Source organism: Scomber japonicus, chromosome 19, assembly GCF_027409825.1.
Source record: "Scomber japonicus isolate fScoJap1 chromosome 19, fScoJap1.pri, whole genome shotgun sequence".
Classification (NCBI taxonomy): Eukaryota; Metazoa; Chordata; class Actinopteri; order Scombriformes; family Scombridae; genus Scomber; species Scomber japonicus.
Window position 1 is genome coordinate 26,937,290 of NC_070596.1, and position 72,089 is coordinate 27,009,378.

The 72,089-nt window shown below is 38.7% G+C and overlaps 3 protein-coding genes and 1 pseudogene across 3 annotated transcripts; 2 read left to right on the top strand and 2 right to left on the bottom strand.

Annotated features, from left to right (window-relative positions):
* Nucleotides 1-10,633: 10,633 nt before the first annotated feature.
* arsb (arylsulfatase B) lies at nt 10,634-34,197 on the bottom strand. Its single transcript, XM_053339525.1, has 8 exons — nt 33,937-34,197; nt 32,655-32,841; nt 31,109-31,299; nt 30,100-30,307; nt 22,824-23,067; nt 20,217-20,287; nt 11,124-11,255; nt 10,634-10,947 (listed from the first exon to the last, which is right to left on the bottom strand). Exons 1-8 carry the CDS (start codon nt 34,195-34,197, stop codon nt 10,682-10,684), a joined length of 1,560 nt encoding a protein of 519 aa, XP_053195500.1. The 3' UTR covers nt 10,634-10,681.
* Nucleotides 34,198-39,332: 5,135 nt separating this feature from the next.
* LOC128380692 (tripartite motif-containing protein 16-like) lies at nt 39,333-41,117 on the top strand. The gene is made up of 2 exons (XM_053340560.1): nt 39,333-40,743; nt 40,825-41,117. The coding sequence occupies exons 1-2, from the start codon at nt 39,333-39,335 to the stop codon at nt 41,004-41,006; spliced, it is 1,593 nt and encodes a 530-aa protein (XP_053196535.1). The 3' UTR covers nt 41,007-41,117.
* Nucleotides 41,118-45,248: 4,131 nt separating this feature from the next.
* Nucleotides 45,249-47,031, top strand: LOC128380693 (tripartite motif-containing protein 16-like). Its single transcript, XM_053340561.1, has one exon. It carries the CDS (start codon nt 45,367-45,369, stop codon nt 47,029-47,031), a length of 1,665 nt encoding a protein of 554 aa, XP_053196536.1. The 5' UTR covers nt 45,249-45,366.
* Nucleotides 47,032-48,755: 1,724 nt separating this feature from the next.
* On the bottom strand, nt 48,756-55,942 carry LOC128379887 (NLR family CARD domain-containing protein 3-like; annotated as a pseudogene).
* Nucleotides 55,943-72,089: the final 16,147 nt, after the last annotated feature.

Here is a 72,089-nt window from a genome sequence, read left to right on the forward strand (position 1 = left end):
TAATACACCCAAACTAAAAATACCAAAATACTAATAATACACCAATGGAGTCAATTTGTCTGCAGTTTCACTTTTGATATGTTGAACTTTGAAGAATAGGTTTACAAGTTTCAAGGTTTTACAAGGTTTCAAGTCCATCTTTAAACTATCTGGTGCCCATATCATCATTAAAACAGATTTTTATTATTCATATTAAACCATTAAATTATCCTTTATTTGTCTGTATTATACAGTTTATCTGACGCTAATATGAGGTTTTAGCTATCAGAGTTAGAAAAAAAGTGGATATCCTTTAGAGTTACAACATATTTAGTGCAGATTTTACTCTTTGTGCTACTAAAGGGAAGCACTGTCCAGAGGAAACACAGTATATCACATGTGTGGTGGCTTCATATTCTGTAGGCTACTATATGAAACTCATGTACAGCCGGGGTTAAAGGTTCAATTTTAAACCTCATAAATTTAAAAGACAGCGTTTTTAAAGCTGTTTCCAATTGTAAATTATCTAATTACTGAAAGTCAGTTTTCCTGTGTAAGTTTCAGAATATGACGTTAGGTATACTTTCATGTTTTAATGGACCGATCACATCCTCAGGGCTGTTTGCTTCAGTAGTAAACAGTCTTAAGTACAGCCAGTGAAATGAGTTGTGTGCTGAAAGCTGAACAAGCAAAACAAACAGTAATTTGCAAATCTGCATTACAACAAATGTGGCCTTAAAGTGATTTTAAGTACCTGCAAATGTAATTTGTTCTTAAAGTCACAATCAAAATCTAATTTCCTTGATTAATTGAACATGGTGTCATCTGTTTAAAGCAGCTGAGAGAGATTTGTGTTGTCTTAGCACGTTACGCCCCATCTCTGATTACCACCCTGTTAAGACAAGCCATTCACACAGTATTACATGGACACTTGGCTAACCCGCATGTCACATTCCCTCTAAATCGCTGTCTTAACCTTTATAGGGGGACTAACAGCTGAGCCAAAGACCCACAACTAATACGAGTCAGGGCAGATAGCTCACATTCTGAGGGTCCAACATGTCCGTCTATATGCTGCATAGCAGAACGCCATACTTAGCATTATTTCCAGACATGCGTCTATGCATGCACCATCTCCCATTCCCAGTCAGCGGTCTTATATTGCAGCCAAACTCAACAGAAATATATTACATTAAATCTGTTCACAGAAGACAGAGTGAGGATGTTCTGTTGGCCCATTTGAAGAACAGGAATGGTGCGAAACAACATCTTTTGTATATTCTTGCATGTTTTGCACGACAGTGGACGAGTGTGAATGGACTATTTTCAGACTGTTGTGACTAGGACGGGAACAACTGGTGCCAGGGCCTCCGTGCCCTCTTATTTGTGCTCCTTGGGCAGTCAAATGAGACTTGAATGGAGTGAAAACACAAGAGAAGTCTCATGACTCGGTCAGGGAGTTTCTGGCTAAACAGCTCTACAGTTATTGTCAATAATAACAGCCCTGATGTTATCCATCCATTTCCTGGGATCATTGTTACTCTGATTGACCTTTTGGTTGACAGTCAAACAGAAAGCACAGTAGTCTGTGCCGCAAATGCTCCAATTATTGTAATACGACATGGCCCATTCCTCCATTTAATGTAGTTTGGCTACAAGATAGCCTCCCTGTTTGAAATCTGAATGAACTCTTAACTCTAACAGCTACAAAATCAAGCATGAGACGCTTTTCTGTTCATAATTTGTACTAAATAATCTGTAATCGCTTGTATTTTTGCTTTAAATTACAGCCCACAGTGATGGAAGAAGTACTTAGATCCTTCACTTAAGTAAAAAGTACCAATACAGCGACACAAAGTAAAAGTATATCCTAAGCATTATGAGTGATGTAGTATGCAGTATTACAGTAAAAGTAATGATATATTATTATATATGACATCATTAGATTATTAATAGTGAAGCATCAGTGTTAGAGCAGCATGTTACTGTTGTAGCTGCTGGAGGTGGAGCTAGTTTATACTACTTTATATACAGTTAGCTAGTTTACACTACTTTATATACAGTTAGCTAGTTTATACTACTTTATATACAGTTAGCTAGTTTACTACTTTATATACAGTTAGCTAGTTTACACTACTTTATATACAGTTAGCTAGTTTATACTACTTTATATACAGTTAGCTAGTTTACACTACTTTATATACAGTTAGCTAGTTTATACTACTTTATATACAGTTAGCTAGTTTATACTACTTTATATACAGTTAGCTAGTTTATACTACTTTATATACAGTTAGCTAGTTTATACTACTTTATATACAGTTAGCTAGTTTATACTACTTTATATACAGTTAGCTAGTTTACACTACTTTATATACAGTTAGCTAGTTTACACTACTTTATATACAGTTAGCTAGTTTATACTACTTTATATACAGTTAGCTAGTTTATACTACTTTATATACAGTTAGCTAGTTTATACTACTTTATATACAGTTAGCTAGTTTACACTACTTTATATACAGTTAGCTAGTTTATACTACTTTATATACAGTTAGCTAGTTTATACTACTTTATATACAGTTAGCTAGTTTATACTACTTTATATACAGTTAGCTAGTTTATACTACTTTATATACAGTTAGCTAGTTCAGTCCAGTGGTTCCCAACCTAGGGGTGGGGCCCCTCCAAAGGGTCAGCAGATAAATGTGAGGGGGGGGGGGGGGGGGGGGGGTGATTAATGGGAGAGGAAAGAAGAAAAAAAGACCTTTTGTTTAGACTACAAACCAAGATAAAATGAATTTATCTCCTGAGGCTTTTGTCTGTAATTCTCTAAAAGATGTTTTAGGTGTAAGTTTAACCTATTTCTGTAATAAATTAAGCACCCAATCTAATAATGTCTCCTTTTAGTATCTCATCAGTTTGGTTTAGTGTAATCTGCATTTTTCTTTATCAGTTCATGCTCTGTGGTGGTCTAACAGCACTGTGAGCAACTGTTTGGGGATTTTTTTTTTTCCTTTCCTTTTTTTGTTTTTTTTGTTAGGTGTGATGAGCTGTCGGATTTCCCCCCTTCAAGGCTCAAGGTTCAACACATTCCTGGCTGCAGTGGTCAGTATGATTTTAATCTGTTTTCACAAGCAGGGCGGCACAGACAGACAGACACAATCTGGTTTGGAATTCCAGTCCCAGTCCTGGTCCCAGTCCCACTTCTTCAGAGCTTCAATCTCTCCTTGGGGAAATACCAGAGAGGGGAATCAAGGGTGGCAGTCAATCTGTGTCCCACGTGTGCTCACCCTCAAAACATCTGAGCCTCACACCGCTTGGCCTATATCTTTACACTGTCATATCTTCCAGGGGGCATCACACCAACCAGAGGCGCACATAGCTTTGTCACAGCTGAAAAAACAAAACGTAAGGGTTGAAGGCTACGTAACAGCCGGCCAGTGGCAGCACTGATTCAGCAGAGGCACATCAGAGCGGAGTGTGTTTGTCACTTCACAGGGCCGAGTCAAAGTGCAGGATTAAGTGTGAAAGACACACCAAAACCACTTTGAAAAATATGAGGAGGAGACGAGCTGTGACACCGCTGAGGTCGGCCGCTCATAATGACAAGCAGTGAAGATGGAATAACGTGTCAGGAGGGGTAGTTCACCACAGACCGGGGTATGAGAAGTGCAAAAGTGGTCTGCAGCCCAGCTGAGAAACTCACAGGGCCTCGGTTTTCGATGAATGGCGAGAGCACTGGGAACATCTAATTAAATGAACCATCCCATCATCCTGAAAAGCAGAGTTTTGATTGTAGAGTAAACTAACAGAACAAGAGTGATAAATTTTATAGCCTCAGAAACATAAAATAATCATGTGGTATTCTTGTCGTCGCCCGTTACCAAAATCCCAGTTTATATTCCATTTAACAGCCACTTTAGTAGAAAATAATCTTTTTTTTTTTACAAAGCACTTTTACAAACACTCACACCTACTCTCTAAAAATGAGAACATGTAAAAACTTAACAAAAAAGTAGAAAAGCATCTGAGAGGGATCACACAGCTCCCTTGGGCAAGCCATATGGGCTGACTGTTACTACATAAATAATTCAGGAAAATATGGACAAAGATCTCATTAAATTAGCATCAAAGCTCAGTCATGGCTTTACAAATGGTCGACAAATCCCAAAAATACAAACTCAAAAAAGCTGCAAGAATTGGGTTAAGATTGCGTAATCTACTAAATAATGTGTCCACATAAGCAAATAGTTAAATTCTGAAGGTCTGCAGCAAATATCCAAATATCCTTAAATGATTAACATTTTGGGGATTTATTGGGTTTTTCTTTTAAGTTAGTTAGATAGGAAGATCAATAACACTCTCAATATGAAGCAGAAGCTATAAAACAATATAAGGACTGGAAAAAGCCCAACTGTGTCCAAAGGTCAGAAGATCTGCCTATCAGCAGCTCTAAAACTCACTAATTAAGAAGTTATATCTCATCTGTTTAATCTGTATAAAAAAAACAAAGTGTTAAAACCCTGATTTTGCATTTATAAACAATTAATAAGTGGTTTATGTTAACTGAGCCAATATCTGCTGATGGAGGCTGTGTGATAGAGCTGCAAGAATTGGGTTAAGATTGCGTAATCTACTAAATAATGTGTCCACATAAGCACATAGTTAAATCCTGAAGGTCTGCAGCATAAAGGAAGACTTGTGTAAATAGTTTCCAAATATCCTTAAATTATTGACATTTTGGGGATTTATTGGATTTTTCTTTAAAGTTAGTTAGATAAGAAGATCAGTAGGCTACTACTCTCAATATGAAGCAGGAGCTATAAAACAATATAAAGACTGGAAACAGCCCAACTGTGTCCAAAGGTCAGAAAATCTGCAGCTCTAAAGCTCACTAATTAAGAAGTTGTATCTCATCTCATCAGTGTTAAAACCCTGATTTTGCATTTATAAACAATTAATAAGTGGTTTATGTTAACTGAGCCAATATCTGCTGATGGAGGCTGTGTGATAGAGCTGAAAAAGCTGCAAAGACTGTTTGTTTAATCTACTAAATAATGTGTCCACATAAGCAAATAGTTACATTTTGGAGGTCTGCAGCATAAAGTAAAGATAAGACTTGTGTGTGCACATAGTTTCCAGATATCTTTAACAGATTGACATTTTGAGAATTTATTGTTGTTGTTTTAAGGATAGTTAGATAAGAAGATCAATAGGCTACCACTGTCAACATGAAGCACGAGCTAGGAGACAGCATAAAGACTGGAAACAGATGTCCAAAGGTCAGAAAACTCACTAATTAACATTATACATTATAACTCATTTGTTTAATCCATACAAACAACAGCAACACACAAACAATTAAAAGATGGTTTATAACACACTATAATGTAGTTGTAAGCTAATGTAACCTCTCCTGTAATGCATGCTGGTAAATTAATAGACAATGAATGATGGAGAGGTTATAATTGTTAAGGAATACTGTTCATGAATACTTAAAATATGCTTACAACTACATTAGAGTGTGTTATAAACCATGTATTAAATTGTTATATAGTGTTTATAAATGCTAAATAAGGGTTTTAACACTTTGGTTTTCATGTGGACTAAACAAATTAGATATAAGATGTTAATATGTGAGCTTAAAGTGCTTTAAAATGCTACTTAGGGGGATTTAAGGTAAAGTGTTACCTACAAGGAAGTTTTAATAAGTTAATTAGTGAGCTGTAGAGGTGCTAGTAGCAGATGTTTGTTACTTTTAGACATAGCTAGGCTAGCTGTTTCCCCCTGCTCCCAGTCTTTATGCTAAGCTAAGCTAAGCTAAGCTAACAGGATCAATCAAGTCAAGTCCATTTTTATCAGTATAGTCCAATTTAAAAGTCAAAAATGTGGCTAAGGGGGGGATTTACGATCTGTAACAGTAATTTAACATCCATTATCCTCAGACCTTGGATCCACGTGAGGAAAAACTCCCAGAAAAACACTTTGAGCTTCATATTTTATTGATAAGTATGTGAGTGATATTGATTGTCTCCTCTCAAGACAACATGAAAGTATCCCTTTAAGCATCTCTTTGTCTCTATGTGAGCAGTCTGGTGGTGAAAAGCAGCTGTCTTACTTCTAGACTCGTCATATCCAGCTTCAGTAAAGTCATTATTAGTTCATGTCAAACAGCTGAAACCACTCAACAACAGTTCACAGGCCTTATGGTGACATGTCCGACAATTGTGCTATAAAACACATTAACACCATAAGGAAACATGAGTCAAGTGACATAACTTACCAGTGAGTGTCAAATAGTCCAACATCCAGGGGTGGAATTGGGCCAAGGCTGTTTGCATGTAGACATACGCTGTCATTAAGGGACACTGAACACTCCACATATTCAACATATGTCTATATTTTTACACTTAATCATTCAAACAATGATTAAAACACACTTTCTTCATAGCTGTAGAGAACATAGAGCTAAATTAGGTGATGTAAGAACTTGTGAACCTCATAACTTTTCTCAGGATTTCCCTCTTTTGTTCAGCGGGTTTCCTTTAAAAGCTAACTAGCATAGCAGCGACCTCTGTTACCTGTCAATTAGTCAGACAATACAGATAGCAGAAGGATTGCAAGGTAGGGAGAAAAATAGTATAGCCATTAACAGGTTTAATAATAGAATGTAAATCTGATATCCTGTTTAGATTTTTACTAAATATTACTTTAACTGCGGCAGGTTGCCTCCAATCTTTGGTAGCTACCTGTTGCATTAAACTGTAACACAAGCTAGCAGCTAGCATGTATTGAAATCTCTCAATGAAATCATTCAAACAATGATTAAAACATAGCTGTGGAGAACATGGAGCTAAATTAGGTGATGTGAGAACTTGTGAACCTCATATCTTTTCTCAGGATTTCCCTCTTTTGTTCAGCGGGTTTCCTTTAAAAGCTAACTAGCATAGCAGCGACCTCTGTTACCTGTCAATTAGTCAGACAATACAGATAGCAGAAGGATTGCAAGGTAGGGAGAAAAACAGTATAGCCATTAACAGGTTTAGTAATAGAATGTAAATCTGATATCCTGTTTAGATTTTTACTAAATATTACTTTAACTGTGGCAGGTTGCCTCCAATCTTTGGTAGCTACCTGTTGCATTAAACTGTAACACAAGCTAGCAGCTAGCATGTATTGAAATCTCTCAATGAAATCATTCAAACAATGATTAAAACATAGCTGTAGAGAACATGGAGCTAAATTAGGTGATGTGAGAACTTGTGAACCTCATATCTTTTCTCAGGATTTCCCTCTTTTGTTCAGCGGGTTTCCTTTAAAAGCTAACTAGCATAGTAGCGACCTCTGTTACCTGTCAATTAGTCAGACAATACAGATAGCAGAAGGATTGCAAGGTAGGGAGAAAAATAGGTCAGATATTAACAGGTTTAATAATAGTTTAGATTTTACTAAATATTACTTTAAGTGCGGCAGGTTGCCTCCAATCTTTGGTAGCTACATGTTGCATTAAACTGTAACACAAGCTAGCAGCTAGCATGTATTGAAATCTCTCAACTATATCAGGACAATCGTGGTTTGAATACGATATTAGAAAAACTCAAATTGCACCGAGTTTAATACAGTCTAGTTTCATTATTTTGTAGCTACAACACTAATAAATGAAAAGGAACTAGCTTATGGTCTTTATCTCACCTCTTATAGAAACAAGGCTTCATTTAATATTAGTTTCTGGGTATCTTTAAAAAATTACGATACCAGCACCAATGCAAGTACCCTTAAAGTAATACAGATACCAACTGAGCACTTCATTCGATACCTATGATATGAATAGAAGCATTAAATTACACATCTAAATGATTTGATTTTGATACAAATGCATTTCTTAATATTTATGAAATACTTCTTGCTCTGGGTGCAAAAAGGATAAATTCCAGGTATCGTTTGACGGGAGACGTTTCGATATTTCTTGGTATAAATCTATTTTTCTGTTGATACCTTAAAAGGTGTCGAGTACCGATACTTGGCCCTAAATATTAGAATATATAATAAAGATGTACAAAGATAAACAAAGATGTAAATTAATTCCACTTTAATGTAACCATTAAAATGACAGTTATATCATATTACTGTGTTTTATTGTTTTCTCCTTTAACGACCCAATTTGTGTTGCTAATGGTATCTAGAATGACTTTAATTCATATTCTAGTGTTCAGAGCAGAGGATTGTCTTATTTTGTTATATTTAATTTGTTTGTTAAATGATATTCATCAGATTGTTGTAGCACATGTACACTTAGGACGGCTGTGGCTGAGGAGGTAGAGTGATTGTCCACCAATTGGAAGATTGGCGGTTCGATTGCCGGCTCCTCCAGTCTGCATGTCGACGTGTCCTTGGGCAAGATATTTGACCCCAAATAGCTCCTGATGGCTGTGCCAACGGTGTATGAATGGTTAGTTTCCCTCCGATGAGCAGGCTGATATCCTGTCATCAGTGTGTGTGAATACGTGAATGTGACATGTAGTGTAGCAGCGCTTTGAGTGGTTAAAAAAAAAAAAGACTAGAAAAGCGCTATTTAAGTACAGTACCCATAGCAACCCTGAAACCACAGAGCGCCCCCACATAACAAACCCCCCAATTTAACCCACTGCCTACAGCTCTACTGTTTTCCTCAGTAAGCAGCATTGTTGTTTGCCTTGCTGAGCCGCCAATCAATTCACACGACGGGTTAAAGGTCACAGCCTGCATTAGGACAGGGCCACTCTCTGCAGGGAGCATTTCCTGTGGTAGTCTGCATGCTGCTGCCAGTGGGAGGTCAAACACCAGGGGCCAAAGGTTAAAGAGGGTGTATATATATGAAGGAAATTAGTTTCTCCCGCTCAGACTCCAAATATGCAAATTACCCTGAAAATATGTGTTTTTTTTTAACTTCTTATCTATGATGAGTCTTCTTTTATACAAAGGATCAACTATGTGGGACAAGGTCGGTTTCCACAGTAATCCAAAATACCTCGATGGAAATCACCTCCATGATTTATATATTCATGCATGACTGGCATGTGGGAGTTATTGCTGAAGTCATAACATCATGGATACCTGAAGTGCACACGAAATTCCTCACATTTTCAGCCTCTAAACAGAAGTACATTGCTAACACATTTAGCACCTAGTCGTTAACTTTAAGGCAACCGCAAGAAAAAAAAACAGAAAGAGGAGTTGGAGAAAAAGTGAATATTATAGTTCAGAATGACATTTTTTCAGTCTGTTTTAAAGCATTTTAGCCTCTTTATTATGTAGTTTTGGTTTTCTGAGAACAAAATACACAAATTTGGTAAAACATCAGAAGGCACTTAGAGTATAAATAGTGGTGTGAAAAATTAAAAAGCACCATTAACTCAAAGCAAGTCATGATTTTGTGATTTTCTGTTTTCTGATTCAGGTTTCACTCGATATTTCTAGTAAAGAAGGATAATAAAGAGTTTAAAATACAAATTTAGATACAAATAATATAAATATAGACCTGCAAATGTGCATGATATGTCCTCTTTAAACATCTTTAAAATGTGCTTTAACGACTTGGGGGGGGGGGGGGGGGGGCAGCATTATGAACTGTAAACATGTGATCATCATTTTTGCACCTTAAAAAGTTAATTCTCTCTAAAAATCTTATTTACACTTCCAGCAGATACGGAGCTACAGTACATGAGGATTCATTTGGAGTCATGTTTGTGTCCTCGTGTTGAATGTAAGTCCAATATTTACTCTCACTGTAGCTCTGTTTTGGTCTCCACTAACTCCTGAGGTAAAAATATGTGGCTCTTTAGCTTCTTAAATGCTCCAATATGTTCACCAGCTGGTCACTATCTTTGCCTGTTTGCTGTTTGGTGCTGAGCAAGTAGGGTGCAGTTAAAACACATTAATTAAAAGCAGCTGCCCTGATGCAACTGAAAGTAACGCTGATGAACCAAAATAGTGAATTTAGGGGCCCTAAAACCAAAAACAGTGAACTAAAAGATGCTAAAATCCTGCAGAATCCATTCATGAGTCATTTCAACCATGGTACATATATATAAAAATATAGATCTGTAAATTCAATCTTGAAGTCTGGCTAACATTATGTGTTTCTACTCCTTCCCACACATATTAAGTGTTGCTTAAAAAGGACCAAAAACATTGTTTACTTGGTGAAATATTTCTCCCAGGTTAAATACAGCCTGCTTTGTCTGTGCAGGCTTTGTGTTTTGACACATACACGAGGGCCTGCGGCTTCTCAACAGTAGATAAATGAAGTGCAAATACCTGAAACAGCAGGCAGATAGTCTTTACAAATCAGCAACATGTGTAGCTAACAGAGTTTAGGCAATCGCTCCCGCTAAACCTCTGAAAGTATTTAAGAGCTGAGACACAGAGATCAATAATAATAATAATGGCAACATCTGTCTGTCAATTGACGACGTGTCGGACGGAGTGAGTTTCTCCACTTGGCTACCGAATGTTTGAAATGATTATGTGATGGTAGAAGTTGTCTTTTAAAGATATATTCAAATGTATCACATCACAGATTTTTTAAGAAGTATCTTGTGAGAGATTCTTGCTGAGGTAAGCTGCAAGAATCGGTTGTAAATCACAGTAAACAGTTAACAAAGTGCTTAAATCATCAAAATAGACTAAAATGTTCATTACTGTCATCATCAGTGTCCATTTAAGCCCAAGGTCCCCAAGCTCCAGTGGGGCCTGGGTCACATTTGGGGTCGTCATCGGGGTAGTTTATCGGCTTTGCCCTTTTCTGGTACTGTTGAAGCCGACCGAGGAGATACTCCACGACTGCGGGAAACTTAGCGGATACCTCATTCCTTTCCTCTGGATCTTTCTCGATGTCAAACAGCATTACGGACTTCAGCGGGTCGACCTTGAAAGGGATCGACTCGGAGCTGTTGTGGCCCGGCCGGGGGAACCAAATGTCGCAACCTGGGGAAAACGAGATGAAGGGAATTAGTAGAGATAAGAATTGAATGTGTGTCTCAGTCTGTGTGTCTGTGTGTGTGTGTGTGTGTGTGTGTGTGTGTGTGTGTGTGTGTGTGTGATTGATTTTCCGCTTTACACTCAGACTAAACATGTCATTATGGGTGACAGAAGATACTGACCTGGGTAGCCAGTCAGCAGCTTCCAGTTTGAGGATCGAATGGCCGCGTGAATGGACACATTGAAGCCGGAGTTGGCGTTGGAGCCTCCGCTGACCACCTGAGCCAAAGTTAACTGACGCTTGGTGCCAGGACCTGCGGAGAGAAGTGGACAGAGCTGATCATGGAGGTCATCCACCTTGTAGAAACAACACCACAAATAGCTGATTAAGATGATATTAGACTACCAATGGACACAAAACACCCTCTGTGGACGTCTATGTAAACCATACAAGCAGGTAGACCGGTGCCAAATTCAAGTCGGTGTCCGATGAAGGTGTGAAAATAAATACACAGATAAGAAAGACTTCTTTTTGTGCAGTATAAATCAACAATGAAACAGCAGGAATTGTGCGGTTTTAAAATATTGCTGAAAACAAAACAAATTCAAAACAATCCTTTCCTTCAAGAACAGAAATTGTCGTCCGTATGAATTTCCTCTAACATGTGGAACTTAAGGGCTGAAGGAATTTGACAAATATGGTGGTAATGTGGCTGAGTCAGCACCACTCTTTTATTTCTGCCAAGCACAGTGAATAATTTGATGGGCAGCTCTGAAAACAGCGAGCCAACGAAGAACAAGGGTCACAGTTACCAAATGGCATGATTTTACCGGCTTTCACAAGGCTATAATAAATTATTTATCCTTGTTTTGAGGGTGTCCAGACATTTCTTTTGCCTCCTGCCATCAGTTTTTTTTTCAGCTCTTACGGAAAATGTCTCCCAGAAGTGAGCACACATGTCTACGTTTTTAGAAAAAAAAAAAGAAAGAAAGAGGGGATCTGGCCTTGAGAGTATTCTCAGGTTCATGCCGTGGCCGACCCTGACAATGTGGTCCTGATTAGACAGATTTGCAAGTAATTTTGGCCTGCAGTCGCTGTCAAAAACAAGTATTTCCTCACATCCTTTTTGCATATAGACAAATCTCCACCCACACAAAGCCCCCACGTTCCCATCGGAGCTTGTTTTATAGAGCTGATTCCACCACAGCGACATGACGGGACAATTAAAACATTTCCGATCTCAAGAGTCTTTTTGTGACCACATGATAAAAAACACAATGACACTGAATTCTTAACTGATCATTGCACAAATGACATGTGGGCATCCTAATTGCTCTCACATGCATTAAGCCGATCCCCAAACCACCACTTATCACAATTTGTGCAAACAACAAACTCAAAGAGCTCAGATTGTATGTATAAGACTTGTAAACTGCAGCATTGACATCTTGTAGGATTCAGGTGTGAACACTGTTACATAAGCAGGTGATGGATGATAAATGATTTGGACTCTGCCAACATCAGGGTTAGATTTATCTTGGGGGGGAGGGGGGGGGTTCTTCTTCTTCTTCTTCTTCTTCTTCTAAGAGGGGCCTCAAACACTGACAGACACACATCGTACACACATTTATTCTTTAACATTCATTCTCTCACATGAGCCGCGGGATGAGGCCTTGCTCATCTGGATCCAACGAGCAGGAGAATCCACACATGTGCCCAAGAGCAAAAAAGGAGGGAGGAGGAGGAGAGAAGAGAAGAGAAGAGAAGAGAAGAGGAGAGGAGAGGAGAGGAGGGGTGGGAGGAACAGTGGGAAGAGACCCTGAGAGAGCAGAGAAATTGCGAGAAAGAGTTGCGGAGGAGAAATTGAGGGTTGATTTAAGGCTTGGGCCAAGTCCAGGGTTTCTCCTTCTTTCTCTCTCTCTCTCTCTCTCTCCACAAGCGAGAAGTTCAGGGACCCCTCTGTGACCCATTTAGTGGGGGTCCCTCTTCTCACACAGGGCGGCAGCAAAGAAGAGGGGATTTTTGGTTTTGAAAAGCAATTTGAAAAGGAGAGAGTATGTAAAAAAAAAAAAAAGAAGGGGGAGGACGGATGGGGTCTTTTCATGAGCTAAATAGAGAGGCGAGAGGAAAAAAAAGATTGAAAATGAAACTTAAAGGAACAGGAAGAGAGAAGAGAGGGGTACTGAGAGAAACGTCTCAAAGAGAGGCCAGGGTTAATAGGAAAGAAGAGGGAAGAAGAGAAGAAAGGAAAAGAGGAATCTCGAGCCTGGAATGCATCAAGAAGAGAGGCTGGTTGTCACTGCGGTGGCCGACAATAAAGATCCAAACATTAAAACTTGAGGGTGAGAGCTTGTAAAGTAGCGGTCTTCTTATCATCCGCAGTGATTCAGATGCTAATGACCGACAGTAAACTCTGAGCGTAATGAGAGCACCGCTGCTTTAAGCTGTATAAACAATCTCGTCTCCAAAAAAAAAAAAAAAAAAAAAAAATGGACTACACAAATCACTCTTAATTTAAACAGAGACTATTGGATTTATTCCCAGTTACTAATTCAACACTCGATAAAAGCCAGACTGTTTAATTTAACCTTAAAACTGCACTAAATCAATATTTCTGTATAAATAATGGATCAGTGGATGTTATCTCCCAACTTTTAGCATCTTTTAGCTCATTGTCACTGCACCTTTAACTTCTTGGTTCATTTTCACTATTCAGGCATTTAGAGCAGGGGTGTCAAACATGCGGTCCGCGGGCCAGATATGGTCCCGCCAAGGGGTGCAATCCGGCCCACTCCAGCCCATCCAGGGCTCTTTTCCTTCCATCCTTCCTTCTATCTGTCCTTCCTACTTTCCTTTTTTTCCTTTCTTTGTTCGTTCCTTCCTTCCTTCCTTCCTTTCTTCCTGCCATCTGTCCTTCCTTCCTTTCTTCCTTCCTTCCATCTGTCCTTCCTTCCTTTCTTCCTTCGTTCCTTCTGCCTTTCCTTCGTTTCTTCCTTTCCTTCCTTTCTTCCTTCCATCTGTCCTTCCTTCCTTTCTTCCTTCCATCTGTCCTTCCTTCTTTCCTTCCTGCCATCTGTCCTTCTTTCCTTTCTTCCTTCCATCTGTCCTTCCTTCCATCTGGCCTTCCTTCCTTCTGTCCTTCCTCCCATCTGTCCTTCCTTCCTTTCTTCCTTCTTTCCTTCCTTCTATCTGTCTTTCCTTCCTTCTATCTGTCTGTCTTTCCTTTCTTTCTTCCTTTCTCCCTTCCATCTCTCCTTCCTTTCTTTCCTTCCTTCCTTTCTTCCTTCCTTCTGTCTTTCCTTCCTTTCTTCCTTCCATCTGTCCTTCCTTCCTTCTTTCTTCCTTCTGCCTTTCCTTCCTTTCTTCCTTCCGCCTTTCCTTCCTTTCTTCCTTCCATCTGTCCTTCCTTCTTTCCTTCCTGCCATCTGTCCTTCTTTCCTTTCTTCCTGCCATCTGTCCTTCTTTCCTTTCTTCCTTCCTTCCATCTGTCCTTCCTTCCTTGTGTTTTTCCTTCCTTTCTTCCTTCTGTCCTTCCTCCCATCTGTCCTTCCTTCCTTTCTTCCTTCTTTCCTTCCTGCCATCTGTCCTTCTTTCCTTTCTTCCTTCCATCTGGCCTTCCTTCCTTCTTTCTTCCTTCTTTCCTTCTGCCTTTCCTTCCTTTCTTCCTTCCATCTGTCCTTCCTTCCTTTCTTCCCTTTCTTCCTTCCATCTGTCCTTCCTTCCTTTCTTCCTTCCTTTCTTCCTTCTATCCTTCCTTCTGTCCTTCCTCCCATCTGTCCTTCCTTCCTTTCTTCCTTCTGTCCTTCCTCCCATCTGTCTTTCCTTCTTTTCTTCCTTTCTCGCTTCCTTCCTTCCCTCCTTCCTTCCTTCCGTCTGTCCGTCCGTCCTTCACTATCTCTCTTTCCTACCTTTCTTCCCTCCTTCCTTTTGCCTGTCTTTCCTTCCTTCCATCTTTTTAATGATCCGGCCCACATGAGATCAAATTGTTCTGTATGTGGCCCTTGAATGAAAATGAGTTTGACACCTCTGATTTAGAGTATCTTGCAGCTGAGTCCTGAGTCCTATTAAAATGTGTTCCTAATACTCTATTCACTCTAATCAGATACATATGGAGGGGGTAAAATATTAGAGACCCCCTCTCAATATAAAGCAGTCCATTACATGAAGACTAATCACTACAAACTCAATAATAAACCTCCAGTGGGGAGTGTTGTGGTAGTCCAATGGTTAGAGCACATGCAACATTACCGCAACGGCTCTGGTTTGACTCAAACTGGGGGTCTTTGTTGCATGTTGTGCCCCCCCTCTCGAGCCTCATTTCCTAACCAACAGCTTTCCCAAAAAAAACTCAACCCATGCCCACAAACATATCTTGTAATATATCGAGAAAAATGTAGAAGCTTAACCCTCCTGTCGTCCTCCCAGGTCAAACTGACCCCATCTCTTTTTGACTGTTCCTCCTTTCCTTCCTTCCTTCCTTCCTTCCTTCCTTCCATTTTTCCCTTCCTTCCCTCTTTCTTTGCTCCCTCCTCCTTCCATACTTCTTTCCTCATTTCCTTCCATCCTTCCTTGCTTGCTTCCTCCTTTCCTTCCTCCCTTCCTTCTCTCCATACTTCCTTCCTCTTTTCCTCCCTCCTTCCCCCTTTCTTCCCTCCCTCCCTCCTTACTCCTTCCTTCCTTCCTTCCTTCCTTCCTTCCTCATCCCTCCCTCCTGTCCTTCCTTGACCTGAGGACAACAGGAGGGTTAATAAGTTATTTTTATTTTTTATTTTTTTTAAATTTGGTCACCTTTTTATTTGTGGCCCAGAAATACCCAGTGGTGAGGGTGGGCTGTTCAAGAGTGGGTTGTTGAAAACTTAAAAAGTGAAGTCTACGTTTATTTTCTCTTTTAACACTGGCTCACTGATCATTTTCAATCTTCATTTGTTGTTGTAGTCCGCCTTCACACAGTATGCTGCCGTTGTCACTGTTTATGGCTGACCTGTTTACAATAAAATGTATTAAAAAATTTAAAAAGACCTTTTGGGGTTCTCAAACACTGACTGTTAATTACTTTTTACCTCTTCTGCCTGAATGTATACTAACACATGACAGACATGAACTGAATCAAAACTTCTCCACACTGACTCATGAGGAAGTTTGATCTGTACAAACATTTTCATGCTGAGCAAAAAAACTAATAATGTTCAAACTTTGCTTAAAAGCAGTACATTTCTGTCATTTCTGCTAATAAAAAAAGAGATTAAAACAGCTATTCGATAATCAAAATAATTTCTCACAGTCCAACGTGACATCTTAACAGTCAAAGACCCAAAACTATTCAGTTTACTGTCATGTATGACAAAGAAAAGCATCAAATCTTCACATTTGAGAAGCTAAAACCAGCTAATTTCTGTCATTTTTGCTTTTTTTTTTCAACACGATTATACGATAATCAAAATAGTAACTGATGAATTTTCTGTCAATTAATTAATCCACATTACGACTCAATGGATTTAACCCCAATAATAAACTTTAAAAACTCTTCATAACTTTTGCCTCAAAGAATAAAATTATAATTCAGTGCTACATATGATACTCATTAGTAATAATAAGCTTTCTAGCAAACCTTCTACATACTAGGAGAGAAGGAGATTTTTCTTTTTGTAGATGAATCAGAAACTATATTATACCTTTGCGGTGGTGCACATCTGCTCACATGAGGACTCATTTTGTGCCCATTTTAGCACATCTGTGAAGTATTTCAGTACAAAAATGTACTTCAGCTGAACCTCTACTATTTTTGAATGCACAACTAAGGTGCAGCAGCAGCAGCAGCGGCAGCGGCGTCCACAAAGTCAGAAATAGTGGCGTCGGATCAGGGCCCCTCTACCTCCTCAGAGATGGAAGTGGTTTGGTGCACCTAATATTAAGTGGTTAAGACAAGAATGAGACCGCTCCACTGTGTCTCACAGCGTGAAAAAAAAAAAAGGAAAAAGAGTTCAGCAGTCACAAGACCCATTTCCTGGAAACCTCCTTACAATCACAGAGTTTAAACTGAGCACACACACACCAAAACACACACACCCACACACACACACACACACCAAAACACACACACACACACACACACACACACACCCACACACACACCAAAACACACACACCCACACACACACCAAAACACACACACCCTGCCCTCAAATGTCAACTATCTCAGATTTCAACAGTGCTGACTGATTACAGTTTCAACAGTGACTGATTACAGTTTCATCCTCGGTGTTATCAGTAACGCTCAGATTAAAACAGAACAACAAACACCATCTCTAGAGGCGCTGTAATCACATTACATGTAACTAAAACGTGCAGCTTATTAATAAAATACTTCTTCTTTATGAGTTGGAAATAACAAACAGTGTAATGAAAACCTGAGTATAAAAAAAAATTAAGAACATTTGACTGATAATAATCTGGACACCACATGAGACACCTCCTGCCAGGTTGCTCATAAACTCTTAATCCACTCAAACAAATCTCAAACCCTCATAATAAACCTGACGTAGGTTGCTAATACGCTATAATGTGAGCTCGGTGGAGTTGTTACGTAACGTGCAGCTCTTAGCCTCCGGTCTGCTTTGACTCGGGTCAATTGGATTCACGATGTCTTGTGTTTGTGAATGCCGACTCGAACAATGAGCCTTTGATACTCGCAGACATGTTAGGGAAAAGAGAGAGAGATCAGTAGATTTACAACACACACACACACACACACACAAACACACAAACACACACACACACACACACACACACACACACACACACACACAGACACACACACACACACACACAGGAGGAGGAGAAGTTACATGAGGTTTTCATCAGCTATCCGACTGTTGTTAGTGATTACTTTCATTACAGATTCATCTGCCCATTATTTTCTTGATTAGTTAATTAATCGTCTGTAAAATGTCAGTAAATAGAAAAAAAAAGAGCCTGTTTTAACTTCTCATAGTCAAACGTGACGTCTTCAAATCTCTTAGTTTGTCTGATTAACCCAAAAATATTCACTTTACCGTCATGTATGACAAAGAAAAGCATCAAATCTTCACATTTGAGAAGCTAAAACCTGCAAATTCACTTATATATTTTCATATAAGAAAGATTAAAATGACTATTCGATAATCAAAATAACTTCTCACAGTCAAACGTGATGTCTTCAAATGTTAAAAATTGATTCTTCTCTTCTTGATTAGTTAATTAATTGTCTGTAAAATGTCAGTAATGTTAGTAAAAAGCCTGTTTTAACTTCTCATAGTCAAACGTGACGTCTTCAAATCTCTTAGTTTGTCTAATTAACCCAAAAATATTCAGTTTACCATCATGTATTCATGCTCAGCTGTTTACAAAGTAGTATCTTGCAGCTGATACTGTCCTATTAAAATGTGTTCCTAATACTCTATTCACTCTAATCAGATACATATGGAGGGGGTAAAATATTAGAGACCCCCTCTCAATATAATGCAGTCCATTACATGAAGACTAATCACTACAAACTCAATAATAAACCTCCAGTGGGGAGTGTTGTGGTAGTCCAATGGTTAGAGCACATGCAACATTACCGCAACGTCTCTGGTTTGACTCAAACTGGGGGTCTTTGTTGCATGTTGTGCCCCCCTCTCGAGCCTCATTTCCTAACCAACAGCTTTCCCAAAAAAACTCAACCCATGCCCACAAACATATCTTGTAATAACCCCAAAAATATTCACTTTACCATCATGTATGACAAAGAAAAGCATCAAATCTTTACATTTGAGAAGCTAAAACCTGCAAAATCCTGATATTTTTACATATAAGAAAGATTAAAATGACTATTTGATAATCATAAATAACTTCTCACAGTCAAATGTGACGTCTTCAAATCTCTTAGTTCGTCTGATTAACAGTCCAAGACCCAAAAATATTCAGTTTACCGTCATGTATGACAAAGAAAAGCATCAAATCTTCCCATTGAGAAGCTAAAACTACAAAACTACTGCAAATTCCTTCATTTTTGCTAAAAACAAAGATTATTCGATAATCAAAATAGTTGCAGTTGAATCTTCTGTGAGTCAATTAATTGATTAATTCATTTCATGCTGATAAATGCTGATTCAGCTGGTTTAAGCTAGCCAGATGTTTGCTTCATCTCCACGTGTCTGCGTCGTTTTCCTCCAACTATCCAAAGACATGAAAGCTGGAGAAACTGGTGACTCTTAAATTGGCCGACAGGTTGGCTGTCTGTCTATATTTGTCAGTTCTGTCCAGCTCTGTTGATTCAAAGCATATCAAACAGACAAGACTTAAGCTCAATTTATGGTCACTCAGAAGCGGCTTTTATGACGTGCTGTCTGACCGCGTCCTAAATCAAACGAGTTTATAGTTGTTTCGAAACGGGCTTCACTCAAAAAGCGGTGTGATAACTTTCCAGACAAATATTGATTTACATAAAGCAGTGAAATCATCTCAGCCTTATTGGCAGGATTAGTTGTAATGGATATGCTTCGCAGTGACGTGATGGGATCTCTGCCAATGTTTGTATTTCAGAGGACGGTGGTATTTCATGATTCACGTCAAAACTCTCATTTCAGCAGGTCTGGTTGGGAGGAGCGGACTGTGCTTACATCTACATACAGACTCAAAGAGTATAGGGAGGTTACTTTCACTTTGTCTAAATCTATAAGAGCTATCATGGTTATTAGTTATTAATCATATCTATCCTTCCTCTCTCTCCTATCCTTCCTCTCTCTCCTCTATCCTTCCTCTCTCTCCTCTCTCCTTCCTCTCTCCTCTCTCCTTCCTCTCTCTCCTCTCTCCTTCCTCTCTCTCCTCTCCTTCCTCTCTCTCCCCTCTCCTTCCTCTCTCTCCTCTCTCCTCTATCCTTCCTCTCTCTCCTCTCCTTCCCCTCTCTCCTCTCTCCTTCCTCTCTCCTCTATCCTTCCTCTCTCTCCTCTCTACCCCAACCGGTGGAGGCAGATGTTCTCCCACTCTGAGTCTGGTTCTGAGGGTTCTTCCTGTTAAAAGGGAGTTTTTTCTTGCCACTGTTGCTCATGTGGGAATGTTGGGTCTCTTTAAAGTTAAAACCTGAAGAGTTCGGTTTAGAACCTGCTCTATGTGGAAAGTGCCTTGAGATGGCTTTGTTGTGATTTGGCGCTATACAAATAAAGATTGATTGATTGATTGATTGATACGTTTCCTGATGAGTGTGAAGATGAAGAAGGCTCGTCTGTGTTCTTCGAGGTGAAACACGTGAACTTACATGGAGCGATGTCGACATACAGCGGGTCAATGTTGTGCAGCAGCTCCAGTCTGGGTGAGGCGAATCCTTTGCTGCAAGATAAAAAGCAGTGTTACTCTTAAACACATGGATACACAATCAACCCACACACACACACACACACACACACACACACACACACACACAAACCACCGTGTCTGACTCATGCACTGTAAAATCCACTGGGATCTGTAAATCTAAACCAGCTGGCCGTCGTTCACCAGGCAGTCATATGCTCTGACCACACTTCACCACAGAGAAAACGCACTGCTCCCACTGACCACAGTGTCTGATAACACAACAAAAATAACTCGCACTCTCTCCTGCCTGCCTACCGTTCCCCTCAGCCTTCATTTGGTTTTTATTTCACCGGGCCGAGCTGTCAGACTGCTGTTTTCTGTAGCGGGAGAGCCAATTAAAAACAAAATGAAACTGTAACGCAGAGAAAAACAAACATCAGTTGGTGCCCTGTGTTGTGCAGCTCACACGGCAACGCCAGCAGCCAGCGGTCAGCTGACGTGCGTCAGCCAATAGAGTAAAGTGGAGGCTGTGAGTAGTAGTTTGCGGTCCGAGCTAAGCCTTGATTTTCTGCTGGGGCTCTGCTGCAGCCCTCAATTTCACCTTCTTCACTGTGTCCACATTTAGTTTACAAATATAATGTGTCAGTCAAACAGGACTCAGTGACAGTTTGTGTGATGACCTGAAAGTAAACTAACATGGAAAGTACATCTGAGGTCTGACAACTGCTTCATATGACTAATCAAATACGGTCAGAAATTCAACTGCTCTTTATTCAACAGTGGTGGGAGAACATTCATTATTACTATTTTAAGGTATTTGTACTTTACTTGGGTATTTACATTTTCTGCTACTTTATACTTTCACTCTGCTACATTTCAGAGGCAAGTGTTGTAGATTTGAATCCACTAAAGTTTCCATTACTTTTCATATGAACTTTTTGAAATACAACACATTCTTAAAAAGGTTAAACTGGTGGTTCCCAACTTTTTTTGGCTTGTCACCTCCTACAAAAAAGCAGAGTCTAGTTTGGACGTTTTGTTATATTTCAGATATGCGTGAGTATTTATCAACTTCACCAAATAGTAATTTTTCTCTCTAAACTTCTCACATGGTTTCATTAAAAAGTCTGTTCAGTGATGAAAGAGCTGAAATATGTCACAAAACAAACCAAAAAAATGTCATCCAAAAACTAAAAACACATTTATGTATCAGAAGTTTGTTTTTTCTTCTTTCCTCTCCCATTAATCATCTCATGACCCCTCACATTTATCTGCTGACCCTTTGGAGGGGCCCCACCCCTAGGTTGGGAACCACTGGGCTAAACTAGCTAACTGTATATAAAGTAGCATACACTAGCTAACTGTATATAAAGTAGTGTAAACTAGCTAACTGTATATAAAGTAGTGTAAACTAGCTAACTGTATATAAAGTAGTATAAACTAGCTAACTGTATATAAAGTAGTATAAACTAGCTAACTGTATATAAAGTAGTGTAAACTAGCTAACTGTATATAAAGTAGTATAAACTAGCTAGCTGTATATAAAGTAGTATAAACTAGCTAACTGTATATAAAGTAGTATAAACTAGCTAACTGTATATAAAGTAGTATAAACTAGCTAACTGTATATAAAGTAGTATAAACTAGCTAACTGTATATAAAGTAGTATAAACTAGCTAACTGTATATAAAGTATTATAAACTAGCTCCACCTCCAGCAGCTACAACAGTAACATGCTGCTCTAACACTGATGCTTCACTATTAATAATCTAATGATGTCATATATAATAATATATCACTACTTTTACTGTAATACTGCATACTACATCACTCATAATACTGCAGTACTTTTACTGTAATACTGCATACTACATCACTCATAATACTGCAGTACTTTTACTGTAATACTGCATACTACATCACTCATAATACTTATGTACCTTTAACAGGATTTTAAATGCAGGACTTTTACTTCTAATCAGGTATTAATAAATTGCCGTATTTGGAACTTAAGTAAATGATCTGAATGCTTCTTCCATCACTGTAATTCAATTTATTACGTATAAAAGAATTAGAAGCAGTAACATCTCAGGTATGTTGCCACATAAAAGGATTTGAAGCCAAACTAATGACTTTATCCAGTAGCAGGCTTTAATAGCTCATAGAGGCAGAGGTGGGGATGGAGAGAGGATAAGGAGGGGAGGGAAAAAAAAAGCAAGGGATGGAAGGAGGACTACAGATTTGTGTGAGAATGACTGATGGAATTTCCTTTTCTTTGAGCTCCCATTGCCACAGTAACAAAGGGCTTATTGAGGGAGCAGGGGCTCCTACAAGAAAAAGACGCTTGGTCAGGGAGACAGGCAGAGGGAGTTGGAGTTAGAGAGCGCATGAGGGGAAGGATCGGAAAGAGGCACAAAGAGAGGGCAGGCTGTCAGACTCCGAGAGCTGGTATCGCTCACGCTGGAAAACACAGGCCACAAAGCTGACATACCACCCAGGAAACACTCAGCTGGGTGATCCTCAGCATTTAAAGCCTCAAATTAGGGCACAACACCTCAGCTCAGCTCACCTGATTGTATTCCACATGTTGAATCCGTCTAGAGGCTTCGTGCCGTTCGTGCTTCCTCCCGCCAGGCCTACAAGAGTCGGCAGCCAATCGGAAATGTGCATGAGCTCGTGGCTGACGGTTCCTGGTTTGTTCAATAGCGAGCTGGTGACAAACCCGACTCCGTGGACGCCACCTTCCCAAAGCGACCACTTCCTCCCTCGCAGTGGCCAGTTGCTGCCACCCGCCAACGTCTGACCTCCGTTATCTGTCCAACGCACAGAAGAGCTAAATGTTATGACATAAAGAGGAAATAGATATACTGGTAGATAAATAGATAAGAAAGAAAGATGGTGGGGATGTTTTGGGGACGTGTTGCACCACAAACCATCATTTAAATGCAAATATTTCCAGTTTCATGTATATTCCAGAGAAGAAGAAGAAGAAGAAGAAGAAGAAGAAGAAGAAGAGCAGTGGAAATATTGCTTTTTAATGTCGCTGTTGCTCTGGGAAAATATTTTATCTTTCCGGGCACAAAGTAGGAATTTGAGATCATGAAAATACCTTTGAAGATGCAAACAGCTGCTGGATAACAAGTAAAAAATAATGTTTTGACTTTCTCCCCCCCTGAGGTTTGCGAAGGGAACACTATGTGAATGACGAGGTCACAAACGGGGCCGCAGACACGCTAGCAGCCCTTTGAGGTTGCAGTCAAGACACTGAGATGCTTCTAAGCTTGATGCTAACGTCAACATGCTCTAGCTTAATTTTATATCCAGTTTAACACTTTTAATTGTATTCTAATGTCTTTTTTATTTTGCCATGTGTTGCTTTTATACCCTGTCTTATGTAAAGCACTTTGAATTGCCTTGTTGTTGAATTGTGCTATACGAATAATTAGACCTGTCACAATAACTACTTTTGTTAGACGATATATTGTCTCAGAAATAATTGCGATAAATGATATTATTGTCATTTGAAGATCATTTTATACCACTGATATAATGATAATATAATAGTATAATAATGTAAAGGGAGGGGGGATTGGAGAGTGGGCTCTTCTGTAGAAACACAGTCTCCACTCAGGACGAGCACAGTGAGGAATGGAGGCAACTACTCGCTTACCCAATGTGACATGAATAGCCTCTTAGCTACTAATATGAAGTGTGGCAATACTGAGGTCAAAAATAAGATCAAGGCCATGACCATGTATCATACGATGTTGATAATTAGGTTATTGTAGTCGATCATTATTGTGACAGGCCTATAAATAAGTATGTTCACCATCTTACAGTAGTTTAGTGTGTCTGCTTGCTAACATTTGCTAAACACAAAGTACAGCTGGGTTTGATGGGAGTGTCATTAGTTTTGCTGGTATATGGTCATAAAACAAAGTTAAAGTCAAATTAGACCCTTTTTTTCCACATTTGAGAACTGTAAAAACCAAACTTGGCCAGACTTTTCCTAATGTGCAAATTTAATCTGTGTTTATTTAAAAAAGTCAAATCAGCATTTAAACATGTTGTTGTATTCATCATATTCTATAAAATGTTCTCCTGGACCATGAAATAGTCTTTTTTCCCAAAGATTAATCAAACATTTATCAATGACTGATGGGGATTTTATGAATGTGAATTGATGTAGAGACTGATTATGACTCAGAGTATGAACAGTAAGTGAGGGTTAAGGGAACAGGAAACCGTCCAAATGTGGTCAAAAGAAATTCACAACAACACCATAGATGTCAACCTCGTGGTGGCACTAGAGGAAAAGTCAATGGGTCGCCAAACTCAGTTGGATTCATCCTCTGGGTGTCATGGACGTCTGCCCTAAATTTCATGGCAATCCATCCCATAATCATTGAGATATTTCACTTTGAACCGAGCGACCGACTGACCGATACGACAATACTCATCCATTTGTCTGCCTTGGTTTACTCCCTCTGCCTAACAGCCAACCGTTACACAAATACACACACACACACACACACACACACACACACACAGAGGCAGCAGTTAGACTGACTGTCATCGTCCCAACAAGTCGGTCCAGTATAAACACGGTTGACCAATCACGTCCACGCAGGGCTCCCTCTCAGCAGTGAGAGTGTCATGCAAGTCCAGGAAGTAGTCTGTGCCGACTCCCGAACTGTTCTGGAAAAGACCGTCTGCTCCGTTAATGCCTTTTCAAGCTGCTCTTCCTCTAACAGGCCAACTCTCTCTTTTCCTTTCCCAGCTCCCCCTTAAGTTTCTCCTTTAGCTGTATTGCTCATTTTTGCTTACAGTAAAAAAAAAAAAAAAAAGAAAAACAAAAAGCCCCTGGTGAGACAGAAACATTTCATCATAAAGGAAATCTCAGGGGTCTTTCCAGAGTTCGGGGGTAATTTCTGTCATTTCTTTCCCGTTACGAGTGACGTGTGGGTCAATGATAACATCTTGAGATGTAAATATAAGCCGGAAATATGACTAATAAAGACAATATAGATCGTAAGCAGATAACTATATTCAGAAAAGGATGTTTATGCATTTATGAACTGTATCCTGGTCTCATCACAGGGGGCCAAAGTCAATCAGTGATTACATAACTTACACAGGAGCAGGAAGTATTTGAATGTGTTTTTTTTTTTCTTCTTCCCTGAGCTTCAGAGTCTCCTCGTCAGCAGGGTCGGTGTCTGCCCGGCATATGGCTGGCTGGGGCCGAACCCTCCGAGAGCCGAGAGCCGAGAGCCAACCGAAAATGTGTGGAAGAACAATGAAACAAGGCCACCTACCGCAGCCCACCACAGGCATAAAAAACCTCGCAATTTACTTTCACAGCATTGTTCTCGTCTTCTAATTACCCTTTTAAATCCCCCCCCCCCCCCCCAAAACCTCCTAAAAATAACCCTCAGCGTTCAAAGGAGTTACCTACTTCAGATGCAAACCATTACAAGTTCCACATGTGGAAACCCGTGAACAGGCACATGTTTAGATGATGCTTGCATGGCCTGTATTAACCGCTCGGTTTAAGTGGTTTCAGCTTCATCTAGGCCGCGTTGTGGTCTTCATCAGAAGTCCATATGAAGGATATTTTTAGCTTTAAACTAATAGGCAATCAAGGTGTAACTGTGCTTAGACTCCAGCGGTCTATGTTGGATTTATTTTTTCAATCAGTGTGATTTCTTCCTGCGTTTCTTCATCTTCACATCCTGCTTTCACAATGTTCCTGAGAGGAAACACAAAGAGCAAACCCTGCTAGAGCAAATATAACAAAACACTGCTCCCTAGTGAACATCCAGAGTGTTACAAGTCCTGAATTGGGTGGAGACGGACTGAAAATCACAGCTGAGAAATGTTGAAGACACCAAAACATGCAGAAAATCTGTTCCATCTGGTCTTTCTTTAATCTCGTTGTGTTACCTAATCTACTGATGCTTTCATTCAATAAACCCTTTCTGCTGTCACTTGAACTCTCAACCCTGGAAAAAAACAGGCTTTGATGCACAGAGAAAATGTGGTTTTCTGTCAGTGGACATAAAATGTAATTGCTCTTTACTTAGCACCCACTGATTTGGTTTCCATTCTGGCGCACTATAAAAGAATCCACTGAAAGAAGTAGTGGAAAATATATTAGCATTGCCAGAGGCATTCACCTGATTGCTCTATCTTTGTGTTAAACTTGTTCTCTCTTTGTAGGTTTTCCAGAGAAATTGTAGAACTTGTAATAAAATTCAGCTTTAGCTTACATCTTAAAACTAGCCTTCACATTTTAGAGAAGAAGGTCAATTGTTGATTAAAGCTTCATGTAAGTGATACTAAAGTCATGCTGAACTCATACCTAACCTGTAAGCTCAGTTAATCGTGTGCATTCCTGCTCTTAACTTTGATTATTTTATTCATTCTAGCAGCAAATGTTGATCCAGCACTTTGTTCAAGACAGAAATAGTTCAAAACTATTGGAGGGAATAACTTGAAATCTTATCAAATATTCATGTTCCCCAGAAGATGACGGACTCATTTTTGCATTTTAATAAAACATTTTGACAACTATTTGACTGATTGTGATGAAATTTGATGAAGACATGCGTGTTAATATCAGGATGAACTGTTATAACTTTGCTGACCCCTTAAACTTTCATCTAGCGCCACCATCAGGTCAAAAACGTAACCTTTTTTTTTAATCACCATAAACTAGAAAACCTACTAACATTCCCATCAGCCTCAGCTGCACAGTATTAATCTCATCTTCTTTTTAATGCTGTGCTGTATTGTATTTATTATACAGATGTATTTGGTTTACTTCCATAAAAAAAATATTTTAATCTTACTTTCACAAAAGCTCTTCTTGGGACGACTGTTGCAACTTAGCATCAGCTATAAACACTGTGATACTTGCATCAGCCTCTGTCTAGACTCTAGGTGAAGAAGAAGAAGAAGAAGAAGAAGAAGAAGAAGAAGAAGAAGAAGAAGAAGAAGAAGAAGAAGAAGAAGAAGAAGAAGAAGAAGAAGAAGAAGAAGAAGAAGAAGAAGAAGAAGAAGAAGAAGAAGAAGAAGAAGAAGAAGAAGAAGAAGAAGAAGAAGAAGAAGAAGAAGAAGAAGAAGAAGGAGAAGAAGAAGAAGAATGTGATACTTGCATCAGCCTCTGTCTATGTGGAGGTGGAGAAGGAGAAGGAGAAGGAGGAGAAGAAGAATTATGTTTTTTGTGATTTTTGGTGAACAACTGACTAGTTCAGCACAATATGATTTATTTACCAAACGGTTAATAATAATCAATTACCTGCAAAACTCTGCACATGATACAATGAAAAAACTATTCTTTAATCTAATGAATAGCATCTATGAAAACCTATTGAAGAGTAGCATCACATGACTCATGAAACTATTTGCCATTATGTGTTCATTTTTTGTGTGTGTGAACTTCCACCTACAGTGTGTAAGAAAACTGGAATGTCATTGATGTGAGCAGAAAAAAAATCAATTTCCTGGTCGCATCAGTCCTGCAGAGGAAGCTCACATGAAGACAATTATCCTGTCCTCGATGTTTCCCCCGAGGATCTTTTTCTAATGATGTGGAATAATCACTGAGTTTACATTCAGTATCAACATCAGGTCAAAGGTTTCATTTGTCCACTAGTTTAGTTTACACACATTGTAAACATGGACAGTTTAATTTCAGGGAACGTTAATGAAGTGGAATATAAACATTAAGAGGATGGATATTGATTAACCGTCTTGTTGTCCTCAGGTCAAGGAAGGACAGAAGGAAGGACAGGAGGAAGGAAGGAGGGAGGGAGGGAGGATAGGAGGAAGGAAGGAAAGGAGTAAGGATGAAAAGAGGAAGGAATTTAGGAGAGAAGGAAGGAAGGAAGGAGGGAGGGAGGATAGGAGGAAGGAAGGAAAGGAGTATGGATGAAAAGAGAAAGGAATTTAGGAGAGAAGGAAGGAAGGAAGGAAGGGAGGGAGGGAGGATGGAAAGAAAGGAGTAAGGAGGGAGGGAGGGAGGATAGGAGGAAGGAAGGAAAGGAGTATGGATGAAAAGAGGAAAGAATTTAGGAGAGAAGGAAGGAAGGAAGGAAGGAAAGGAGTAAGGAAGGAGGGAGGGAGGGAGGAAAGGGGGAAGGAATGAAAGGAGTAAGGATGAAAAGAGGAACGAATTTAGGAGAGAAGGAAGGAAGGAAGGAAGGAAAGAAGGAAAGGAGTAAGGAGGGAGGGAGGAAGGAATTTAGGAGAGAAGGAAGGAAGGAAGGAAGGAAGGAAGGAAAGGAGTAAGGAGGGAGGGAGGAGGGAGCAAAGAAAGAAGGGTGGAGGGGAAGAAGGAAGGAAAGAAGGAACAGTCAAAAGAGAGATGGGGTCAATTTGACCCGTGAGGACGACAGGAGGGTTAATGATCAGTTATGACCTTTCTTCTAGTGTCACCTAGTGGCCTGAATCTCCACTTTGCTTCACACAAGACATCGAACACAACATGTGACTACATTTGTTAAGCCAAACCATTTTTTCCCCCTAACATGTGTGTTTGATTTAGACGCCCCGCAGAGCCGCTACTGAAGCTGCAGACTTTTGTTCAATTATCAAAAACAGCAGCTGAAAACACTCTTTCCTCTTCCACATTAAAGAAACACATGTATTACCTAAAGCTGATTCAAGGGCAAAATTAAGACCCAACACTGGCTTAACATTACAGGCAGGTCTAAAAAAAAACTGAGCTTGAGTCCAAACCTGAGCACCAAGCAGTGCAGAAAAGGGGAAAAGAAGCATATGAGAAACTTCTGCCTGGTATAAGCCTCGTGTTTGTTTGAGGAAGATCATAATGATTGAGAAAGTTATATATATATATTTGCTTACATTACGACTTATCTCATTACTTTACTGCTTGCTGAAATGACTGATTTGTTTCAGCAAGGGATTTTCATTTAAAAAGCTGTTATCATTAGTTTGTTAAATAAGCAGCATTTATTTCTACCATGTAGATCCTTTTAAAGTCCTTCATCATCACAGCACCATCTTTCATATCGAGCAGGGTTCAAGTGAAGGCTACGTCAGCATCAGTGAGCCTCTGCATATAAACATATCTAGGGCCCCGATAAAATCCGTTTTATTTTTTCCCAAATTCCGTTTTTTCCATTTGAATTTTTGTGAATCTTTTTTTTTTTTACCTTTTACTCTTATTTTACTAACAAAAACATTGTGTTTTTTGCTTCCCTCCATGCAGTTTTCCCCAGACATACGTTCCTCCGAAAACAGTCAAATTATGTAAAATTCTGCGATATTCCACGTTAAAATCATAGACTGTATAAAAGAAATGGACGTAACATCCGTGACGTCACCCATTGGTTTGTGGACTGCTGCTCGGAAGACAATAGTTTCGAATCTAGGCAGCGCCATCTTGAAAATTTCAGGTGCATGCTGGGAAAAATAAAAACACGGATTCTACTTATATGCGCATGAAGCGGAGCCATGGGCGGAGCGGGAAGGTTGCTATGGTTGCGAGGGCTGGATCTCGAGGACATTGGGCAATCAACCTGTCAATCAGGACGTAGCTACGCCCTAATGCATACCCTGCTTTATCGTCACATATAAAATCAGGGAGGCCAAAATTTCACAAATGAGCATCATACTGCATTGAAGTCCTTTTGACACCAAAACGGTCGCCCCCTGGTGGCCTTTTGATAGAATGCAGTTCTAAGTTACTTCCGCATTGGCTTCATTTCAGAGGACCAGAACTCCCCGCCTGGTTAAAACTAAATTCTGCTTTAATCGGCCAATTCCGCAATTCCGTCCACAATTCCATGATCGCGGAAATCATAGGGCCCTATACATACCTGTTGAAAACACCAGGACCGTGTTGTCCCAAAGTCCCGCCTGCTGGAGAGCCAGGGTGATATTGCCCACCGCCTCGTCCATGGCCGACACCATGCCAGCATACAGCTTACGGTGAGGGTCTTTGATGAAGCTGTAGGGGGTCAGGTAACGCTCTGGCACCTGCAGGGGTTCATGGACTGCTTGTAGTGCCACATAGAGGAAGAGCGGCTGAAAGATGAAGAGAACAAAAGGTGAAGACTCTTCTTAGTGACTTAATGTTGTATTTTAGAATATAAACCCAGTAGAGCTCTGAGATCTACTGACTCAGGTCAGATAGTTGAGCCCAGAGCTCTGAGATCTACTGACTCAGGTCAGATAGTTGAGCCCAGAGCTCTGAGATCTACTGACTCAGGTCAGATAGTTGAGCCCAGAGTTCAAACTAAACATGATGAAGCAGCTTTTACACAACTGGAACAAACTACCAGCAGAACTGAAATCATGTTTAAATCCAGGTTAAAAACATTTCTCTTCTCCTGAGCTTATGATTGAGCTCTTTATTTTAAAGCACTTTACATTTTAACCTTTCATTTGCACTCTATGTCCTTTTAATGATTTTAAAGCTAATCATTATTTTATGCTGCAATCTTATATTTAATGCTCTATTCTTCCTATTTTTCTTTTTCTTTTGTTTTTTTAATATATTTTTATTACTATGAGTGGGGTGGGAGTGAGTTTAATTGTATGTTTTAATGTTTGGGTTTTATTTTTATTTCTCAAATTGCATGTTTTTATGTTTTTTGTTTCCAATTCTTACTGTTAAATACTTGTTTTATGAAATGTGCTATATAAATAAAGTTGCCTTGCCCAGTCATCAGCAAACAATATGATATAGAGTGATATAGTGTGAAAAGTGCCTTGAAATTACTTTTGTTGTGAATTGGTGCTATATAAATAAAGATTGATTGATTGTGTGAATTATTGGTATTATAAAAGTAGAAACATGTATAAGTGCATGTGTGTGTGTGTCACCTTGTTGGGGTTGTGTTTGGCGATGACGCTGACGGCTCTCTGGCTGAACACCTCAGTGGAGTAGTGTCCTTTGTATCCGGTGGCGACTTCTTCTCCGTCCCTGAAGTCCAACGCACAGCGACTGGCGTTCAGAGGAGCGATGTGATAACAGCGGACATGAGTGTTATAATCCTCGCTGCCCAATAAGTAGCCTGCAGCACACAGAGAGGCAGAAGGTGAGAATGAATCCAAATATAAAAGGGGTAATGTTATAAGTAGAATAGAATAGTCTTTATTGACATTGTACATGTACAAAGAAATTGGAGGCAACCCTTATTGGTGCCATAAGTTAAAGTTTAAAAAGTGCTTATAAAATAGAGAGAGTATAACTATGTAAAAATAGATAAATATTGAGTACACTCCACATTCTGCAGTCATTGCACGATTTCTCTTTGTATTGCACATATAAAATGTTATTGCAACATCATTTAGAGAAGTTATGGCCCTGCATAAAAACTGTTTTTTAATCTGTTTGTCTGTGTTTTTATTGTCCTGTAACGTCTGCATAAAGGCAGCAGTTCAAACTGAGTGTGTCCTGTGTGAGATGTGGAATAAGGCTGAGTAGTAGGGCTGGGCAATTAATCGAAAAATAATCGAAACCGACATTTAGAAACTCTAATCGACTTCATCTTGCTCATGTCAATTAATCGTGGTGTTCACTGTTGCCATGACAGCAAAGGTTGCATATCTTTAAGGAATTTGAAAACTTGTCTCCAGTGATGATTTGAACCCAAACCATGATCTTTACATAGTTTTAATCAAGTAAACTAGACATTAACCACAGCTTAGTCACACCTTAACCTTCTTGTTGGAAGAAGGAAGGAAAGGAGGGAGGGAGGAAGGAAGGAAGGAGGGAGAGAGGGAGGAAAGGAAGTGAGGAAAGGAAGAAGGAAGGAAAGGAGGGAGGGAGGAAGGGAGGAAAGAGGGAGGAAGGAAGGAAAGGAGGGAGGGAGGAAAGAGGAAGGGAGGAAGGGAAGGAAGGAGGGAAGGAAGGAAGGAAAGGAAGGAGGGAGGAAGGAAGGAAGGAAGAAGGAAGGAAAGGAGGGAGGGAGGGAAGGAAGGAAGTGAGGAAAGGAAGAAGGGAGGAAGGAAGGAAGGAAGGAAGGAAGGAGGAGGAAAGAAAGAGAGAAGGAGGAAGGGAGGAAGGTAGGGGGAGGAAAGAAACAGAGAAGGAGGAAGGAAGGGAGGGAGGAAAGAAGGAACAGTTAAAACAGACGGGGTCAATTTGACCCGTGAGGACGACATGAAGATTAAAACATCTTTATTTTCACTCCCTAAAGATCCACATGTGTGAGGGCAGCAGTGTAAAATACAAAACTAAAGAAACTGTAAAAATACATAACTCTTCATCAAGGGTGGAGATAATCGTTCATTAACCGTAATCAAGGTTAAAAATTAAATTAATCGTGATTTTGATTTTTGCCATAATCTCCCAGCCCTATTGAGTAGATTTCTAAAAGGTTCATTTTTTGCTCTCTGAGATGTTTATTCAACAATACATACGCACCAAAGTAAGTGTCAAAGCCGCGGCGTGTAGGCAGGCAGTCCTTCTTATACATGCCCAGGTGCCACTTGCCCACCATGTGTGTAGCGTAGCCGGCATCCTTCATCAGCTCAGGCAGCAGTTTCTCATCCAGAGGAACACAGTAGGGCTGACAGGGCCAGATGATCTGGTGCTGCATGCCTGTGTGGATCTGAGGAAGAGGTGGTTAAAAGATGAAGACAGAGCTGTTAGGAAACAAATATGACATAACTTGTGTTGGAAGTGGCAAAAAAACGAGATGTTAGAATAGCAAAGAGGGAAGCAGCAACGTCTGTGGTGACAGTGATGCAAACTAAAGCCTCAGAATAAACGTCTTGAAATGGAGCGACTTTGTTCTCTTCCATCAGTGTCAAAATTAGGTTTTTTCCCCCAACAGAAAAGTGCGATAACATGAGGAAGCAACTCAAGTGTGAAGTTCCTCATGATTAACTGACTAACATTTAAAGTTAAAGTGATCGTTCACTTCTTTATTTCTCGTTTGATTTGACTGAACTTGTCAGGTTTAAGCATATATGGAGGGAATGCTATAAATGCTATTAGATGACGCCAGGTTAGAAAATTGTTAGATATTCTTTTATTTTCTGGCATGTTTTATAGAGCTAATGATAATAATCTAGAAAAACTCTGATGATTAATTGATTTTGAAGATAAAATTAGATTAGTTGCAGCCATAACTGGTCACATTAAAACTAATGTTAGACAGAATGTGACTCCTATTGATACAGATGCATTACTATTTTGGAGGAAACACAATATGTAGGATGTATATATGCAGTTACCTTAACTGTTAAAGATGGGTTATTGACACATTGCTTGGTATTTGTCAATAATCCTGATAATAACACATGCTCTTGGGTTACCTTTATGTCACTTTAACTTCAGTTTATGTATAGTCCATATTAGAGCTGCAATGATTAGTCATAGTCGATAAATTATTAGTGGATAAACTAATTAGTCAATACTTAATTTATCAATCTTTAGTCATTTTAGGCCCCAATTAATGACCCAAAATGAACTGTCCAGGATTTCTAATGTCAATATTTGTCCTTTTTCATTCTTCTCCTCTGCAGCAATTTGTCAATAAATTGTATTCTGAAGTCTAAGACTAATCAACTAATCTATTAATCCAGAGTAATGATGGTAATTGTTAGTTGCAGCACCCAAATAGTCTCTGCAAACTAAACAGGTTAACATATAAGCAGCTATGACTGATATATTTGTTATTTGCAGAGTATGCAGATCTCACCTGGTACCTTCCTGTCATGAGCTGGTTCCTGGACGGAGTGCACAAAGGCTGCACATAGTAGTTCTCCAGCCGGACTCCTTGTGCAGACAGTTTATCCAGGTTTGGGGTCTTGATCTCGGATTTGTGATACCCGACATCATACCAGCCGTAGTCATCAGCTAGGACGAAGACGATGTGAGGCTGACGAGCTGCTAAAACTGCAGAGAAGCTTGAGATGAACACCGCTATGATGGGCAAACAAAGCGAGTGTTTTTTAGCCATTTTATGAAGACACGCTGTCTGATTATAAAGTCTTAAGATGCAATAATGTCTAAATTACACCCATGAACTTAGGCTACGACCACATCTTGCTGTCACTTCCCTGTATATGTGTCTGAGGCTTGAAAACACTGCCTCTTGCTGCAGCAGCCAATCAGCTGGCCGGAAGACTCGTGGAAACCACGTGAAAGTACGGAAGCTCTCGAGTGTTGCTCACACAGGAACGCGAAGCGAGAAAAGACAAGAGGTCCTGGCTGCAGGCCTCCACTGTGAGGGAGATAAAGCCCTTTTAACACACAGTAGTTCCTGAAGTTTAATGTCACAGTCAGCTCTCATTATCTGCTGGTAAATTTCCATTCACCTCACCTCTGATCCACTCTGCCAGTCAGCCACATCCACCTCATCATCCAACTCTGTTCACCTGGGCACTAAGTTGCAACTCATCCCCGACTAAGGGCCCATTTATGCTCAACGGACGTACGAAAATGTATACGTCCGTTTCAAACGATGTTACCGTCACTGCTCACATACTTCCATGCATCCTTTACGTTGGCATGGATGTTAACCAATACATCCACCAGGGGGCAGCACAGAGTCAAAAGTTTACGACAACAACAAACTCAGAAACAAACATGGCGACTGTGGAGGAGATATTGATAATGTTCCTCTGACATAAAAGACAAAAACGATATGCTTAAAGTTTCTAACCAACTCGCAAAACTTTTCCTCAAAAAGTTCCTCCAGTGTTATTTCTTCTTCTTGTCTGACTAGAGCTACGTATCGAGTAGTAACAGCAACACTGCCTCCCCGTGGTTTCCGGTGGTACTGCTCCGTTTGGTCCGTATCCGTAAGCTTTATAGAAACGTGCAGAAATACGGACGAAATGAACGCAGAGCACGGACAGACGGCTCCGTCCAGATTTAACGTTGAGTATAAATGGGCCTCAAGAGTTCAGCCTCTGCACTCCCTGGTTTCTGTCTGCCTGGTGTTCTCCTGCATCGAGTATGAAGTGTGAGTTTCCCTGCCACCGGTCCTGTGGGTTACTAAACATCATCCGCCTGGTAGACGTACCCCCTGCTTGCTCCCTTGTGGTTCGTCTGCCTCGCTGACTGCTCTGGTGTTTTTCTATCTGCTGCATTACCCTGTTATCCTGTCATCCTCCATACCTGCCATAATCTACAATACACGTCATTACCAACTCTCCCTGTGCTATTTTGTGCCACAACTTGGTTTTACTTCCACCCCTTATATTTAGGGCTTTAAAAGTAATTGGTTGCTTTGTCATTTCAACATTTCATGAGTGAGAGTTTTCAGCAGCTCAGTTAATAAGAAAAAAAAAAGACTATCAGAGATATGACTGTTATTTGACAGTATCTATTAGAGAAACGTTTGCTTTGACTAACCCTTTATTTAACAGAGTACAGTTGGAAGATGTGTGTAACCAACGTGTAAAGCAGTGTAAGAGCTGCCAGCCTGAATTTATGATTTAATTTGTTTAGATCAAAGTTCAAACTAGTTTCACCTGTCAGGAAGTGAATCTTAGTCAGTCGCTGCCACAGAGAGCTGAAATGGCGCAGAAAGGAGATCAGCTTGACCAAGAAACAATCAGCTGTTCCATCTGTCTGGATCTACTGAAGGATCCGGTGACTATTCCCTGTGGACACAACTACTGCATGAGCTGTATTAAAAACTTCTGGGATGGAGGGGATCAGAAGAAGATCTACAGCTGCCCTCAGTGTAGAAAGGCCTTTGCACAGAGGCCTGTCCTGGGTAAAAACACCATGTTAGCAGCTTTAGTGGAGCAGCTGAAGAAGACTGGACTCCAAGAGCTGCTCCTGCTGATCACTGCTATGCTGGACCTGAAGATGTGGCCTGTGATGTCTGTACTGGGAGGAAGCTGAAAGCCTTCAAGTCCTGTCTGGTGTGTCTGGCCTCTTACTGTAAGAATCACCTCTCAGCCTATCCATGCTGGATTTTGGCTTTATAAATATGGAGACACAGCTGAGTTATGTAAACTCAAATAGAGTTTTACGCAACTCTATCTGAAAGTAGCTCTTTATTTAAGGGATAGTTAAATATTCTGAACTCTGGGACCAAATGACATGTTTTCAGTCATGATCGCTATCAGTAGAAACCAGAACTTGCCATCTTTAGCCCAGAGATCAAAATATTAAATTATTTCATAAGTAGGCTATTTATACATGTTTTGGTTTGTTTCACATAAAAACAATATTTTGACAGTAAAACACTTAAATACTAAAATATAGAAATATAGAAATGTAGAAACCAGAACGGTGATCGCAATGCAAACAAACTATATTTTTTAACCTGTATATTGTACATGAGTACCTGGTAGAGGAGAATGTACTTCCTAAAAACATATCTACTTGCCAATAAGATATACTGTATGTATATTCCTACAGCTTTCTCTCTGTGACACAGAGAGGGACCTTTCACAAAGCTTAAGATGTTTATTGTATGACTTTCAATGCAGTTAACCATGTTAACTTCCTCAATAACAATAAATGGCTAGCTCATGCCTCATTAATCGGTCTCTTTTTGTGTGTGTAGAATTTGTTTGTGTCTGTAGAACATTTTGGATAGATAGATAGATGATAAATGCATTAATAGTCACATAGATGCATAGATAGAAAGATAGATAGAAAGATCTATGCATTGATAGATACATAGAAAGAGATATATAGATGCATAAATAGATAGATAGGTACATAGATGCATAGATATATAGATGCTTTGATAGATAGATAGGTAGGTACATAGATAGGTCGATGCATTGACAGATAGATAGATAGATACCTTCATAATCCCAAAGTTGCGTGTGTATGCTTTTGTACCTCATGCTCTTAAGTTGTTTATGTGGGTCCTGTCTCTTTAATATTGTACAGCTTGAGTAACTCCTCCCTCTTCTACCTGCTCTCAGGCTGTGTCTCAATTTGGACCCAACTGCGAGGCTGCATCCTCGAAGGACGCGGCCTTTGCGGCCTTCGAAGGATGCAGCCTTGAGGAACCTCCGAAGGACGCATCAACCGTTGTGAAATGAGACGGTCTAGCCTTCGAGGCATTTCCTGGTTGCGTCACCAGCTGTTCCCTCCCATAAGACGAGAAAGACGCCACGACCGAAAAGACGGTGAAAAAGCTGACAAAATTATAAGAGAGAAGAAAGGAGAAGAATAAAGGAAAGGAGAAGAAAGAAGGAAAACACACAAGAAAGAAAGAAAGAAAGAAAGAAGAAGAAAGAAGGAAAACACACAAGAAAGAAAGAAAGAAGGAAAACACACAAGAGAAAGAATAATAAAATAATCTGTAAATAGTTATTTCTGATGTAATTTTTGTAAATAGTGAAATGTTTCATCACTTGATAATAAAAGAAAATATTTAATCCCTTGTTCTTCCTGAACAGTAGCACTTTATGCAACCCTGTTATAAATTGTACTGAAGTTGTAAATACTAAATGGAATAGACGTGTAACAATGAACAATATTTTTTATTTAATAACAACATAAAACATCAAAATCTTCACAATCAAATAAAAAATAAAGAAAAATCATAAATAAACACAGTTCATAAATAAAATCAAATTAAACACATCTATATAGATGTATATTTATTTTTCTATTACTTTTTCCAGGAGAGAGAAGAGCCTCTCCATCCTGTCTTTCCCCTCCTGCTCCCTCCTCTCCTCTGCCTCATTTTGCCTTCTCATGTCCTCCTTTATGAGGTCAAGGAGGTCATCCTCCCTCCTCCTCTTCCTCCTGGGCCCTGGCTGGTCTTCCTCCTCCTCCTCTTCACTCTCCTGCTCACCCACTGCGGCACTTGGCCCTGGTGTGTCCTCACGGATGGAGGCAATGAGGACAGGGGGGGGCAATAGATGGCCTCTGCCCCAGTACCTCATCCATGAGGACAAACCAGGGCCAAGTGCCAGCAGTGGGCTTGCCGCTGGCCCCCTCCCCTGTCCCTGGATATTTGCAATCCTAAGGCAGCGGAAATCAATCATGTCAGCAATTTTCAGCAAAAGTATTTAGTAACAGTAAAACTAATCCAAACCATAGGCTACCTACTTTTTTTGTTTTTTTTTTAAAATTGTCCCATTTTTTTTTGGCCTGGTAGGGCTGGACCTTCCCCTCCAGCCCAATCTTTTCCAGTATTGCTCTAAACACAGAGGGAAGCAAGAGAAAAGGTAAACACAAGATCACATCAACACAGGGATGCAAAGATGTACAAAAATGGACATCAGTGAATAGATGGTCATTTCCCCTCTTTGTTTAATCAGAAGCTCGGTTTGCTCCTTGCTCCCTAAAACAAAAATAAAACAAAATGTAATATAAAACATGTTTTTTTACTATGTCAACAGACAAAAGGGTTCTAATATAGCAAAAAATTATCATAATAATGATAATAATGAAGTATAACATATAATAGTGATAATCCCAAACGTAGCTCTTTATTAAAATCTAAATTTGTTCATCTTAGTCCATTTATATATATATATATATATATATATATATATATATATATATATATATATATATATATATATATATATGTATATATATATATATATATATATATATATAAGATATAAGTCAAGTAATAAAATATAAGTAATTAGTAAAAGTATAAGTAGTAATAAGTAAAAATAATTAAATAAAACAAACCAATACTTACACTTGAATGAAAAGTCTTCACCTGTTGGTGTCGCCATTGTTGTGTTTTCGCGGCACTGAACAGCGCCGCGCAAAGGATCTTGGGATTTGGGAGGCCGCGAAGGATAGTAGCGATGCATCCTCGAAAAAGAGGGAAAAGAAGGACGCATTTCAAGGCTGCATTTGAAGGAGTCTTCGAATTGGGACAGCCTTCGCGCGGTGTTGTGACGTAATCGGCCTCGAAATGCGTCCTTCGAGGATGCAGCCTCGCAATTTGGACCAAATTGGGACACAGCCTCAAACACAACATTTCCTTGTTCCCTCCCCTTCAGATCTACAGTTGGAAGGATGGGTGTAACCAACATGTGGTGAAGTGCAGGGAGCTGTCAGCCTCATGTTGTTTAGATCAGACCTCAAACTAGTTTCACTTCTGAGAAAGGGGAACTCAGACACTTGTTGCCACTGCGAGCTAAAATGGCGCAGAAAGGAGATCAACTTGACCAAGAAACAATCAGCTGTTCCATCTGTCTGGATCTACTGAAGGATCCGGTGACTATTCCCTGTGGACACAGCTACTGCATGAGCTGTATTAAAAACTTCTGGGATGGAGAGGATCAGAAGAAGATCTACAGCTGCCCTCAGTGCAGACGGACCTTCACACCGAGGCCTGTCCTGATGAAAAACACCATGTTAGCAGCTTTAGTGGAGCAGCTGAAGAAGACTGGACTCCAAGCTGCTCCTGCTGATCACTGCTATGCTGGACCTGAAGATGTGGCCTGTGATGTCTGCACTGGGAGGAAGCTGAAAGCTTTCAAGTCCTGTCTGGTGTGTCTGGCATCTTACTGTAAGAATCACCTCCAGCCTCATTATGATTCAGCTCCATTAAAGAAACACAAGCTGGTCGAGCCCTCCAAGAAGCTCCAGGAGAACATCTGCTCTCGTCACGATAAATTGATAGAGATTTTCTGTCGCACTGATCAGCAGAGTATCTGTTATCTCTGCTCTATGGATGATCATAAAGGCCACAACACAGTCTCAGCTGCAGCAGAAAGGACTGAGAGGCAGAGAGAGCTCGAGGTGAGTCGACTAAACATCCAGCAGAGAATCCAGGACAGAGAGAAAGATGTGAAGCTGCTTCAACAGGAAGTGGAGGACATGAGTCGCTCTGCTGATAAAGCAGTGGAGGACAGTGAGAAGATCTTCACTCAGCTGATCTGTCTCCTCCAGAAAAGAAGCTCTGATGTGAAGCAGCAGATCAGATCCCAGCAGGAAAATGAAGTGAGTCGAGTCAAAGAGCTTCAGGAGAAGCTGCAGCAGGAGATCACTGAGCTGAAGAGGAAAGACGCTGAACTGAAGAAGCTCTCACACACAGAGGATCACAACCAGTTTCTACACAACTACCCCTCAGTGTCACAACTCAGTGAACCTACAAACTCATCCAGCATCAATATCCGTCCTCTAAGACACTTTGAGGATGTGACAGCAGCTGTGTCAGAGCTCAGAGATAAACTACAGGACATCCTGAGGGACAAATGGACAAACATCTCACTGACAGGGACCGAAGTGAAGGTTTCACTGTCAGAACCAGAGCCCAAGACCAGAGCTGACTTCTTAAAATATTCATGTGAAATCACTCTGGATCCAAACACAGCAAACGCACGACTGTTATTATCTGAGGGGAACAGAAAAGTAGAAGCAGTGAGACATCAACAGTCTTATTCTAGTCACCCAGACAGATTCACTGGAAAGTGGCAGGTCCTGAGTAGAGAGAGTCTGACTGGACATTGTTACTGGGAGGTGGTGTGGAGAGGGACAGGAGTTCATGTAGCAGTCGCATACAAGAACATCAGCAGAGTAGATTTGGCAGACAAATCTGAATTTGGAGGTAATGACAAATCTTGGGCTTTAGATTGTAAGACTAACAGTTATCATTTTTGGTTCAACAACATTCAAACTCGCGTCTCAGGTCCCCTTTCCTCCAGAGTTGGAGTGTACCTGGATCACAGAGCAGGTATTCTGTCCTTCTACAGCGTCTCTGAAACCATGACTCTCCTCCACAGATTCCAGACCACATTCACTCAGCCTCTCCATGCTGGACTTCGGCTTTGTAATTATGGAGACACAGCTGAGTTATGTAAACTCAAATAGAGTTTTACACAACTCTATCTGAAAGTAGCTCTTTATTTAAGGAATAGTTAAATATTCTGAACTCTGGGACCAAATGACATGTTTTCAGTCATGATCGCTATCAGTAGAAACCAGAACTTGTTCTCTTTGGCCCAGAGATCAAAATATTAAATGATTTCATAAGTAGGCTATTTGTACATAATGTTTTGGTTTGTTTCACATAAAAACCAACATTTTGACAGTAAAACAATTCAAACCATATAAAAAATCTGCTGAATACTGTACATAACCTTGATTTCCTCTAATGTAACTATATTTAATGTATTCAGACATACTATGCTTGTTTTTCTACTGTCAAATGGACATTTTAAATCATAAATATTTGCCCATAATTCGTTAAGATGGATGATTAATGCCATACATTTACAGACATTTCTGTTTCATTGAATGTATTTATTACATGTTAATGATTTCATAACAGAACTACATAATACATTAAATTTGCAGTGATTGTTTGAATATAACTATTGTTCATGTATTTTGACAAACAATGTTTATTTTCCTTTGTACATGGAAACATTATATATCATTACAATCCTCTAAAATGACCAATACTGTAAATGTGCAGAAATTCAATTAAGTTGAAAGTATATATTATGTATTCATACACTGTGTCTATTTTCTGTTTTAAAACTTGGATAAACCATAATCTTACAGGAAATCATTGTCGGTAGAGAGGATTTTATATAGTATCTATTAAATAACCCACATTTACAATGATTGGCCTTAAAAGTAGCTATTTCTGATGTATAATGCTTGTGGATTCACTGTCCAATGATATTTTTAATGTAATTATTGTATAATAAATGTAATAAAATGGGTGATTAATACTGCAAATGTACAGATATTTCATTGATTAGTCTTTGGTTTTATACAGCCATTCATAGTTATTGCACATGAAAAAACTATTTTAATAGAATACTATAGATAAACTGGTTTAATAAATTAGCTAATAAATGCTCTACATTTACAGAGATTAACATGAAAGGTACCGGTAAATGTTTTTCATGTATTTTGACATAATATAGTTGTCTTCCAGCAGTTTAATGCACATTTATCAACAATAGTAATACAAATTTTGACCGTAAAACTTATATTGTGTTCTTACAATTTATTACATGTAGTTTTGTGTGATAGTTAATAACTGTAATTTCACAGTAGACATTTTTACTGGTTGTTTTTTCTATTATTATTATTATTATTATTATTGTTATTTTAGGAGTGTACATGGGCCCTGTTCATGCTGTGTCAAAGGTCAGAGTTAAGATCAACTGGCTGCATTCTTGGCTTTTCTCTGTTTGTTTCAACGTCATCAAACAGCTGCCAGACTGACTCAGGTTTCTATAAAAAGTGGACTCGCTCTTTGGCTCATTTATTGTGAAGGAATGATCTACTATAAATGAACAGAGAACACCTACAGGTCATTATAGTATTGTTTTCCCACCCAGATTCAACAAAAGCTTAAAAAGTATTCATTCTTTATATTTTTCATTACTTTGGACAATTTATAAAACTAAAATCTGCAATTTCATCACATTTGAACCAACTATGTTTGGACAGTTACACATATTTTGTTCAATTAAAAAATAATAATAATAATACTTCATTAAAGTGTAGAGTCTCAGCTTTAAGTTGAGCATGTTTCCATCATTACAGAAAGAACTGTGTGGGAGATAAAGCCCTTTTAACACACAGTAGTTCCTGAAGTTTAATGTCACAGTCAGCTCTCATTACCTGCTGGTAAATGTCCATTCACCCCACCTCTGATCCACTCTGCCAGTCAGCCACACCCACCTCATCATCCAACTCTGTTCACCTGGGCACTCAGCTGCAACTCATCTGAAGTCAATCCACCATATATGCTTCACCAGGCTACTCACTCATTGCTAGATAATTCCTCATTCTTCACCAAAGACTCTCCAGCGCTCATCATCAGTTTGACTTCCCACTGCACACTCTGCTTGACTCTGACCTTCCTAACTCGTTTCTGCCCCGGTAAACAACGTCAGTCTTCTGTCCCCGACTAAGGGCCCATTTATGCTCAACGTACGTACGAAAATGTATACGTCCGTTTCAAACGATGTTACCGTCACTGCTCACATACTCCCATGCATCCTTTACGTTGGCATGGATGTTAACCAATACATCCACCAGGGGGCAGCACCGAGTCAAACGTTTATGACAACAACAAACTCAACAACAAACATGGCGAATGTGGAGGAGATATTGATAATGTTCCTCTTGCATAAAAGACAAAAACGATATATTCAAAGTTTCTAACCAACTCGCAAAACCTTCCCTCAAAATGTTCCTCCATTGTTATTTCTTCTTCTTGTCTCACTAGAGCTACGTATCGAGTAGTGACAGCAACACTGCCCCCTCGTGGTTTCCGGTGATCTGTCTGAATCTACTGAAGGATCCGGTGACTATTCCCTGTGGACACAGCTACTGCATGAGCTGTATTAAAAACTTCTGGGATGGAGAGGATCAGAGGAAGAGCTACAGCTGCCCTCAGTGCAGACGGACCTTCACACCGAGGCCTGTCCTGATGAAAAGCACCATGTAAGCAGCTTGAGTGGAGCAGCTGAAGAAGACTGGACTCCATACATAGAAAGACATATAGAACATTACAAAACTCTATGTGAATGTAGCTCTTTACTTAAGGAATAGTTAAATATTCTGAACTCTGGGACCAAATGACATGTTTTCAGTCATGATCGCTATCAGTAGAAACCAGAACTTGTCACCTTTGGCCCAGAGATCAAAATATTAAATGATTTCATAAGTAGGCTATTTGTACATAATGTTTTGGTTTGTTTCACATAAAAAACAATATTTTGATAATAAAACACTTCAAATAATATAAAATATCTGCTGAATACTGTACTTAACCTTGACTGCCTTTAATGTAACTATATTTCATGTATTCAGACATACTATGCTTGTTTTCTACTGTCAAATGAAAAATTTAACAAGAAATATTTGTTCATAATTCACCAAAATGGCTGATTAATGCCATACATTTACAGACCTTTCTGTTTCATTTGATGTATTTATTACATGTTAATGGTTTCATAACAGATTTGCATAATACTCTAAATGTACAGAGATTAACATAAAGGTAATCGTTTTTCATGTATTTTGACTGAATATGTATTTTTTCCTGCAGTTTAATGCACATTTATAGAAATATAAAACTTTCTTTGTATTCTTAGTTTGTTACATGTAATTTTGTGTTAAAACATTAAAATTAACATTACAATCCAATTACTTGTTATCAATGAATTGTAAACTCTTTTGATAATTGACTACTTGTTTTGAGTCAATTTTCATTCAAAAAAACCCCTAATATTTTCAATATTGACAATTAATGTACATTAATAAACACTTCAAATGTTCTTATCTGCTTAAAAATACCTTAAAATGTTTTATAAACCACTTATTAAACATGTATATATTGCTTATAAATGTTGTAATGTAAGGTATAGATAGATAGATAGATAGATAGATAGATAAATAGATACATACATAGATAGATAGATAGATAGACAGACAGATAGATAGATAGATAGATAGATAGATAGATAGATAGATAGATAGGTACATAGATAGATTGATGCATCGACAGATAGATAGATAGATACCTTCATAACCCCAATGCTGTGTGTATATGCTTTTGTACCTCATGCTTTTAAGTTGTTTATGTGGGTCCTGTCTCTTTAATATTTTACAGCTTGATAACTGCTCCCTCTCAAACACAACATTTCCTTGTTCTATCCCCTTCAGTTCCACAGTTGGAAGGATGGGTGTAACCAACATGTGGTGAAGTGCAGGGAGCTGTCAGCCTCATCTTGTTTAGATCAGACCTCAAACTAGTTTCACTTCTGAGACAGTGAAAGTCAGATTTACCCCTTTTCCACCGAGCTGGAGCCGGTGTTGGTTCGGAGCTGGTGCTACAGCCAGTGTTTACGAACCTGTTGCTTTACCACCGGCCAGGAGCCACGCGATTACGTCACTGTATAACGTAGCCAGCGTGCGCCTTTGACGCACGTCCATGATTCACCAGTGAGAGGCAGCAACACATAGCAACAACATACCTCAAGACATTCCAGTCTGCCGGAAACGAAGAAGAAGAAGAAGAAGAAGAAGAAGAAGAAGAAGAAAAAAAAAGAAGAAGAAAGCTCTGGCAAAAAACGATATAAAAGTACTTTTACTCAACAAATATTTAATCATCTGTAATGACAGTTAGTCCGCTAATGAACGTTAGTGTTGTAGGTTTAACTTGTGTACCACTTCATTCATAAACTAACGAAGAGCTGAAATGGCGCAGAGAGGAGATCAGCTGGACCAGGAAACCTTCTCTTGTTCTATCTGTCTGGATCTACTGAAGGATCCGGTGACTATTCCCTGTGGACACAGCTACTGCATGAGATGTATTAAAAACTTCTGGGATGGAGAGGATCAGAAGAAGATCTACAGCTGCCCTCAGTGCAGACGGACCTTCGCACCGAGGCCTGTCCTGATGAAAAACACCATGTTAGCAGCTTTAGTGGAGCAGCTGAAGAAGACTGGACTCCAAGCTGCTCCTGCTGATCACTGCTATGCTGGACCTGAAGATGTGGCCTGTGATGTCTGCACTGGGAGGAAGCTGAAAGCCTTCAAGTCCTGTCTGGTGTGTTTGGCATCTTACTGTAAGAATCACCTCCAGCCTCATTATGATGCAGCTCCATTAAAGAAACACAAGCTGGTCGAGCCCTCCAAGAATCTCCAGGAGAACATCTGCTCTCGTCACGATAAGGTGATGGAGATGTTCTGCCGCACTGATCAGCAGAGTATCTGTTCTCTCTGCTCTATGGATGATCATAAAGGCCACAACACAGTCTCAGCTGAGAGGCAGAGAGAGCTCGAGGTGAGTCGACTAAACATCCAGCAGAGAATCCAGGACAGAGAGAAAGATGTTAAGCTGCTTCAACAGGAAGTGGAGGCCGTCAGTCGCTCTGCTGATAAAGCAGTGGAGGACAGTGAGAAGATCTTCACTCAGCTGATCCGTCTCCTCCAGAAAAGAAGCTCTGATGTGAAGCAGCAGATCAGATCCCAGCAGGAAACTGAAGTGAGTCGAGTCAAAGAGCTTCAGGAGAAGCTGCAGCAGGAGATCACTGAGCTGAAGAGGAAAGACGCTGAACTGACGCAGCTCTCACACACAGAGGATCACAACCAGTTTCTACACAACTACCCCTCAGTGTCACAACTCAGTGAGGCTACAGACTCATCCAGCATCAATATCTGTCCTCTGAGATACTTTGAGGATGTGACAGCAGCTGTGTCAAAGCTCAGAGATAAACTACAGGACATCCTGAGGGACAAATGGACAGACATCTCACTGACAAGGACTGAAGTGGTTTCACTGCCAGAACCAGAACCAGAGCCCAAGACCAGAGCTGACTTCTTAAAATATTCATGTGAAATCACTCTGGATCCAAACACAGTATACACATATTTGTTCTTATCTGAAGGGAACAGAAAAGTAGAATTTACGAGTCAACAACAGTCTTATTCTAGTCACCCAGACAGATTCACTGGATGGTATCAGGTCCTGAGTAGAGAGAGTCTGACTGGACGTTGTTACTGGGAGGTGGTGTGGAGAGGGACAGGAGTTCATGTAGCAGTCGCATACAAGAACATCAGCAGAGCAGGATGGGCAAAGGAATCTGGATTTGGACGTAATGACAAATCGTGGGCTTTACATTGTGACACTTACAATTATCATTTTTTGTTCAACAACATTAAAACTCGCGTCTCAGGTCCCCGTTCCTGCAGAGTAGGAGTGTACCTGGATCACAGAGCAGGTATTCTGTCCTTCTACAGCATCAATGAAACCATGACTCTCCTCCACAGAGTCCAGACCGCATTCACTCAGCCTCTCCATGCTGGATTTTTGGTTGGTAATAAATATGGAGACACTGCTGAGTTATGTAAACTGAAATAGTTTTACACAACTCTACCTGAACTCTGGGACCAAATGACATGTTTTCGGTCATGATCGCTATCAGTAGAAACCAGAACTTGTCATATTTGGCCCATAGATCAAAATATTAAGTGATATTTATACGTAATGTTTTGGTTTGTTTCATATAAAAAACAATATTTTGACAGTAAAACAATATAAAATATCAGGTGAATACTGTACTTAACCTTGATTGCCTTTAATGTAACTATATTTCATGTATTCAGACATACTATGCTTGTTTTTCAACTGTCATGAACATTTTTATTCATAAATATTTAACCAAAATGGCTGATTAATGCCATACATTTACAGACCTTTCTGTTTCATTGAATGTATTTCTTACATGTTTATAATTTCCATAATACTTCCAGCAGTTTAATGCACATTTATCAAAAATTATTAAACATTTTGACTGTGAAACTTACTTTGTTTTCTTACAGTTTGTAATTGTGTGTTACAACATTAAAATAATAGACTACTCATTTTGAGCCAATTTTCATTAAAAAAGATTAAGATACATTAAGATAAAGAACATTTTCTGAATCCAAAATGTGAATATTTCCTGGTTGCGTTAAACATTTTAAATTGCATTTTTTGCAATTTTCTGACTTGACTAAATGATTAAGAAAATAATCAATAAACAGATTATCAGTAATGAATATCATGATCAGTTGCAGCTCTAAATGTATTTATTAAAAAACTATTAATCAGTAGAGACTAGTGTATAAGCTGATAATGGACAATGAAACACAGCTGTAAAGATATAAAATATGTCTTCTTAGGAGAAGTTACAATTATTGAAGATTCATCTACATTAATAAACACTTCAAAATGTTCTTATCTGCTTAAAAAAAAACTTAAAATGTTTTATAAACCACTTATTAAATGTATATATATATTGCTTAAAAATGCTTAATAAGGTAATGATAGATAGATCCAAGTGACTCACCACTTTGTGCAGTAGGACTGAAGCCCAACAAAATTATAACCACCCAACTGAAGATCTTACATTATTTGCAATGTGAATGACTCAGATTTGTGACTCGATACATAAAATACTGTAGGATAACCAGAGTCCAATGATGGAGGAGAGGAACAAACTTTTACATTATTCAGTTGAAATTTTAGCACTGAGAGGAGTTCATAAACGTACTGGAAGTGACAAAATGAGGTGTTAGAGGGAGAGATGACAAGAGATGAAGACAGGTCACCCATTTAAAATGATTATGGTAGTAAATAATACCTACCACTAGATGGAGACACAAGTCAACAAACTTTCAGAAGGGGTCCAAAGTCTTTATTCACAGACAGCAACAATATGTAGTACAGTTCAGAAATGCAAAACAAAGCTCAAATACAATGTAATGAATGAATATATGAAATGATTACTTTGATATAATGATAATCTATTATTTATATATCTAAAAAATTAATCCATCACTACCTTACCATTTGGATAATTTAACTTCCAGCCACCAAGTACAATCAATAACACATGATACATCTTATGTTCCTTCTTAAAGGGTCATTGTTTCCCAAAAGCATCATAATTGAAGACTCTTAGATATGATCATAGTAATAATGATTAACTCCTCAAAAATAATCTGCACAAGGAACTAAAAACTTGTTTTATCTATATTTTTAAGTACATATTGTATGTTTCTTTCATGATTACATGTTTAATTATTTAGTAATTATTTAATTTAGAAAGTAAACTGAACCGCTAACAGAACTTTGTTAGAGGCTTTGACCACTGGTAGAAACCTAAGAAGAGCCTCTTCTGAAGCAGAGTATTTCTTCAGGTCAAACACATCCAGATCTTTTTCTGATGACAGTAAGATGTAGAGCAGAGCTGACCACTGAGCAGGAGTCAGTCTATCTGTGGAGAGACTTCCTCATCTCAGGTACTGGTGGATGTCTTCCTCCAGAGAATGATCATTCAACTCATTCAGACAGTGGAACAGATTGATGCTTCTTTCTGCAGAGAGACTCTCACTGATCTTCTTCTTGATGTACTTGACTGTTTCCTGGTTGGTCAGTGACCTACTTCCTGTGTGTGTCAGCAGGCCTTGTAGGAGACTCTGATTGCTCTGCAGTGAAAGACCCAGGAAGAAGCAGAGGAACACGTCCAGCTGTCCAGTTGGACTCTGTAAGGCCTTGTCCACAGCACTCTGGTATAGATGTGTTTCTGCAGATTCTTGTGTAGTTTCAGACTTGTGGGATGTTTGTTCTTCTGTCAGCAGATTGACTCCAGTGTTGATGAACATCAGATGGACATGAAGAGCAGCCAGAAACTCCTGAACGCTCAGATGGATGAAGCAGAACACCTTGTCCTGGTACAGCCCTCTCTCCTCTTTGAAAACCTGTGTGAACACTCCTGAGCACACTGAGGCTGCTCTGATATCGATGCCACACTCTGTCAGGTCTGATTCATAGAAGATCAGGTTGCCTTTCTGCAGCTGCTCAAAAGCCAGTTTTCCCAGGGACTCAATCATCTTCCTGCTCTCTGGACTCCAGTGTGGATCTGTCTCAGCTCCTCCATCATACTTGACGTTCTTCACTTTTGCCTGAACCACCAGGAAGTGGATGTACATCTCAGTCAGGGTCTTGGGCAGCTCTCCTCCCTCTCTACTTTTCAACACATCCTCCAGAACTGTAGCAGTGATCCAGCAGAAGACTGGGATGTGGCACATGATGTGGAGGCTTCGTGATGTCTTGATGTGGGAGATGATGGTGCTTGCCAGCTTCTTATCTCTGAATCTCTTCCAGAAGTATTCCTCCTTCTGTGGATCATTGAACCCTCTGACCTCTGTCACCATGCCGACACAATCAAGAGGGATCTGATTGGCTGCTGCAGGTCGTGTGGTTATCCAGAGGCGAGCGGAGGGAAGCAGTTTCCCCCTGATGAGGTTTGTCAGGAGCACATCCACTGAGGTGGACTCTGTAACATCAGTCAGGATCTCATTGTTGTGGAAGTCCAGAGGAAACCGACACTCATCCAGGCCATCAAAGATGAACACAACCGGGGACTCTTCAAAGCTGTAGATTCCTGCTTCTTTGGTTTCAGGAAAGAAGTGATGAACAAGTTCCACCAAGCTGAACTTTTTGTCTTTCAGCACATTCAGCTCTCTGAAAGTGAATGGGAATGTGAACTGGATGTCCTGGTTGGCTTTGTCTTCAGCCCAGTCCAGAGTGAACTTCTGTGTTAAGACTGTTTTCCCAATGCCAGCCACTCCCTTTGTCATCACTGTTCTGCTTGGTTTGTCTCTTCCAGGTGAGGCTTTAAAGATCTCCTCATGTGTGATGGTTGTTTCTGGTCTGTCTGATTTCCAGGATGCTGTTTCAATCTGTCTGACCTCATGTTCATCATTGACCTCTGCAGTCCCTCCTTCTATGATGTAGAGCTCAGTGTAGATCTGATTCAGAACGGTTGAGTTTCCTGCTTTAAAAATCCCCTCAAACACCAACTGGAATTTCTTCTTCAGGTTAGACCTGAGTTTGGACTGACACACTGGAGTAGGAGTTTCTAAAACAACACACAAGAAATAAAGTCAAATTAAATCAGGTTTAATTGACAAAGAAAATCTGACAATTTAAACCCCATAAGAATACAACATTGACATACATCCCTCCATCTTTTGAGACATCTGTAAATGTCTCTTTTAACCACTATGTTAAATCTTTATATAAATCCTTTTACTTCTTTGCAGATGGTCAGCCAGCTCCTTTTGCTTAATTCCCCTCAGAAAGTGCAGTGTGATCTTCAGAAATGCCTCTCTGCTCCTCCTCCTCTGCTCTTCTTCCTCACTGTCCTCACTTCGACTCTTTAAGCATTCTGGGTAATCTGAACTCAGAACCTTTTGAATATTCTTCAGCTCATTCTTCACAAAAGTGACGATGTTCTCCTCCAGCAGCTGGAACAGAATAATATATGAATAACAAACTAAAATCGTGAAGCAACCACCAGCTAACATCATGTTAGACAGGCTGACGCTCCATTGGACAACATGCGTTTACAATGTGCAGCATTGAGATTAGTGAGAACAGAATAGATGTAAAAGTAGTTGTTGTACAATTACAGACCATAAATACGGAGTCAAGGTCTGTTTGATGCTGCTGGTCAGACTGGTCCACTCTGTGAAGGAATCATGAAGGATGAGCTCATATTATGTCTGTCCGCACAGAGACAAACACAAGCTAAAGGTCCACCAAGTGATAATAAGATGACTGTAGTGGTAAAGCTCAGGAGAATAAGAAGAGAATCAACAACTCAATCTGTTTGTTTCTTTCAGCTCAGTGTTTGGTTTAGTCCCAACACCTTTCACCCATGGCCTCAGTAACCGAGCCGTTCCAATTAAAGGCTGAGCTCCAATCTACCAAAAACCTAATGAGAAAACTATGGGATGGCAGGAAACACTGTATTCCCATCTGACCAATTTGGAACTAATTGGTTTTTCTGATAATTTGGGCTACATATAAAAAGCACTACGGTCCCTGTATATGCGCTACTGAAAATGTTATAACTAGTTGGTCCGCCTTGGTGAAAGGAAGAAGATGGATCTCTTTCCCACTGCTCAACCCAGTGGAGGTGGAATATCCCCATCCATTAGAACTGATATGGACCAGTTATCAGTCTCTCTCTGTCCTCCTCCAAACTATTGCTTTCAAGATGTTAATCACAAAGGCTGGATTGATACCACCAGGGGCCCTTGGGCACTGAGACATTTATTGTCTATTCTCATCTATTCTTATCATATGTTAAATGTTAGTTTTTGGTTTTGGGAAGGTATAAAAAAAAAAGAAGAAGATAACCCTAATTCTCTGGATGTTGAGTATTGCCGTTATTATTAATTTAGTGTACACCTATTCAGATATGAGGATATAAAAGTATGTTAAAGAGATTAATGCTGAAATCTATGTTGAAAAGAGATGTAGGCTATTTAATAAAAACCTTTAATAAAAACATTTACATTTAATTTAATTACAGCTTACCTCTTTGCAGGAGATTGTCCTTTAAAATGAATGAAGCCATAATTTGACTCATCACTCTTGAAGGACACACAGCTGAGTTCAGGTCCAGATTCAGATCCAGATCCAGAAACATCAGAGTCTGGTCTCCGATGGATCCTGATGGAAAAGAAACACTTATAAATAGCTAACGTATCTAGTACCATTCTTTCTGGATATAAAAACATGTCATTTTGACTGTTTTAATATTAACAAACAAACTGAAATGATTTCATTACAGATATTATGGATCAACTTACTCGTATCCGAAACTGAACTAAATACACTGATTAAGGGCCCATTTATGCTCAACGGACGTACGAAAATGTATACGTCCGTTTCAAACGATGTTACCGTCACTGCTCTCATACTTCCATGCGTCCTTTACGTTGGCATGGATGTTAACCAATACATCCACCAGGGGGCAGCACCGAGTCAAACGTTTATGACGACTACCACAAACTCAAAAACAAACATGGCGACTGTGAAAGAGATATTGATAATGTTCCTCTTGCATACAAGACAAAAACGATATGTTCAAAGTTTCTAACTAACTCGCAAAACCTTTCCTCAAAAAGTTCCTCCATTGTTATTTCTTCTTCGTGTCTCACTAGAGCTACGTATCGAGTAGTGACAGCAACACTGCCTCCCCGTGGTTTCCGGTGGTACTGCTCCGTTTGGTCCATATCCGTAAGCTTTATGGAAACGTGCAGAAATACGGACGAAATTAACGCAGAGCACGGACAGAAGACTCCGTTTGTATCCGGATCCGTATTTAATATTGAGCATAAATGGGCCTTGAGAGTCATATTGTCCAACTGCCCGATTTTAAAACTAAGGACAATTTGCTTTTTCTCAGATGAATGCTGTTTAAAATCAACTGCACAATGCTTGGACACACAGCTGGGTTCAGGTTCAGGCCCAGGCCCAGCTCCAGCAAAGTCTGGTCTATGTCTGTCTGGGTTTCTACACAACACACACAGAGCTTTGAGTGTGAATACTGATGGTGGAGGGATGTGAGTGGAGAACAATCATTGACAGTTACAGATCTTCTTCTCACCTCTGAGCTTTGGTCTGACTCTCATGTTCCACAGACAGAGCCTCCTCCTCTCTGTCCTCACCCTGATTCATGCTGCTGAAGTCACCTCCAGTCTCAATTACTATTTACCTTCATCGGGAAAGGAAACAAACAAAAATATTTTAACAGAGGATCAATTTCTTCAGTCTTCATTTCTATGAAGACTAATGGGGATCCAAAAGATACAATACAACAACGACGGAACAGAAAACCAAGACTTAAATACACAAAGAGAAGAGCAAACGCGACACAGGTGAAGCACATGAGGAAATCAATTAAGACACACACACACACACACACACACACGCACACACACACACACACAAAGAAAACCTTTAAAAAATAAAACAGGAATTAAAACATAAACAAAGCTCAGGCAGGGGGTGCCATGGCCGATGAGGATGAAACAGGCTTTAAAATGATAAGTATTCATACTGTGAAAGATGATCAAATTCAACTGCTATTGAGCGCACACACCAAAAGATTTTTTTTTAATGGTTTTCTGTCACTTATTTGCAAATCGTGTCTTCTTTTTATAATGTCACTGCGTTTGAAACAAGTAACGAGCCTGCTTTGACAATATAAGGAGTAGAAAGTACAGATATTTGTGTTGAAATGTAGGGAGTAAAAATAAAAAGTCATCAGAACGTAAATACTCAAGTACAGTACAGATATCTGAAATGTACAAATAATAAAACATAATAATAATAATAATGATATACCAATGTTGTTTATTCTACTAGATTTATCTTCAAATATGAGAGTTCTCTAAAATTTCTGACAAAATAAAACATCACATACAAATATACAGCAAGAAAAAACTCAAGAAGATCTTGGGATTTTTTCTTAAAGAGAAAATGGAAACTCTTAAACAAACTGAACTTACAGTTAGCAGATGAAGAGACGGCAGATTCTCAATGTTTGGCAGAAAGGAAAGTGTTATTATACCAATGGACCTTATCCTGCATTGAGTCAGGCCTCTACATGTAGAGGAGGCGGGATAGTTAGATGATATGTGAAGACCAGTCTGAAAACACCTGAGTTGTTTTATTAAGAAAATGCTCATAATCTGTGCTTAGAACTGCAGTTTACAATTACAAATCTACAAATATCTTGTTTTGTCCACAACACAAGATATTTGATTTACTGACATAGAGGACTAAAGAAACCAGAAAAATGTCACATATGAGAAAATGGAATCAGATAATTTAAAGAATTAATCAATTAAAATACTGACAGCAATATTAAAGCATTCTCTGTTCAATCAACAAGGAATCAGACAATCATCTATGTGTTGCAGCTTTGTCTTTGTTAATATAATGTATTTATTTCTTCACAGGGACAATGTACCTCATTATACATTTTCAGAAAACTAAAAACGTAAATGCACCCAATTGCAGCCAAGTTTTGTTACTGGCACAATTCCAAAAAAAAAAAAGTCACTGAAAAAACAGAACTAAGGTGTACTCTACAGTAACACATGACTAATGTCTGTTTACTGTAGAGGAGTCTTGTTACAGGAAAAGGGGGGGGCAATGTTCAACTTCTTATGATTCCTATGATTACTTTTATGATTCTGATATCAAAAGAAGCACAGAAGACTTACAACATTTTCTCTCATATAAATAGATTTATTTACAATATGTACACATAATAATAACAATGATGCAGTTTTCTTATAATCCTGATGATTCTCTGACTGATGATTAACAGTTGAATCAACTCAGCAAAGTCTTAACGTTTCCAGTGATGGTGCTTGATACAGTGATAACTGAAACAACTGTGACAGTCTACAGATCTTACAAAATGAAGAAGTGATCAATACTATTTCTGACAGGTCTGATCGGACCTCTTGAGGAACCCATTAGCAACACATGATGATGTGAGGGCAGGTGTGTCTGTAGGTCCTCAGTCAGACAGTTGGTGGATGAAGGTTTAAAGGGACAGAACGAGACACGTCACACAGATATTAGGAAGACAAAACCTCTAATGACCCTCTTAGATAAAGAGGATCCTCCAGACAGACCTTGTTAGTCCTGATGGGTCTGATCAGATGTTGATCTCCTCTCTCACAATCATCCTGCTGTTCTCTCAGCTGAAAAGGTCAGAGGTCAGGTTGGATGTGAAAGAGAAGAAGCAGCTTCATGGACACAGAAAGTAAAAAGATGCAGTGACAGACAGAGATCTGCTCTCTGAGAAACACAACTTCTATACTGCTGCATTGATGTTTTTTGTCTTATGAGGAGATTTAGTAAAACAAAATCCTATAAAGAAGAGTCCAGAACAGATGAATCCAGCTGCTGTCAGTCCAAAGTAGAGGCTGGTTCTCCCCCGACTCTCTGGTTGTGGACTCACAGTAGGTTTCTGAGGTTTGGGCTGATCAACAGCTGCTGTAAAGGACAGAACAATAATAATAATTGTCAACTCTGCTACTTGTAACACTTCACACTGTTCATGTCCAAAATGAACATCTGGACTGTTTGGGTTTGAACTTGGTGATGTTTGTGTCCACATATTTTTAACAATGGAATGGCTGCTGAGTGCAACTCCACTCAAATTTAACATGCATTAAAAAGCTTTCTGAGTTTTACTGAATCATCTCACCAGTGACATTGAGGTGGCATCTGTCAGAGCTCACACCATCATTTATTTTCACATCACACCAGTACAGACCCGAGTCTTCAGTTCTGAGTCTGGACACATGAAGTCTGATTCGTCCTTCTCTGAGGGCGTCTTTGTCACACTGAACTCGTCCTGCAAACTCTTCATCCTGAGACTCTGGGACCTCAACACCCTGATGTACATGATACAGGACTGGGTTCTTCTGATCAGTGAACATTTCACAGTAGATGTTCAGTGAGGAGGAGGAACTGTCAGGTTTGGTTGTAAACATCCATTCCAGTGTGATGTTGTGGTTCTCCTCTGCCTGATAGGAGGTCTGTGTCACTTTCACTACAAATGTTCCTGTTGAGGAGACAGAGAGGGAAAGTCTTTGAAAATACACCAGTAAAAAATATCATGTTTGATACCAATAATAAATACAATCTAAACAATAATTAAATATAGATCATCTTCTCAGCTGTAATGAAGAGTTTCTATTTGCTTCAATAGTTCTGTTGATGTTTTCACTGATATATTTTACAACTAAAGTCATCAAATCTTTTGACTCTTGACTCTTTGGGTGATGAAGTGAGGATGTAAACTAACCAGAGACACAGGAGGTCAGGCTGATGAGCAGAAGGATTCTGCAGATCATCTTCTCCCTGTGAGAGGAGACAGAGGAGAGGAGTCATCAACACATGAGGTCAAAGTTCAGTCATCACAGGTCCACATCAAATCTCGATGTGGACTACAACCACAGACACATTAGTCACTTCTAATGGAAATTAAAGAAATATGCAATTTTTATCTGAATACATTTAATACTTAAAAATCATGGACAGTAAATAAATATCAAATAAAATCATCACACAAAGTATTTTTTCTTCTTCTAATAAATAACAGATTTGTAGAAATACACTGAGTCTGTGAAGTGAAGTCAGAAAACAAGTTTTCTCTGTATGGATAATGAACTGAAGGTGGAAACTAAACACAGACAGAAAGTCAGAGTGATGATCAGCAGGATCCTGGATCCTTGTCTCTGTGAGAGGAAACATAGATGCATCAACACAAACACACACAGCACTTTAATTAATCGCGTTTTTAGAAGAATCACTGAAAAGGTCATCATACAAGGAGAAATGGTAATGTAAAACTAAAAGAAACTGCTTTAATTATCACAAAAGTTTTTTTTTCATTCTGATATTTTTTCCTCAAAATATTACCCCACTTACCCCACCCTCCTCCAGTTCAGCATTTTATTTTATTTTATAAATATAATTTAATTCACTGTCGCAGATTTAAGTATTCCTTCTCTTTTTTAGTAGTGTATAAACCATCCATATAAAGTCTTACCATTGCTGTTAAAGATTAGATGAGAGTGAAGACAGTCACAGACTCTCGTCCAGCTTTAAATCCTGTAGAGTTAAATGTGTTGACTGATCTTAGCGACAAACTACTTCAGTTTTAATGACACTGCTCAAACCTGGCTGTGACTTCTTTATTGTCAGAATTGCTGTCAGTAGTTTTTATAAAGCTAGTCTCACTTCCTTGTTGTCAGCCACAGTCATCACAATCAGGTTTAACAATCACATGCCAAACTCAGCTAGAAGTTCATGCAAAATTGTAGTTCTATGATCACACTGTTAACTAAGAACTGGTGGTTCCTAACTAACTGTTCACATGACTTCACTCACGGTGCAACATGTCTTCTTCTATAATAGCAAACAGTAAACTACTAGAAACATTGTAGAGTTAGTGAAGAACAGTAGCACTAATCACTGTGTATCACATAACATCTGTGGTGATTTACAACATATTTATTTTAACATGTGTATTCAAACACATTGTCTCAAGGCATGCTGGGAACTCAGCCCAACTATCCCCAACATGATACAATATGTATTCAGAAAGATTTTACATAATTTAATCATTTTTTTTTGCTTTCACATTATAATTGTATTCCTATCATTGTGCTTTATTATTTTCTCTATGTGTGTTTCTGTCAGCTTCACCTGCAAATCTGTTATTAGTAATAGAATAAATCTGCTTTGTATGATGATTTTATTTGATATTTATTTATGTCCCCATTAAGCAGTTTAATATATTAGTATGTTATATTTTGCATTATATTCTAGATATGAAAAAGACTCAAAAAATATCTGAAATGTTTGATGTGATCTTATCTCTCCATTAAGAAGTTGATCTTATGACTCGTGTATCTCACTCTGATAAACACAAACCTGAGTTATGATTTTATAATTTACTACTGGACTTATTACTGCACTCTATTAAGTACTGATTACTTCTAGAATGAATTATTCAAAAACTATAATTCAAAGTGCTAGTTATTAATATTAGATCAGGATTTTAGTACTTAACATACAGATCTAGAAGTGCTGAATTGCACCTTCATCTGCAAATCTGTGTCATGGAAATTCTGTGCTCTTGGTGAAGAATGAAATAGAGACTTCCGTCGGCCGACAAGGTTTTATTTTCTTTGCAAAGAAAAAGTCAATCAACAAGCGAGCGGTTCGAAATGAAGAAAGACCCTGAGCATGGGGAAACTTGAACATTTATACCTGAGGGAAAGGCCCACCTCTGGGGTGTGTTTTGCGTCCTCTTACCTATGGTGTGTTTTCACACTCTTTTGTCTTTCACAGGTATCAGCACCGACCCCCTGAAGTGTGAAATTAAGAGGTCTAGACAACACAATTTAAAATACACAAGGGTTTGAATGGATGTCTCAGGTAGTAAAAATGCAAAGGAATTGAATTTACAATTACATTTAAAAGTCTGATATCTTGGTGAGACGGTGGGAGGTTGGGTATTTTACAGAGGAGTTGAAATTACCATTACATCTGTTATTAGCAATAGAAGAAATCTGCCTTGTATGATGATTTTATTTGATGTTCATTTACTGTCCCCATTAAATAGTTTATATGTATTGGTATGTTGATACCATGAGGGCTAGTGTGTTGAGAATATGACAGAGGAACTGCCACTTACAGTAATATAATACAGAACTAAAACAAGCAACTCATCAGTATCACACGGTTTTGTCTGACCACTTACTTCACAGTTTCTAAAAAGAGTTTGTGTTGTAACCTATTCCCAACCACAATACTCAAGTGGAGGTTTCTAAATAACTGTGGACATAACTTCACTCATGGTGCAAAATATCTTCTTCCACAAAGGCAAACAGTAAACTACTAGAAACATTGTAGAGTTAGTGAAGAACAGTAGCACTAATCACTGTGTATCACATAACATCTGTGGTGATTTACAACATATTTATTTTAACTTATGTCTTTAAACACATTGTCTCAAGGCATGCTGGGAACTCAGCCCAACTATTACCAACTGTAGAGTCTTTCAATCAAGACTACATTTGGCCTCTGAGGGGTGAACAGGGAGAACTTGTTCAGACGCGTGTTCTGGGCAACAATAAATACCCATGCCCAATACAGTGTGTATCTTTGAGTGCAGTGACCCATTTATTTTTCATTCAATAATTTGCTCACCTTATCACAGGTTAGCATTGTGTCAATCTCCCACCAAACAAAACATATTTCCTCTGCATGAGCCCTAACCCTAACCCATTCATTGATCATACATCAAAGTAAAATGTACACAACTTTGAGTGGCATCTCCACCAAGACACACCTGTAAGTAAAGGATGTGAATACTTGATCCACCTCTGATTACAGCTGAGTTTTGTGCCTCATTGCATGACTCTCTGGTCTCAGTGCTGCTTCTGTCATAAGAAACAAGTTAAATTAACAGCAGTGACTCTAAAGCTTTTGACTGAGTCATTCTAATGTCAGTCATCTTTCGCTTTCTGTTATTTTCAGTGCTTTCAGTATTTAATGACTTTTTTAAATTCTTCACGTATTAAAACACTGATACAAATAAAATTAATTTCTATATTCTTGTCATCGATGCAGCTTTTAAAGCACTCTGTTACTGTTTCATCAATAAAGTTTCTTATAATACTTTTTTGGTGTTGCTGAACGTTGTTCTTGATAACTTTTGTGATTCTGATATCAAATGATGCACAGAAGAGTCACAACAACTTCTCTCATATAAATAGATTTATTTACAATATGCACAGATATGAGGAAGACAAAACCTGTTAGATGGAGACTGTTTAGACATTTTGACACAGAATGTGAGATGATTATAAAACTTAAACGTAATTATTGATACTCCTGTTTGACACTAAACATAGTTTGTTCAAAAAGACGGATGCAAAATAATACTGAGTATTGAGAGACTCTGTAAAACAACACCATTTCCCCTTTCGGTTTGATGTAAATTAAAGTTAGGACAAAGAGTTTCCTACATGTGACTCCTCCATTTCAAGACAATCAAGTCTGTAAGAGTGGGGAAGTTCCTAAATAACTATTCACATGACTTCACTCACGGTGCAACATATCTTCTTCTATAATAGCAAACAGTAAACTACTAGAAACATTGTAGAGTTAGTGAAGAACAGCAGCACTAATCACTGTGTATCACATAACATCTGTGGTGATTTACAACATATTTATTTTAACTTATGTCTTTAAACACATTGTCTCAAGGCATGCTGGGAACTCAGCCCAACTATCCCCAACATGATACAATATGTATTCAGAAAGATTTGTGATAATTTAATCAGTTTATTTGCTTTCACATTATAATTGTTTTCCTATCAATGTGTTTTATTATTTTCTCTATGTGTGTTTCTGTCAGCTTCACTTTTAAATCTGTTATTAGCAATAGAAAAAATCTGCTTAGTATGATGATTTTATTTGATATTTATTTACTGTCCCCATTAAGCAGTTTAATATATTAGTATGTTTTGTTTTGCATTATATTCTAGATATGAACAACACTCAGGAAAGATCTCAGTAGTTTGATGTGATCTTATCTCTCCATTAAGAAGTTGATCTTATGACTCCTGTATCTTTCTCTCTGATAAACACAAACCTTTATAATTTACTGCTGGACTTATAACTACACTCTATGAAATACTGATTATTTCTATAATTAATCATTCTGAAATTGTTATTCAAAGTAGTAGTCATTAATATCAGATTAGTAACATTAACATGAAGAAAAATACATCAAGTTACTAAACAGTGGCAGTAGTATGGTCACATAGTAACATCATGATATTCAATTTGGGGAAGTACAAAAGTCCCCTGGTTACACTCCAACGCTTTTGGTTTTCTGTGAAAACAGAATGATACATAAACTGTGTGAACTGTGCACATAACTTCACTCACGGTGCAACATGTCTTCTTCTATATTAGCAAACTGTAAACTACTAGAAACATTGTAGAGTTAGTGAAGAACAGTAGCACTAATCACTGTGTATCACATAACATCTGTGGTGATTTACAACATATTCATTTTAACTTATGTCTTTAAACACATTGTCTCAAGGCATGCTGGGAACTCAGGTTGATGTGCAGTTTGGAGTCCATGGTGAGTTGATTTTTTTCTGAAATCAAAATGTTGGCATTTGTCTAAGTTTTAACTAAATGCAATCATGCAATTAGCACTAAAACAGTCAGGTAAGAGGTGTGTTTGAGGCCTTAGTTAACTAATTAACCGATGACTGCAGGTCCACCCAGCCAAATTGTCACCTGGTTAAATTAGCTGACGACCCAGTCCTGCTATCTCTGCTCTCTACCCTCAACCTACACCGCAGCTCTGTTCTTCAGGACTTTATCACCTGGTGTGAGGGCGCCTGTCTCCAGCTGAACTCAAACAAAGACTAAAGAGGTGATTGTGACATTCTCCAGCAAGCAGAGACAACTGGCAGAGGTCATCACTACCACCATCTGGGGGAATCTGTGGAGGTGGTCGAGGAGTACAGGTACTTGGGCACAATTTTCGACGGCTTTCTGAGGTTTTCCGCCAACACTGAGAAGATCCTGAAAAAGTGCCACCAGAGACAATATCTGCTCAGGAAGCTGAGATCATTTGGAGTGAATGAAGACACTCTCCTGACCTTTTACCACTCCTTCATTGAGAGAGTGTCCTAACATTTTCATTCATCACCTGTTTTTATTCCATCAGCCTGCAAGATAGGACACATTTATTTAGCATCACCAAAGTTTGCTCTAAAATCATTGGACACCATGTTAGAGCTCTGTCTGCTTTCTGTGACCAACAAACAATCCGCACTGCTAACAGGATCCCACACGACAACTCACACACTCTACACTCAGTGTTTGAGTGGCTCCCATCCAGCCACAGGCTGCGCTATCCACACTGCAGAACACATTGTCTCAAGGCATGCTGGGAACTATCATCAACATGATACAATATGTATTCAGAAAGTTTTGTGATAATTAGAGCAGTTTCTTTTGGTTTCACATTACCATTTTATTCCTACTGTATCATTGTGTTTTTATTATTTTCTCCTTGTATGATGAACTTTTCTTGTGTGTTTCTGTCAGCTTCACTTTTAAATCTGTTATTAGTAAAAGAAGAAATCTGCTTTGTATGATGATTTTATTTGATATTTATTTACTGTCCCCATTAAGCAGTTTAATATATTAGTATGTTATATTTTGCATTATATTCTAGATATGAACAAGACTCAGAAAAGATCTCTGACATTTGATGTGATTTTAGCTCTCCAATCTGGAATTGTGTATTATTATTCCCATATACAGAAGTGCTCCCTTGCAGCCCAAGAAGCCACCACACAAGGACAACATTTCAACAGATCACAACTTCCTCTTTCAGGTAAAAAAATTTAATACTTACAAGTTCCACATCCTCCTAATAGACAATGACTATTCAGAAAAGATGAAGTGTGTGGAGGTTTCTAAATAACTGTGAGCATAACTTCACTCGTGGTGCAACATGTCTTCTTCTATAATAGCAAACAGTAAACTACTAGAAACATTGTAGAGTTAGTGAAGAACAGCAGCACTAATCACTGTGTATCACATAACATCTGTGGTGATTTACAACATATTTATTTTAACTTATGTCTTTAAACACATTGTCTCAAGGCATGCTGGGAACTCAGCACAACTATTACCAACTGTAGAGTCTTTCAATCAAGACTACATTTGGCCTCTGAGGGGTGAACAGGGAGAACTTGTTCAGACGGGTGTTCTGGGCAACAATAAATACCCATGCCCAATACAGTGTGTATCTTTGAGTGCAGTGACCCATTTATTTTTCATTCAATAATTTGCTCACCTTATCACAGGTTAGCATTGTGTCAATCTCCCACCAAACAAAACATATTTCCTCTGCATGAGCTACAGGACACACATCAGCACAGGAATCTGACAACAAGTAGCAAATATTGTTGTTACAACAAAAGTGTTAGTGTAGTGTCTATCACCGTTTCCCTGATACAGATTTCCCACAGACAGCTTTGCAACTGGAGCTTTCTAAATAACTGTGCATATAACTTCACTCACTGTGCAAGTCTGAGCCTGTAAGATCCTCACATGGCTGCAGGTTACAGCTGTGTGCTCATTTACTTTCATTTTCTCTAGACTCCTTCAAGAGTCATTAAGAACACATTTATCTGTGATATTTAAAATGTATGCACCAGTGTGATCTGACTTGAGATTTGGTTAATTCATTCATCATACATCAAAGTGATATGTACACAACTTTGAGTGGCATCTCCACCAAGATACACCTGTAAGTAAAGGATGTGAATACTTGTTCCACCACTGATTACAGCTGAGTTTTGTGCCTCATTGCATGACTCTCTGGTCTCAGTGCTGCTTCTGTCATAAGAAACAAGTTAAATTAACAGCAGTGACTCTAAAGTTTATTCCTAAACTAAAATGAGAAAATAAATACATTTCTGAGTTCTTCTAATGTCAGTCATTGTTATTTTCAGTGCTTTCAGTATTTAATGACTTTTAATTATTCTTCACGTATTAAAAAACTGATACAAATAAAATTCATTTCTATATTCTTGTCATCGATGCAGCTTTTAAAGCACTCTGTAACTGTTCTGAGTATCAATAAAGTTTCTTATAATTATTTTTTGGTGTTCTGATATCTAAAGATGCACAGAAGAGTCACAACAACTTCTCTCATATAAATAGATTTATTTACAATATGCACAGATATGAGGAAGACAAAACCTGTTAGATGGAGACTGTTTAGACATCTTGACACAGAATGTGAGATGATTATAAAACTTAAACATAATAATTGATGCTCCTGTTTGTCATTGAATGTAGTTTGTCATAAAGAGAGAAGCAGAAATAATACTGACCATTTAGAGACTCAGTAAAATAATACCACTTCCCCTTTCAGGTCGATGTAAATTAGCCTCAAGACAAGAAGTTTCCTACATGTGACTCATCCATTTCAAAACAATTTAGTCAGTTAGAGTGGAGAAGTCCCTAAATGACTGTGCACATAACTTCACTCATGGTGCAACATGTCTTTTTCTATAATAGCAAACAGTAAACTACTAGAAACATTGTAGAGTTAGTGAAGAACAGTAGCACTAATCACTGTGTATCACATAACATCTGTGGTGATTTACAACATATTTATTTCAACTTATGTCTTTAAACAAATTGTCTCAAGGCATGCTGGGAACTCAGCCCAACTATCCCATGATACAATATATAATCAGAAAGTCTTGTGATAATTTAATCAGTTTATTTGGTTTCACATTATAATTGTATTCCTATCATTGTGCTTTATTACAGTATGTTCTCTATGTGTGTTTCTGTCAGCTTCACTTTTAAATATGTTATTAGTAATAGTATAGTACTGCTTAGTATGATGATTTTATTTGATATTTATTTACTGTCCCATTAAGCAGTTTAATATATTAGTATGTTATGTTTGCATTATATTCTAGATATGAACAAGACTCAGAAAAGATCTCAGACGTTTGATGTGATCTTATCTCTCCATTCAGAAGTTAATCTTATGACTTGTGTATCTCTCTCTGATAAACACAAACCTGAGTTAGAATTGTATAATGTACTGCTGGACTTATTACTGCACTCTATGAAGCTTTAAAAGAGCTCAATCACAAGCACAGGAGAAGAAAAGTGTTTTTAACCTGGATTTAAAAATGTTAGTTGGGGCTGATTTCAGTTCTGCTGGTAGTTTGTTCCAGTTGTTGATGAATAATAATACCTTCATTTCAGCATTAGAATAATTAGACTAATATGTATTTTGGACTACGCTGTTGTTGCTTATCATGCTTTTTGTTTGTAATTCTGACTTTGGATGCTTAGCCAAGATAGTGTTTACCACTGGCCTGTTGGTTAATGAATGAGACCAAAGGGGTGATGCTGGGTCTCACCAGATGCCCACATGTTTCAAGACTCTTACAGCGAGCTCTTATTTACTGTCTGTTATTGATTATCAGTCTTTCACATGTATGTTTGAGAGAAAAACCTTTTGAGCTGTTCACACTGGTATTAAAGATAAAGACCAGCAGAGGGAGCTCTTCACTCATTTAGAGATCCTCACATGGCTGCAAGTTACAGCTGTGTGCTCATTTACTTTCATTTTCTTTAGACTCCTTCAAGTGTCATTAAGAACATATTTATCTGTGATATTTAAAATGTATGTGCCAGTGTGATCTGATTTGATATTTGGTTAATTCATTCATCATACATCAAAGTGATATGTACACAACTTTGAGTGGCACCTTCATCTTGCCCAGATCTTCCTATATTCTTGTCATCTATGCAGCTTTTAAAGCACTCTGTAATTGTTTTATCAATAAAGTTTCTTATAATTATTTTTTGGTGTTGCTGAATGTTGTTCTTGATTCTGATATCAAAAGACGCACAGAAGAGTCACAACAACTTTTCTTATATAAATCTATTTATTTACAATATGTACACATAATAATAACAATGATGCAGTTTTCTTATAATCTTGATGGATTCTCTGTCAGACTGATGATTGATAACAGTTGAACCAACTCAGCAAAGTCTTAATGTTTCCAGTGATGGTGCTTAATACAGTGATAACTGAAACAAAGGTGACAGTCTACAGAATGAAGAGGTGATCAATACTATTTCTGACAGGTCTGATTGGACCTCTGAGGACCCCATTAACACCACATGATGATGTGAGGACAGGTGTGTCCTCAGTCAGACAGTTGGTGGATGAAAGTTTAAATGGACAGAACGAGACACGTCACACAGATATGAGGAAGACAAAACTGCTGCATTGATGTTTTCTGTCTTATCAAGAGATTTAATGAAACGAAGTCCCATGAAGCAGAGTCCAAGACAGATGAGTCCAGCTCTTTCCAGTCCAACGTAGAGGCTGGTCCTTCTATGACTCTCTGGTTGTGGACTCACAGTAGGTTTCTGAGGTTTGGGCTGATCAACAGCTGCTGTAAAGGACAGAAATATAATAATTGTCAACTCTGCTACTTGTAACACTTCACACTGTTCATGTCCAAAATTAACATCTGGACTGTTTGGGTTTGAACTTGGTGATGTTTGTGTCCACAGACAGAATATTTTTAACAACACAGTGGCTGCTGAGGGTTGGGGTTAGCTGCACTCAAATTTAACATGCATTAAAAAGGCTTTTTGAATTTTATTGAATCATCTTACCAGTGACCTTGAGGTGGCATCTGTCGGAGCTCACACCATCATTTGTTTTCACATCACACCAGTACAGACCCGAGTCTTGAGTTCTGAGTCTGGACACATGAAGTCTGATTTGTCCTTCTCTGAGGGCGTCTTTGTCACACTGAACTCGTCCTGCAAACTCTTCATCCTGAGACTCTGGGACCTCAACACCCTCATGTACATGATACAGGACTGGGTCCTTCTGATCATTAAACATGTGACAGAAGATGTAAAGTGAGGAGGAGGAACTGTCAGGTTTGGTTGTAAACGTCCATTCCAGTGTGATGTTGTGGTTCTCCTCTGCCTGATAGGAGGTCTGTGTCACTTTCACTTCAAATGTTCCTGTTGAGGAGACAGAGAGGGAAAGTCTTTAAAAATACACCAGTAAAAAGATCATGTTTGATACCAATAATAAATACAATCTAAGCAAATAATGAATATAGACCATCTTCTCAGCTGTAATGAAGAGTTTCTACTCGTTTCAATAGTTCTGATGATGTTTTCACTGATATATTTTACAACTAAAGTCATCAAATCTTTTGACTTTTCTCTTTTTGGATGATGAAGTGAGGATGTAAACTAACCAGAGACACAGGAGGTCAGGCTGATGAGCAGAAGGATCCTGCAGATCATCTTCTCCCTGTGAGAGGAGACAGAGGAGAGGAGTCATCAACACATGAGGTCAAAGTTCAGTCATCACAGGTGTGAGAAGGAAAATCTACAACATCAAACCTCGATTCTCATGTCAGAAACAATGTGGACTACAACCACAGACACATTAGTCATTTCTACTGAAAATTGAAGAAATATGGTATTTTTATCTGAATACATTTAACACTTAAAAATCAGGGACAGTAAATAAATATCAAATAAAATCATCACACAAAGTATTTTTTCTTCTTCTAATAAATAACAGATTTACAGGTGAAGCTGACAGAAACACACTCACTCTGTGAAGTGAAGTCAGAAAACAACTTTTCTCTGTATGGATAATGAGCTGAAGGTGGAAACTAACCACAGACAGAAAGTCAGAGTGTTGATCAGCAGGATCCTGGATCCTTGTCTCTGTGGGAGGAAACAGAGATGCATCAACACAAAGATACGGCACTTTAATTAATCGCGTTTTTAGAAGAATCACTGAAAAGGTCATCATACAAGGAGAAATGGTAATGTAAAACTAAAAGAAACTGCTTTAATTATCACAAAAGTTTTTTCTCATTCTGATATTATTTCCTCAGCATTTTATTTTATTTTATGAATATAATCTAATTCACTGTTGCAGATTTAAGTATTCCTTCTTTTTTTAGTAGCTTATAAACCGTCCATATAAAGTCTTACCATTGCTGTTAAAGATGAGATGAGAGTGAAGACAGTCCCAGACTCTTGTCCAGCTTTAAATCCTGTAGAGTTTAATGTGTTGACTAATCTTAGCGACAAACTACTTCAGTTTTAATGACACTGCTCAATCCTGGCTGTGACTTCTCTATTTCAGCACCTCTGTAAGTAGATTCAACAAACTAGTGTTCTTCCTCCTTGCGCATGTGAAGCTTGTTTCAGTGTCAGAAATCCTAATGTGGTTTAAAACCACAAGCATAAGTTTAGTCAACATAGATATGCATATAGCTTGAATGCATTTTGAAGGTTCCTAAATAACTGTGCACATAACTTCACTCACGATGCAACATGTTTTTTTTCTACAACAGCAAACAGTAAACTACTAGAAACATTGTAGAGTTAGTGAAGAACAGTAGCACTAATCACTGTGTATCACATAACATCTGTGGTGATTTACAACATATTTATTTTAACTTATGTCTTCAAACACATTGTCTCAAGGCATGCTGGGAACTCAGCCCAACTATTACCAACATGATACAATATGTATTCAGAAAGATTTTATATAATTTAATCAGTTTATTTGCTTTCACATTATAATTGTATTCCTATCATTGTGTTTTATTATATTCTCTGTGTGTGTTTCTGTCAGCTTCACTTTTAAATCTGTTATTAGTAATAGAAGAAATCTTCTTTGTATGATTTTATTTGATATTTATTTACTGTCCCCATTAAGCAGTTTAATATATTAGTATGTTATATTTTGCATTATATTCTAGATATGAACAAGACTCAGAAAATATCTCAGTAGTTTGATGTGATTTTAGTTCTCCATTCAGAAGTTAATCTTATGACTCGTGTATCACTCTGATAAACAGAAACCTGAGTTATGATTTTATAATTTACTACTGGACTTATTACTGCAATCTATGAAGTACCGATTACTTCTAGAATGAATTATTCAAAAATGATAATTCAAAGTGCTAGTTATTAACATTAGGTCAGGATTTTAGTACTAAACATACAGATCTGAAAGTGCTGAATTGCAGTCCAAAAACCCACAGCACCTGTAACTTAAAAAAGTGGAAGATAAACTGACACAGTTCCTGATTATTGGCTGCTTCAATGTGACAGAATTTTCTCTTGAATGCTTAACTTTAGGGAAGTCTAATCGTCACTTCTACAGTTTTTCACTTACTTAGATTGTTTGCAGACATATATTGTACAATAAGAATAACAAACCTTCTGATAATTTCCATTGTGTGGAGGGTTTTAAATAACTGTGAACTTAACTTCACTCACAGTGCAACATGTCTTCTTCTATAATAGCAAACAGTAAACTACTAGAAACATTGTAGAGTTAGTGAAGAACAGTAGCACTAATCACTGTGTATCACATAACATCTGTGGTGATTTACAACATATTTATTTTAACGTGTGTCTTTAAACACAATGTCTCAAGGCATGCTGGGAACTCAGGTTGATGTGCTGTTTGGAGTCCATGGTGAGTTGACTTTTTTCTGAAATGAAAATGTTGGCATTGTCTGATCTTTAACTAAATGCAATCATGCAACAATTAAGCAGGTATTAGTAGTCTTGTCAGGTGATAAGAGGTGTGTTTGAGGCAAGGTTCTGCTCTTAGTTAACTAATTAACTTCATATGTTTTTAGACACTACTGGATATCTTTTGGACTGATTCAAGTAGTTTCATACCAATCCAAGCTATAGAGGAGCTCCAATTGCACTTGTAATCATCTTTACAATAGTGTGTTGTAGTGTTGAGTTTTCATGCTGCTCCACTGCCCCCTAGTGACAAACAACAGAAACACCAACAAATGTAACTGATGCAGCTTTATTTCATGCCTTTTTGCTTCTTTCTTTGTGACTTCCTCCCATCAGAATGTTCTCCCTTTTTTTCCTCTTCCTCTCTTTCTCTCTGTGTCTTTATTTCAGCCTCTTCAGCTCACTGTCAGAGGGACACAGACAAAGTCCTGGAGGAGCGTCTCATTCGCCACAGGACGCCCTCTCAGATGGCGATCGCTCACTCACAAGAATCAGCGCTTCGGCAACAACACTTCACACTATAAGATTCAAGCTGTTGTGACATTCCTCTACAACATACCAAAAACCAAAACCAAAAACTATTAAAAATACATCAGTGAGTCACATCGCTGCACTGGGTGACATGTTCCGTCATTATCAAGAGTTTGGTTACATTAGGGTTTTTTTTTTAGAAACGGCTCCAAAAACTGATAACAGTGATCATGTTTCTAGACGCCACTAACTTGTTGTGCTTCATATCACAATCTCTGGACTTTGTACTTAAGTTATTTGAGAAACTTACAATGTGGTACAAAGTCAAGAGGAATAGAAGAACAACTCCAACTAAAACATGATCACTGTTAATAGTTTAAAAAAAAAAAAAAAAAAATGTTATCAAACTCTTCACAACGAAGGAACATGTCATCCAGTGCAGCGGTGTGGCCCATTGATGTGTTTAACCCTTATATATTGTTCTTATTCTGACTCATAATTAGTCTCTAGGCGTACGTGAGGCTTTCACAGATTATGGTGTAAACTCTGACAGTTGATTCAGTAAAACTCATCAGGACTTTCTACTATTAAGTTTCAGTCAGATATATTCCCAATCTGTTGTGGTTATTCAATTTTGCTCTTTAGTGAAATGTTGTTTCTTCACATGAATGACAAAGAAGTGATTGGTGTCTTTACAGCAGCGAGGGATCGACCTGAACCTGAGAGACCAAACACAGCTAGTCAGGTAAGGATCAGCCTCCACATGGACTGGGACTGACAGCAGCAGCTATACCTGTACTGTCTGAGGAAACTGTTTGATCTGCAATGATTTTGGTTCATCATTTTGATATCAGAACTCCTGGTTAAACTTTATTAGATCTGAAATGTGCACTGTGTTCACTTTATGGAAATAATGCTGAAAAGATTTAGGTATTAATTAGTTACGTATTGTATTTTAGTTTTTTGTAGTCTTTAATGGCTTTAATCATGCTGCTCACTGACTCTCTCCATTAAAACCACTGTCACAAACTGATCTCTATAAACTGTGCACAATGCAAGGCCTGTGTTGGTGTGGCAGGAGTCTTGCTGCTGCTGCTGTCATATTCCTGCACACATTGTTGTTACTTTCCTTCAATGTCCCATCATGCAGCTTCAGAGAAGTGCTGCTCATGTTTCTGCAGAGTGTTGTACACTTGTGCATATTTCTCAATGTGGCAAGTTCCTCAGTTTTCAACTAAACTCAAAGATAGTGGAGCGATGGAGTATTTTTTGTTTGTTATGCATTTTATTATAATGTGCTGTACCTTTTGTTGAACTTGTGTATATTTCTCAATGTGGAACAGTGCAATCATTCCAAAAATATATATTTCACAGAATAAACATTTTGATTTTGTCTCCTACCTCAAGACCACCCAGTTGTTGTAACATTTCTTCTTTGAGCAGTCAGAGATGATGGTTCTCATATGTTATGATCACTGTCATCAAACTGTAAGCACAACACAGGAAGTCATGTGTCTGTTAGTAATGACCACAACAATCTTGTTACAATCGGTTACAGCGAGCTCTTATTTACTGTCTGTTATTGATTTCACGTGTATGTTTGAGAGAAAAACCTTTTGAGCTGTTCACACTGGTATTAAAGATAAAGACCAGCAGAGGGAGCTCTTCACTCATTTAGAGATCCTCACATGGCTGCAGGTTACAGCTGTGTGCTCATTTACTTTCATTTTCTTTAGACTCCTTCAAGTGTCATTAAGAACACATTTGTTTAAAATGTATGAGCCAGTGTGATCGGACTTGAGATCTGATTAATTCATTCAACATACATATAAATATTTCTGAGTTCTTCTAATGTCAGTCATCTTTTGCTTTCTGTTATTTTCAATGCTTTCAGTACTTTAATGACTTTTTTATTCTTCATGTATTAAAAAACTGATACAAATAAACTACATGAATTACTTCTCGTCCAGATCTTTCTATATTCTTGTCATCGATGCAGCTTTTAAAGCACTCTGTAATTGTTTCATCAATAAAGTTTCTTTCACGAGCAAGGAACACATTACCAACGAGATACGTTTTAACAGATTTATTGACAGAATTTGAATGAATTGTGTATTCTTGATGCGGAACGATTCTTGATACGGTGATTCTTGATGCGGTGTGGGGAGGTCGAAGGATCCGCCGCTGCGCCCGGGCAGTGACGAACCCCCAAAAACCTTATTTGAGACGTGCTCGTGCGGATCTTAGATCGTTGAGTCTGAGCAGATATAGCGGTGATACGTTAATGAGGCGTTAATAGTGATAGTCCAAGACACAAGCAAGACGGCACGGGTTGAAGTGTGATGGTGACACTATGGGGGTAGATTTCGAAGAGGCGGAGG

Bases quoted from the DNA above. Each gene is read 5' to 3' on its own strand.
- arsb (XM_053339525.1), bottom strand. From the start codon at position 34,197: ATGGCTAAAAAACACTCGCTTTGTTTGCCCATCATAGCGGTGTTCATC. The intron at 11,256-20,216 runs GTAAGTTCACGT...TTCTCTCCGCAG, and splicing joins GTATGTCGACATCGCTCCAT to GTCCTGGCACCAAGCGTCAG. The intron at 10,948-11,123 runs GTCAGTATCTTC...CGTTTTCCCCAG, and splicing joins GCTGCTGACTGGCTACCCAG to GTTGCGACATTTGGTTCCCC.
- LOC128380692 (XM_053340560.1), top strand. From the start codon at position 39,333: ATGGCGCAGAAAGGAGATCAACTTGACCAAGAAACAATCAGCTGTTCC. The intron at 40,744-40,824 runs GTAATGACAAAT...CTCGCGTCTCAG, and splicing joins AGACAAATCTGAATTTGGAG to GTCCCCTTTCCTCCAGAGTT.
- LOC128380693 (XM_053340561.1), top strand. From the start codon at position 45,367: ATGGCGCAGAGAGGAGATCAGCTGGACCAGGAAACCTTCTCTTGTTCT.